This window comes from Triticum aestivum, chromosome 6D, assembly GCF_018294505.1.
Source record: "Triticum aestivum cultivar Chinese Spring chromosome 6D, IWGSC CS RefSeq v2.1, whole genome shotgun sequence".
Classification (NCBI taxonomy): domain Eukaryota; kingdom Viridiplantae; phylum Streptophyta; class Magnoliopsida; order Poales; family Poaceae; genus Triticum; species Triticum aestivum.
In genome coordinates this window covers 377,889,293-377,961,381 of record NC_057811.1, presented here as the reverse complement: position 1 = coordinate 377,961,381, position 72,089 = coordinate 377,889,293, and positions in this window count along the sequence as shown.

The window sequence follows — 72,089 nt, the reverse complement described above, 5'->3', positions numbered from 1 at the left end:
AATTTTGAAAGCAATAAGAGGCAATGGATATCGTTTCGTCCACAAAGGTGGGACGTTCCCTACCGAAAACCATCATGCTTGTTGTGAGAAGCTCCGGTTTGTGAGAAGCATATACCCAAACCTGCCCCAAATGGGACAAAATTTGTACCACGGCATGTTGATGCCGCTCCATGATAGCATGCCAAGTTTCATGAATTTCAGACGAGTTTTGGATTTACTAGAATTTAAAAACCAGGCATCTCAATGTTTTGCCGGCAATCAACGGTGCCCCGGTGTTTGAAATTCATTCCCATTTCTTGCATGGGACCTAAGCATGCACCCAAGGACACAATATTTGATTTTTCAACCAATTTATATGCACTGGAGCATGTGCATGTAGTTCAAATTTGAATTATGCACATAAAATGCATTGAAAACTCAGTTAATGCATAAAAATGTCCAAACGAACCCCGAAAAATCACAAAAATCACACAACACTCCTGTTGTTCTATGTTGACACGAGAAAAATTTTGAAAGCAATAAGAGGCAATGGATATCGTTTCGTCCACAAAGGTGGGACGTTCCCTACCGAAAACCATCATGCTTGTTGTGAGAAGCTCCGGTTTGTGAGAAGCATATACCCAAACCTGCCCCAAATGGGACAAAATTTGTACCACGGCATGTTGATGCCGCTGCATGATAGCATGCCAAGTTTCATGAATTTCAAACGAGTTTTGGATTTACTAGAATTTAAAAACCAGGCATCTCAATGTTTTGCCGGCAATCAACGGTGCCCCGGTGTTTGAAATTCATTCCCATTTCTTGCATGGGACCTAAGCATGCACCCAAGGACACATATTTGATTTTTCAACCAATTTATATGCACTGGAGCATGTGCATGTAGTTCAAATTTGAATTATGCACATAAAATGCATTGAAAACTCAGTTAATGCATAAAAATGTCCAAACGAACCCCGAAAAATCACAAAAAATCACACAACACTCCTGTTGTTCTATGTTGACACGAGAAAAAAATTGAAAGCAATAAGAGGCAATGTATATCGTTTCGTCCACAAAGGTGGGACATTCCCTACCGAAAACCATCATGCTTGTTGTGAGAAGCTCCGGTTTGTGAGAAGCATATACCCAAACCTGCCCCAAATGGGACAAAATTTGTACCACGGCATGTTGATGCCGCTCCATGATAGCATGCCAAGTTTCATGAATTTCAGACGAGTTTTGGATTTACTAGAATTTAAAAACCAGGCATCTCAATGTTTTGCCGGCAATCAACGGTGCCCCGGTGTTTGAAATTCATTCCCATTTCTTGCATGGGACCTAAGCATGCACCCAAGGACACATATTTGATTTTTCAACCAATTTATATGCACTGGAGCATGTGCATGTAGTTCAAATTTGAATTATGCACATAAAATGCATTGAAAACTCAGTTAATGCATAAAAATGTCCAAACGAACCCCGAAAAATCACAAAAAATCACACAACACTCCTGTTGTTCTATGTTGACACGAGAAAAAAATTTGAAAGCAATAAGAGGCAATGGAAATCGTTTCGTCCACAAAGGTTGGACGTTCCCTACCGAAAACCATCAGGCTTGTTGTGAGAAGCTCCAGTTTGTGAGAAGCATATACCCAAACCTGCCCCAAATGGGACAAAATTTGTACCACTGCATGTTGATGCCGCTCCATGATAGCATGCCAAGTTTCATGAATTTCAGACGAGTTTTGGATTTACTAGAATTTAAAAACCAGGCATCTCAATGTTTTGCCGGCAATCAACGCTGCCCCGGTGTTTGAAATTCATTCCCATTTCTTGAATGGGACCTAAGCATGCACCCAAGGACACATATTTGATTTTTCAACCAATTTATATGCACTGGAGCATGTGCATGTAGTTCAAATTTGAATTATGCACATAAAATGCATTGAAAACTCAGTGAATGCATAAAAATGTTCAAATGAACCCCGAAAAATCACACAACACTCCTTTTGTTCTATGTTGACGCGAGAAAACAAATTTGAAAGTAATAAAAGGCACTGGATATCGTTTCTTCCACAAAGGTGGGACGTTCCCTACCGAAATCCATCATGCTTGTTGTGAGAAGCTCCGGTTTGTGAGAAGCATATACCCAAACCTGCCCCAAATGGGACAAAATTTGTACCACGGCATGTTGATGCCGCTCCCTAATAGCATGCCAAGTTTCATGAATTTCAGGCGAGTTTTGGATTTACTAGATTTTAAAAACCAGGCATCTCAATGTTTTGCTTGGCAATCAACGGTGCCCGGTGTTTGAAATTCATTCCCATTTCTTGCATGGGACCTAAGCATGCACCCAAGGACACATATTTGATTTTTCAACCAATTTATATGCACTGGAGCATGTGCATGTAGTTCAAATTTGAATTATGCACATAAAATGCATTGAAAACTCAGTTAATGCATAAAAATGTCCAAACGAACCCCGAAAAATCACAAAAAATCACACAACACTCCTGTTGTTCTATGTTGACACGAGAAAAAAATTTGAAAGCAATAAGAGGCAATGGATATCGTTTCGTCCACAAAGGTGGGACGTTCCCTACCGAAAACCATCATGCTTGTTGTGAGAAGCTCCGGTTTGTGGGAAGCATATACCCAAACCTGCCCCAAATGGGACAAAATTTGTACCACGGCATGTTGATGCCGCTCCATGATAGCATGCCAAGTTTCATGAATTTCAGACGAGTTTTGGATTTACTAGAATTTAAAAACCAGGCATCTCAATGTTTTGCCGGCAATCAACGGTGCCCCGGTGTTTGAAATTCATTCCCATTTCTTGCATGGGACCTAAGCATGCACCCAAGGACACATATTTGATTTTTCAACCAATTTATATGCACTGGAGCATGTGCATGTAGTTCAAATTTGAATTATGCACATAAAATGCATTGAAAACTCAGTTAATGCATAAAAATGTCCAAACGAACCCCGAAAAATCACAAAAAATCACACAACACTCATGTTGTTCTATGTTGACACGAGAAAAAAATTTGAAAGCAATAAGAGGCAATGGATATCGTTTCGTCCCCAAAGGTGGGACGTTCCCTACCGAAAACCATCATGCTTGTTGTGAGAAGCTCCGGTTTGTGAGAAGCATATACCCAAACCTGCCCCAAATGGGACAAAATTTGTACCACGGCATGTTGATGCCGCTCCATGATAGCATGCCAAGTTTCATGAATTTCAGACGAGTTTTGGATTTACTAGAATTTAAAAACCAGGCATCTCAATGTTTTGCCGGCAATCAACGGTGCCCCGGTGTTTGAAATTCATTCCCATTTCTTGCATGGGACCTAAGCATGCACCCAAGGACAAATATTTGATTTTTCAACCAATTTATATGCACTGGAGCATGTGCATGTAGTTCAAATTTGAATTATGCACATAAAATGCATTGAAAACTCAGTTAATGCATAAAAATGTCCAAACGAACCCCGAAAAATCACAAAAAATCACACAACACTCCTGTTGTTCTATGTTGACACGAGAAAAATTTTTGAAAGCAATAAGAGGCAATGGATATCGTTTCGTCCACAAAGGTGGGACGTTCCCTACCGAAAACCATCATGCTTGTTGTGAGGAGCTTCCGTTTGTGGGAATCATATACCCAAACCTGCCCCAAATGGGACAAAATTGCTACCACGGCATGTTGATGTCGCTCCATGATAGCATGCCAAGTTTCATGAATTTCAGACGAGTTTTGGATTAACTAGAATTTAAAAACCAGGCATCTCAATGTTTTGCCGGCAATCAACGGTGCCCCGGTGTTTGAAATTCATTCCCATTTCTTGCATGGGACCTAAGCATGCACCCAAGGACACATATTTGATTTTTCAACCAATTTATATGCACTGGAGCATGTGCATGTGGTTCAAATTTGAATTATGCACATTAAATGCATTGAAAACTCAGTTAATGCATAAAAATTCATAACGAACCCCAAAAAATCACAAAAATCACACAACACTTCTGTTGTTCTATATTGACACGAGAAAAAAATTTGAAAGCAATAAGAGGTAATGGATATCGTTTCGTCCACCAAGGTGGGACGTTCCCTACCGAAAACCATCATGCTTATTGTGAGAAGCTTCGGTTTGTGAGAAGCATATACCCAAACCTGCCCCAAATGGGACAAAATTTGTACCACGGCATGCTGATGCCGCTCCATGATAGCATGCCAAGTTTCATGAATTTCAGACGAGTTTTGGATTAACTAGAATTTAAAAACCAGGCATCTCAATGTTTTGCTGGCAATCAAGGGTGCCCCGGTGTTTGAAATTCATTCCCATTTCTTGCATGGGACCTAAGCATGCACCCAAGGACACATATTTGATTTTTCAACCAATTTATATGCACTGGAGCATGTGCATGTAGTTCAAATTTGAATTGTGCACATAAAATGCATTGAAAACTCAGTTAATGCATAAAAATGTCCAAATGAACCCCAAAAAATCACACAACACTCCTCTTGTTCTATGTTGACATGAGAAAAAAATTGAAACTAATAAGAGGCAATTTATATCGTTTCGTCCACAAAGGTGGGACGTTCCCGACCGAAAACCATCATGCTTGTTGTGAGAAGCTCCGGTTTGTGAGAAGCATATACCTAAACCTGCCCCAAATGGGACAAAATTTGCACCACGGCATGTTGATGCCGCTCCATGATAGCATGCCAAGTTTCATGAATTTCAGACGAGTTTTGGATTTACTAGAATTTAAAAACTAGGCATCTCAATGTTTTGCCGGCAATCAACGGTGCCCCGGTGTTTGAAATTCATTCCCATTTCTTGCATGGGACCTAAGCATGCACCCAAGGATACATATTTGATTTTTCAACCAATTTATATGCACTGGAGCATGTGCATGTAGTTCAAATTTCAATTATGCACATAAAATGCATTGAAAACTCAGTTAAGGCATAAAAATGTTCAAACGAACCCCGAAAAATCACAAAAAATCACACAACACTCCTGTTGTTCTATGTTGACACGAGAAAAAAATTGAAAGTAATAAGAGGCACTGGATATTGTTTCGTCCACAAAGGTGGGACGTTCCCTACCGAAAACCATCATGCTTGTTGTGAGAAGCTCCGGTTTGTGAGAAGCATATACCAAAACCTGCCCCAAATGGGACAAAATTTATACCACGGCATGTTGATGCCGCTCCATTGTAGCATGCCAAGTTTCATGAATTGCACACGAGTTTTGGATTTACTAGAATTTAAAAACCAGGCATCTCAATGTTTTTCTGGCAATCAACGGTGTCCCGGTGTTTGAAATTCATTCCCATTTCTTGCATTGGACCTAAGCATGCACCCAAGGACACATATTAGATTTTTCAACCAATTTTTATGCACTGGAGCATGTGCATGTAGTTCAAATTTGAATTATGCACATAAAATGCATTCAAAAATCAGTTAATGCATAAAAATGTCCAAACGAACCCCGAAAAATCACAAAAAATCACAAAACACTCCTGTTGTTCTATGTTGACACAAGAAATTTTTTTGAAAGCAATAAGAGGCAATGGATATCATTTCGTCCACAAAGGTGGGACGTTCCCCACCAAAAACCATCATGCTTGTTGTGAGAAGCTTCCGTTTGTGGGAATCATATACCCAAACCTGCCCCAAATGGTACAAAATTTGTACCACGACATGTTGATGCCGCTCCATGATAGCATGCCAAGTTTCATGAATTTCAGACGAGTTTTGGATTAACTAGAATTTAAAAACAAGGCATCTCAATATTTTGCCGGCAATCAACGGTGCCCCGGTGTTTGAAATTCATTCCCATTTCTTGCATGGGACCTAAGCATGCACCCAAGGACACATATTTGATTTTTCAACCAATTTATATGCACTGGAGCATGTGCATGTAGTTCAAATTTGAATTATGCACAGAAAATGCATTGAAAACTAAGTTAATGCATAAAAATGTCCAAATGAACCCCAAAAAATCACAAAAAATCACACAACACTCCTGTTGTTTTATGTTGACACGATAAAAAATTTGAAAGAATAAGAGGTAATGGTTATCGTTTGTCCCAAAGGTCGGACGTTCCTACCAAAAACCATCATGCTTGACACGAGAAAAATTGTGAAAGCTAGAGCGGATATCGTCGTCAGAAGTGGATTCCATCGACCACATGCTTGTTGACACGAGAAAAAAATGAAGCAATAAGAGGCAATGGATAGTCGTAACAAAGTGGGAAACTCCTCAAAACATCCTGTTGACACGGAAAATTGGGCGAATAGAGGCAATGAAATGTCGTCCCAACGGGGACGTTCCCTACGAAAACCATCATGCTTGTGGACCCTTGTGAGCGCCGCCCAAATGCATTTGTACCACGGCATGTATGCCGATGATAGCATGCAGTTTCATGAATTTCCAGACGAGTTTTGGATTTACTAGAATTTAAAAACCAGGCATCTCAATGTTTTGCTAGCAATCAACAGTGCCCCGGTGTTTGAAATTCATGCCCATATCTTGCATGGGACCTAAGCATGCACCGAAGGACACATATTTTATTTTTCAACCAATTTATATGCACTCGAGCATGTGCATGTAGTTCAAATTTTAATTAGGCACATAAATTGCATTGAAAACTCAGTTAATGCATAAAAATGTCCAAACGAACCCCAAAAAATCACACAACACTCCTGTTGTTCTTTGTTGACACGAGAAAAAAAATTTGAAAGCAATAAGAGGCAGTGGATATCATTTCGTCCACAAAGGTGGGACGTTCCCTACCGAAAACCATCATGCTTGTTGTGAGAAGCTTCGTTTGTGAGAAGCATATACCCAAACCTGCCCCAAATGGGACAAAATTTGTACCATGGCATGTTGATGCCGCTCCATGATAGCATGCCAAGTTTCATGAATTTCAGACGAGTTTTGGATTTACTAGAATTTAAAAATCAGGCATCTCAATGTTTTGCCGGCAATCAACGGTGCCCCGGTGTTTGAAATTCATTCCCATTTCTTGCATGGGACCTAAGCATGCACCCAAGGACACATATTTGATTTTTCAACCAATTTATATGCACTGGAGCATGTGCATGTAGTTCAAATTTGAATTATGCACATAAAATGCATTGAAAATTCAGTTAATGCATAAAAATGTCCAAATGAACCCCGAAAAATCACAAAAAATCACACAACACTCCTGTTGTTCTATGTTGACATGAGAAAAAAATTGAAAGCAATAAGAGGGAATGGATATCATTTCGTCCACAGAGGTGGTACGTTCCCTACCGAAAACCATCATGCTTGTTGTGAGAAGCTTCCGTTTGTGGGAATCATATACCCAAACCTGCCCCAAATGGGAGAAAATTTATACCACGACATGTTGATGCCGCTCCATGATAGCATGCCAAGTTTCATCAATTTCAGACGACTTTTGGATTTACTAGAATTTTGAAACCAGGCATCTCAATGTTTTGCCGGCAATCAACGGTGCCCCGGTGTTTGAAATTCATTCCTATTTCTTGCATGGGACCTAAGCATGCACCCAAAGACACATATTTGATTTTTCAACCAATTTATATGCACTAGAGCATGTGCATGTAGTTCAAACTTGAATTATGCACATAAAATGTATTGAAAACTCAGTTAATGCATAAAATGTCCAAACGAATCCCGAAAAATCACACAACACTCCTGTTGTTCTATGTTGACACGAGAAAAAAAATTGAAAGCAATAAGAGGCAATGGATATCGTTTCGTCCACAAAGGTGGGACGTTCCCTATCGAAAACCATCTTGCTTGTTGACACGAGAAAAAAAATTGAAAGCAATAAGAGGCAATGGATATCATTTCGTCCACAAAGGTGGGACGTTCCCTATCGAAAACCATCATGCTTGTTGACACAAGATTTTTTTTGAAAGCAATAAAGGCAATGGATATACCGAAAACATCATGCTTGTTGTGAGAAGCTCCGGTTGTGAGAAGCATATACCCCAAACCTGCCCAAATGGGACAAAATTTGTACCACGGCATGTTGATGCCACTCCATGATAGCATGCCAAGTTTCCATGAATTTCAGACGAGTTTGGATTTACTAGAATTTAAAACAGCATCTCAATGTTTTGCCGGCAATCAACGGTGCCCCCGGTGTTTGAAATTCATTCCATTTCTTGGCATGGGACCTAAGCATGCACCCAAGGACACAAATTGATTTTCAACAATTATATGCACTGGAGCATGTGCATGTAGTTCAAATTTGAATTATGCACATAAAATGCATTGAAAACTCAGTAATGCATAAAAAATGTCCAAACGAACCCGCGAAAATCACAAAAAATCACACAACCTCCTGTTGTTCTATGTTGACCACGAGAAAAAAATTTGAAAGCAAAAGAGGCAATGGATAATGTTTCGTCACAAAGGTGGGACGTTCCCTACCGAAAACCATCATGCTTGTTGTGAGAAGCTCCGGTTTGTGAGAAGCATATACCCAAACCTGCCCCAAATGGGACAAGATTTGTACCACGACATGTTGATGCCGCTCCATGATAGCATGCCAAGTTTCATGAATTTTAGACTAGTTTTGGAATTACTAGAATTGAAAAACCAAGCATCTCAATGTTTTGCTAGCAATCAACGGTGCCCCGCTGTTTGAAATTCATTCCCATTTCTTGCATGGGACCTAAGCATGCACCCAAGGACACATATTTTATTAACCAATTTATATGCACTCGAGCATGTGCATGTAGTTCAAATTTGAATTATGCACATAAAATGCATTGAAAACTCAGATAATGCATAAAAATGTCCAAAGGAACCCCGAAAAAACACAAAAAATCACACAACACTCCTGTTGTTCTTTGTTGACACGAGAAAAAAATTTGAAAGCAATAAGAGCCAATGGATATCGTTTCGTCCACAAAGGTGGGATGTTCCCTACCGAAAACCATCATGCTTGTTGTGAGAAGCATATACCCAAACCTGCCCCAAATGGGACAAAATTTGTACCACGGCATGTTGATGCCGCTCCATGATAGCATGCCAAGTTTCATGAATTTCAGACGAGTTTTGGATTTACTAGAATTTAAAAACCAGGCATCTCAATGTTTTGCTGGCAATCAACGGTGTCCCCGTGTTTGAAATGCATTCCCATTTTTTGCATGGGACCTAAGCATGCACCCAAGGACACATATTTGATTTTTCAACCAATTTATATGCACTGGAGCATGTGCATGTAGTTCAAATTTGAATTATGCAAATAAAATGCATTGAAAACTCAGTTAATGCATTAAAATGTCCAAATTAACCCCGAAAAATCACAAAAAATCACACAACACTCCTGTTGTTCTATGTTGACACGAGAAAAAAATTGAAAGCAATAAGAGGCAATGGATATAGTTTCGTCCGCAAAGGTGGGACGTTCCCTACCGAAAACAATCATGCTTGTTGTGAGAAGCTCCGGTTTGTGAGAAGCATATACCCAAACCTGTCCGAAATGGGACAAAATTTGTACCACGGCATGTTGATGCCGCTCCATGATAGCATGCCAAGTTTCATGAATTTCAGACGAGTTTTGGATTTACTAGAATTTGAAAACCAGGCATCTCAATGTTTTGCCGGCAATCAACGGTGCCCCGGTGTTTGAAATTCATTCCCATTTCTTGCATGGGACCTAAGCATGCACCCAAGGACACATATTTAATTTTTCAACCAATTTATATGCACTGGAGCATGTGCATGTAGTTCAATTTGAATTATGCACATAAAATGCATTGAAAACTCAGTTAATGCATAAAAATGTCCAAACGAACCCCGAAAAATCACAAAAATCACACAACACTCCTGTTGTTCTATGTTGACACGAGAAAAAAATTTGAAAGCAATAAGAGGCAATGGATATCGTTTCGTCCCCAAAGGTGGGACGTTCCCTACCGAAAACCATCATGCTTGTTGTGAGAAGCTCCGGTTTGTGAGAAGCATATACCCAAACCTGCCCCAAATGGGACAAAATTTGTACCACGGCATGTTGATGCCGCTCCATGATAGCATGCCAAGTTTCATGAATTTCAGACGAGTTTTGGATTTACTAGAATTTAAAACCAGGCATCTCAATGTTTTGGCCGGCAATCAACGGTGCCCCGGTGTTTGAAATTCATTCCCATTTCTTGCATGGGACCTAAGCATGCACCCAAGGACACAGATTTGATTTTTCAACCAATTTATATGCACTGGAGCATGTGCATGTAGTTCAAATTTGAATTATGCACATAAAATGCATTGAAAACTCAGTTAATGCATAAAAATGTCCAAACGAACCCCGAAAAATCACAAAAATCACACAACACTCCTGTTGTTCTATGTTGCCCAAAAATGAAAGCAATAAGAGGCAATGGATATCGTTTCGTCCCCAAAGGTGGACGTTCCCTACCGAAAACCATCATGCTTGTTGTGAGAAGCTCCGGTTTGTGAGAAGCATATACCCAAACCTGCCCCAAATGGACAAAATTTGTACCATGGCATGTGATGCCGCTCCATGATAGCATGCCAAGTTTTCATGAATTTCAGACGAGTTTTGGATTTACTAGAATTTAAAAACCAGGCATCTCAATGTTTTGCCGGCAATCAACGTGCCCCGGTGTTTGAAATTCATTCCCATTTCTTGCATGGGACCTAAGCATGCACCCAAGGACACAGATTTGATTTTTCAACCAATTTATATGCACTTGGAGCATGTGCATGTAGTTCAAATTTGAATTATGCACATAAAATGCATTGAAAACTCAGTTAATGCATAAAAATGTCCAAACGAACCCCGAAAAATCACAAAAAATCACACAACACTCCTGTTGTTCTATGTTGACACGAGAAAAAAATTGAAAGCAATAAGAGGCAATGGATATCGTTTCGTCCACAAAGGTGGGACGTTCCCTACCGAAAACCATCATGCTTGTTGTGAGAAGCCGTTGTGAGAAGCATATACCCAAACCTGCCCCAAATGGGACAAAATTTGTACCACGACATGTTGATGCCGCTCCATGATAGCATGCCAAGTTTCATGAATTTCAGACAAGTTTTGGATTTACTAGAATTTAAAAACCAGGCATCTCAATGTTTTGCCGGCAATCAACGGCGCCCCGGTGTTTGAAATTCATTCCCATTTCTTGCATGGGACCTAAGCATGCACCCAAGGACACATATTTGATTTTTCAACCAATTTATATGCACTGGAGCATGTGCATGTAGTTCAAATTTGAATTATGCACATAAAATGCATTGAAAACTCAGTTAATGCATAAAAATGTCCAAACGAACCCCGAAAAATCACAAAAAATCACACAACACTCCTGTTGTTCTATGTTGACACGAGAAAATTTTTGAAAGCAATAAGAGGCAATGGATATCGTTTCGTCCGCAAAGGTGGGACGTTCCCTACCGAAAACCATCATGCTTGTTGTGAGAAGCTCCGGTTTGTGAGAAGCATATACCCAAACCTGCCCCAAATGGGACAAAATTTGTACCACGGCATGTTGATGCCGCTCCATGATAGCATGCCAAGTTTCATGAATTTCAGACGAGTTTTGGATTTACTAGAATTTAAAAACCAGGCATCTCAATGTTTTGCCGGCAATCAACGGTGCCCCGGTGTTTGAAATTCATTCCCATTTCTTGCATGGGACCTAAGCATGCACCCAAGGACACAAATTTGATTTTTCAACCAATTTATATGCACTGGAGCATGTGCATGTAGTTCAAATTTGAATTATGCAAATAAAATGCATTGAAAACTCAGTTAATGAATAAAAATGTCCAAACGAACCCTGAAAATCACAACAAATCACACGACACTACTGTTGTTCTATGTTGACACGAGAAAAAAAATTGAAAGCAATAAGAGGAAATGGATATCGTTTCGTCCACAAAGGTGGGACGTTCCTACATAAAACCATCATGCTTGTTGTGAGTGGCTCCGGTTTGTGGGAAGCATATACCCAAACCTGCCCCAAATGGGACAAAATTTGTACCACGGCATGTTGATGCCGCTCCATGATAGCATGCCAAGTTTCATGAATTTCAGACGAGTTTTGGATTTACTAGAATTTAAAAACCACGCATCTCAATGTTTTGCCGGCAATCAACGGTGCCCCGGTGTTTGAAATTCATTCCCGTTTCTTGCATGGGACCTAAGCATGCACCCAAGGACACATATTTGATTTTTCAACCAATTTATATGCACTGGAGCATGTGCATGTAGTTCAAATTTGAATTATGCACATAAAATGCATTGAAAACTTAGTTAATGCATAAAAATGTCCAAACGAACCCCGAAATATCACAAAAAATCACACAACACTCATGTTGTTCTATGTTGAGACGAGAAAAAAGTATTGAAAGCAATAAGAGGCAATGGATATCGTTTCGTCCACAAAGGTGGGACGTTCCCTACCGAAAACCATCATGCTTGTTGTGAGAAGCTCCGGTTTGTGAGAAGCATATACCCAAACCTGCCCCAAATGGGACAAAATTTGTACCACGGCATGTTGATGCCGCTCCATGATAGCATGCCAAGTTTCATGAATTTCAGACGAGTTTTGGATTTACTAGAATTTAAAAACCAGGCATCTCAATGTTTTGCTGGCAATCAACGGTGCCCCGGTGTTTGAAATTCATTCCCATTTCTTGCATGGGACCTAAGCATGCACCCAAGGACACATATTTGATTTTTCAACCAATTTATATGCACTGGAGCATGTGCATGTAGTTCAAATTTGAATTATGCACATAAAATGCATTGAAAACTCAGTTAATGCATAAAATGTCCAAACGAACCCCGAAAAATCACAAAAAATCACACAACACTCCTGTTGTTCTATGTTGACATGAGAGAAAAAATTGAAAGCAATAAGAGGCAATGGATATCGATTCGTCCACAAAGGTGGGACGTTCCCTACCGAACACCATCATGCTTGTTGTGAGAAGCTCCTGTTTGTGAGAAGCATATACCCAAACCTGCACCAAATGGGACAAAATTTGTACCACGGCATGTTGATGCCGCTCCATGATAGCATGCCAAGTTTCATGAATTCCAGACGAGTTTTGGATTTACTAGAATTTAAAACCAGGCATCTCAATGTTTTGCCGGCAATCAACGGTGCCCCGGTGTTTGAAATTCATTCCCATTTCTTGCATGGGATCTAAGCATGCACCCAAGGACACATGTTTGATGTTTCAACCAATTTATATGCACTAGAGCATGTGCATGTAGTTCAAATTTGAATTATGCACATAAAATGCATTGAAAACTCAGTTAATGCATAAAAATGTCCAAACGAACCCCAAAAATCACAAAAAATCACACAACACTCCTGTTGTTCTATGTTGACACGAGAAAAAATTTGAAAGCAATAAGAGGCAATGGATATTGTTTCGTCCACAAAGGTGGGACGTTCCCTACCGAAAACCATCATGCTTGTTGTGAGAAGCTCTGGTTTGTGAGAAGCATATACCCAACCTGCCCCAAATGGGACAAAATTTGTACCACGGCATGTTGATGCCGCTCCATGATAGCATGCCAAGTTTCATGAATTTCAGACGAGTTTTGGATTTACTAGAATTTAAAAACCAGGCATCTCAATGTTTTGCCGGCAATCAACGGTGCCCCGGTGTTTGAAATTCATTCCCATTTCTTGCATGGGACCTAAGCATGCACCCAAGGACACAGATTTGATTTTTCAACCAATTTATATGCACTGGAGCATGTGCATGTAGTTCAAATTTGAATTATGCACATAAAATGCATTGAAAACTCAGTTAATGCATAAAAATGTCCAAACGAACCCCGAAAAATCACAAAAAATCACACAACACTCCTGTTGTTCTATGTTGACACGAGAAAAAAATTGAAAGCAATAAGAGGCAATGGATATCATTTCGTCCACAAAGGTGGGACGTTCCCTACCGAAAACCATCATGCTTGTTGTGAGAAGCTCCGGTTTGTGAGAAGCATATACCCAAACCTGCCCCAAATGGGACAAAATTTGTACCACGGCATGTTGATGCCGCTCCATGATAGCATGCCAAGTTTCATGAATTTCAGACGAGTTTTGGATTTACTAGAATTTTAAAACCAGGCATCTCAATGTTTTGCCGGCAATCAACGGTGCCCCGGTGTTTGAAATTCATTCCCATTTCTTGCATGGGACCTAAGCATGCACCCAAGGACACATATTTGATTTTTCAACCAATTTATATGCACTGGAGCATGTGCATGTAGTTCAAATTTGAATTATGCACATAAAATGCATTGAAAACTCAGTTAATGCATAAAAATGTCCAAATGAACCCTGAAAAATCACAAAAACTCACACAACACTCCTGTTGTTCTTTGTTGACATGAGAAAAAAATTGAAAGCAATAAGAGGCAATGGATATCATTTTGTTCAGAAAGGTGGGACGTTCCATACCGAAAACCATCATGCTTGTTGTGAGAAGCTTCGGTTTGTGGGAATCATATACCCAAACCTGCCCCAAACGGGACAAAATTTGTACCACGGCATGTTTATGCCGCTCCATGATAGCATGCCAAGTTTCATGAATCTCAGACGAGTTTTGGATTTACTAGAATTTTAAAACCAGGCAACTCAATGTTTTGCCGGCAATCAACGGTGCCCCGGTGTTTGAAATTCATTCCCATTTCTTGCATGGGACCTAAGCATGCACCCAAGGACACATATTTAATTTTTCAACCAATTAATATGCACTAGAGCATGTGCATATAGTTCAAATTTGAATTATGCACATAAAATGCATTGAAAACTCAATTAATGCATAAAAATGTCCAAACGAACCCCGAAAATCACAAAAAATTCACACAACACTCCTGTTGTTCTATGTTGACACGAGAAAAAATTTGAAAGCAATAAGAGGCAATGGATATCGTTTCGTCCCCAAAGGTGGGACGTTCCCTACCGAAAACCATCATGCTTGTTGTGAGAAGCTCCGGTTTGTGAGAAGCATATACCCAAACCTGCCCCAAATGGGACAAAATTTGTACCACGGCATGTTGATGCCGCTCCATGATAGCATGCCAAGTTTCATGAATTTCAGACGAGTTTTGGATTTACTAGAATTTAAAAACCAGGCATCTCAATGTTTTGCCGGCAATCAACGGTGCCCCGGTGTTTGAAATTCATTCCCATTTCTTGCATGGGACCTAAGCATGCACCCAAGGACACAGATTTGATTTTTCAACCAATTTATATGCACTGGAGCATGTGCATGTAGTTCAAATTTGAATTATGCACATAAATGCATTGAAAACTCAGTTAATGCATAAAACTGTCCAAACGAACCCCGAAAAATCACAAAAAATCACACAACACTCCTGTTGTTCTATGTTGACACGAGAAAAAAAATTAAAAGCAATAAGAGGCAATGGATATCGTTTCGTCCACAAAGGTGGGACGTTCCCTACCGAAAACCATCATGCTTGTTGTGAGAAGCTCCGGTTTGTGAGAAGCATATACCCAAACCTGCCCCAAATGGGACTAAATTTGTACCACGGCATGTTGATGCCGCTCCATGATAGCATGCCAAGTTTCGGATTTAGTAGAATTTAAAAACCAAGCATCTCAATGTTTTTCTGATAATCAATGGTGCCCCGGTGTTTGGAAATTATTCCCATTTCTTGCATGAGACCTAAGCATGCACCCAAGGACACATATTTGATTTTTCAACAAATTTATATGCACTCTTGCATGTGCATGTAGTTCATATTTGAATTATGCACATAAAATGCATTGAAAACTCAGTTAATGCATAAAAATATCCAAACGAACCCCGGAAAATCACAAAAAATCACACAACAATCCTGTTGTTCTATGTTGACATGAGAAAGAAATTTGTAAGCAATAAGAGCAATGGATATCGTTTTGTCCACAAAGGTGGGACGTTCCCTACCGAAAACCATCATGCTTGTTGTGAGAAGCTCCGGTTTGTGAGAAGCATATACCCAAAAGTGCCCCAAATGGGACAAAATTTGTACCACGGCATGTTGATGCCGCTCCATGATAACATGCCATGTTTCATGAATTCCAGACGAGTTTTGGATTTACTAGAATTTAAAAACCAGGCATCTCAATGTTTTGGTGGCAATCAACGGTGTCCCGGTGTTTGAAATTCATTCCCATTTCTTGCATGGGACCTAAGCATGCACCCAAGGACACATATTTGTTTTTTCAACCAATTTATATGCACTAGAGCATGTGCATGTAGTTCAAATTTGAATTATGCAAATAAAATGCATTGAAAACTCAGTTAATGCATAAAAATGTCGAAACGAACCCTGAAAAATCACACGACACTCCTGTTGTTCTATGTTGACACGAGAAAAAAATTTGAAAGCAATAAGAGGCAATGGATATCGTTTCGTCCAGAAAGGTGGGACGTTCCTACCTAAAACCATCATGCTTGTTGTGAGAAGCTCCGGTTTGTGGGAAGCATATACCCAAACCTGCCCCAAATGGGACAAAATTTGTACCACGGCATGTTGATGCCGCTCCATGATAGCATGCCAAGTTTCATGAATTTCAGACGAGTTTTGGATTTACTAGAATTTAAAAACCAGGCATCTCAATGTTTTGCCGGCAATCAACGGTGCCCCGGTGTCTGAAATTCATTCTCATTTCTTGCATGGGACCTAAGCATGCACCCAAGGACACATATTTGATTTTTCAACCAATTTATATGCACTGGACCATGTGCATGTAGTTCAAATTTGAATTATGCACATAAAATGCATTGAAAACTCAGTTAATGCTTAAAAATGTCCAAACGAACCCCGAAAAATCACAAAAAATCACACAACACATATGTTGTTCTATGTTGACACGAGAAAAAATATTGAAAGCAATAAGAGGCAATGGATATCGTTTCGTCCCCAAAGGTGGGACGTTCCCTACCGAAAACCATCATGCTTGTTGTGAGAAGCTCCGGTTTGTGAGAAGCATATACCCAAACCTGCCCCAAATGGGACAAAATTTGTACCACGGCATGTTGATGCCGCTCCATGATAGCATGCCAAGTTTCATGAATTTCAGACGAGTTTTGGATTTACTAGAATTTAAAAACCAGGCATCTCAATGTTTTGCCGGCAATCAACGGTGCCCCGGTGTTTGAAATTCATTCCCATTTCTTGCATGGGACCTAAGCATGCACCCAAGGACACATATTTGATTTTTCAACCAATTTATATGCACTGGAGCATGTGCATGTAGTTCAAATTTGAATTATGCACATAAAATGCATTGAAAACTCAGTTAATGCATAAAAATGTCCAAACGAACCCCGAAAAATCACAAAAAATCACACAACACTCCTGTTGTTCTATGTTGACATGAGAAAAAAATTTGAAAGCAATAAGAGGCAATGGATATCGTTTCTTCCACAAAGGTGGGACGTTCCCTACCTAAAACCATCATGCTTGCTGTGAGAAGCTCCAGTTTGTGGAAGCATATACCCAAACCTGCCCCAAATGGGACAAAATTTGTACCACGGCATGTTGATGCCGCTCCATGATAGCATGCCAAGTTTCATGAATTTCAGACGAGTTTTGGATTTACTAGAATTTAAAAACCAGGCATCTCAATGTTTTGCCGGCAATCAACGGTGCCCCGCTGTTTGAAATTCATTCCCATTTCTTGCATGGGACCTAAGCATGCACCCAAGGACACATGTTTGATTTTTCAACCAATTTATATGCACTAGAGCATGTGCATGTAGTTCAAATTTGAATTATGCACATAAAATGCATTGAAAACTCAGTTAATGCATAAAAATGTCCAAACGAATCCCGAAAAATCACAAAAAATCACACAACACTCATGTTGTTCTATGTTGACACAAGAAAAAAGTTTGAAAGCTATAAGAGGAAATGGATATTGTTTCATCCACAAAGGTGGGACGTTCCCTACCGCAAACCATAATGCTTGTTGTGAGAAGCTCTGGTTTGTGAGAAGCATATACCCATACCTGCCCCAAGTGGGACAAAATTTGTACCACGGCATGTTGATGCCGCTCCATTATAGCATGCCAAGTTTCATGAATTTCAAACGAGTTTTGGATTCACTAGAATTTAAAAACCAAGCATCTCAATGTTTTGCCGGCAATCAACGGTGCCCTGGTGTTTGAAATTCATTCCCATTTCTTGCATGGGAGCTAAGCATGCAACCAAGGACACATATTTGATTTTTCAACCAATTTATATGCACTGGAGCATGTGCATGTAGTTCAAATTTGAATTGTGCACATAAAATGCATTGAAAACTCAGTTAATGCATAAAAATGTCCAAACGAACCCTGAAAAATCACAAAAAATCACACAACACTCCTGTTGTTCTATGTTGACACGAGAAAAAAATTGAAAGCAATAAGAGGCAATGGATATCGTTTCGTCCACAAAGGTGGGACGTTCCCTACCGAAAACCATCATGCTTGTTGTGAGAAGCTCCGGTTTGTGAGAAGCATATACCCAAACCTACCCCAAATGGGACAAAATTTGTACCACGGCATGTTGATGCCGCTCCATGATAGCATGCCAAGTTTCATGAATTTCAGACGAGTTTTGGATTTACTAGAATTTAAAAACCAGGCATCTCAATGTTTTGCCGGCAATCAACGGTGCCCCGGTGTTTGAAATTCATTCCCATTTCTTGCATGGGACCTAAGCATGCACCCAAGGACACATATTTGATTTTTCAACCAATTTATATGCACTGGAGCATGTGCATGTAGTTCAAATTTGAATTATGCACATAAAATGAATTGAAAACTCAGTTAATGCATAAAAATGTCCAAATGAACCCCGAAAAATCACAAAAAATCACACAACACTCCTTTTGTTCTATGTTGACATGAAAAAAATTGAAAGCAATAAGAGGCAATGGATATCGTTTCGTCCGCAAACGTGGGACGTTCCCTACCAAAAACCATCATGCTTGTTGTGAGAAGCTTCGGTTTGTGGGAATCATATACCCAAACCTGCCCCAAACGGGACAAAATTTGTACCACGGCATGTTTATGCCGCTCCATGATAGCATGCCAAGTTTCATGAATTTCAGACGAGTTTTGGATTTACTAGAATTTTAAAACCAGGCAACTCAATGTTTTGCCGGCAATCAACGGTGCCCCGGTGTTTGAAATTCATTCCCATTTCTTGCATGGGACCTAAGCATGCACCCAAGGACACATATTTAATTTTTCAACCAATTTATATGCACTAGAGCATGTGCATGTAGTTCAAATTTGAATTATGCACATAAAATGCATTGAAAACTCAGTTAATGCATAAAAATGTCCAAACGAACCCCGAAAAATCACAAAAAATCACACAACACTCCTGTTGTTCTATGTTGACACGAGAAAAAAAATTTGAAAGCAATAAGAGGCAATGGATATCGTTTCGTCCACAAAGGTGGGACGTTCCCTACCGAAAACCATCATGCTTGTTGTGAGAAGCTCCGGTTTGTGAGAAGCATATACCCAAACCTGCCCCAAATGGGACAAAATTTGTACCACGGCATGTTGATGCCGCTCCATGATAGCATGCCAAGTTTCATGAATTTCAGACGAGTTTTAGATTTACTAGAATTTAAAAACCAGGCATCTCAATGTTTTGCCGGCAATCAACGATGGCCCGGTGTTTGAAATTCATTCCTATTTCTTGTATGGGACCTAAGCATGCACCCAAGGACACATATTTGATTTTTCAACCAATTTATATGCACTGGAGCATGTGCATGTAGTTCAAATTTGAATTATGCACATAAAATGCATTGAAAACTCAGTTAATGCATAAAAATGTCCAAACGAACCCCGAAAAATCACAAAAATCACACAACACTCATGTTGTTCTATGTTGACACGAGAAAAAAGTATTGAAAGCAATAAGAGGCAATGGATATCGTTTCGTCCACAAAGGTGGGACGTTCCCTACCGAAAACCATCATGCTTGTTGTGAGAAGCTCTGGTTTGTGAGAAGCATATACCCAAACCTGCCCCAAACGGGACAAAATTTGTACCTCAGCATGTTGATGCTGCTCCACGATAGCATGCTAAGTTTCATGAATTTCAGACGAGTTTTGGATTTACTAGAATTTAAAAACCAGGCATCTCAATGTTTTGGTGGCAATCAACGGTGCCCGGTGTTTGAAATTCATTCCCATTTCTTGCATGGGACCTAAGCATGCACCCAAGGACACATATTTGTTTTTCAACCAATTTATATGCACTAGAGCATGTGCATGTAGTTCAAATTTGAATTATGCAAATAAAATGCATTGAAAACTCAGTTAATGCATAAAAATGTCGAAACGAACCCTGAAAAATCACAAATCACAACACTCCTGTTGTTCTATGTTGACACGAGAAAAAATTTGAAAGCAATAAGAGGCAATGGATATCGTTTCGTCCAGAAAGGTGGGACGTTCCCTACCTAAAACCATCATGCTTGTTGTGAGAAGCTCCGGTTTGTGGGAAGCATATACCCAAACCTGCCCCAAATGGGACAAAATTTGTACCACGGCATGTTGATGCCGCTCCATGATAGCATGCCAAGTTTCATGAATTTCAGACGAGTTTTGGATTTACTAGAATTTAAAAACCAGGCATCTCAATGTTTTGCCGGCAATCAACGGTGCCCCGGTGTCTGAAATTCATTCTCATTTCTTGCATGGGACCTAAGCATGCACCCAAGGACACATATTTGATTTTTCAACCAATTTATATGCACTGGACCATGTGCATGTAGTTCAAATTTGAATTATGCACATAAAATGCATTGAAAACTCAGTTAATGCTTAAAAATGTCCAAACGAACCCCGAAAAATCACAAAAATCACACAACACTCCTGTTGTTCTATGTTGACACGAGAAAAAATATTGAAAGCAATAAGAGGCAATGGATATCGTTTCGTCCACAAAGGTGGGACGTTCCCTACCGAAAACCATCATGCTTGTTGTGAGAAGCTCAGGTTTGTGAGAAGCATCGGTTTGTGGGAATCATATACCCAAACCTGCCCCAAATGGGACCAAATTTGTACCACGGCATGTTGATGCCGCTCCATGATAGCATGCCAAGTTTCATGAATTTCAGATGAGGTTTGGATTTACTAGAATTTAAAAACTAGGTATCTCAATGTTTTGCTGGCAATCAACGGTGTCCCGGTATTTGAAATTCATTACCATTTCTTGCATGGGATCTAAGCATGCACCCAAGGACACATATTTTGATTTTTCAACCAATTTATATGCACTGGAGCATGTGCATGTGGTTCAAATTTGAATTATGCAAATAAAAAGCATTGAAAACTCAGTTAATGCATAAAATTGTCCAAACAAACCCCGAAAAATCACAAAAAATCACACAACACTCCTATTGTTCTATGTTGACATGAGAAAAAAATTTGAAAGCAATAAGAGGCAATGGATATCGTTTCTTCCACAAAGGTGGGACGTTCCCTACCTAAAACCATCATGCTTGTTGTGAGAAGCTCCAGTTTGTGGGAAGCATATACCCAAACCTGCCCCAAATGGGACAAAATTTGTACCACGGCATGTTGATGCCGCTCCATGATAGCATGCCAAGTTTCATGAATTTCAGACGAGTTTTGGATTTACTAGAATTTAAAAACCAGGCATCTCAATGTTTTGCCGGCAATCAACGGTGCCCCGCTGTTTGAAATTCATTCCCATTTCTTGCATGGGACCTAAGCATGCACCCAAGGACACATGTTTGATTTTTCAACCAATTTATATGCACTAGAGCATGTGCATGTAGTTCAAATTTGAATTATGCACATAAAATGCATTGAAAACTCAGTTAATGCATAAAAATGTCCAAACGAACCCCGAAAAATCACAAAAAATCACACAACACTCATGTTGTTCTATGTTGACACGAGAAAAAATTTGAAAGCAATAAGAGGCAATGGATATTGTTTCATCCACAAAGGTGGGACGTTCCCTACCGCAAACCATAATGCTTGTTGTGAGAAGCTCTGGTTTGTGAGAAGCATATACCCATACCTGCCCCAAGTGGGACAAAATTTGTACCACGGCATGTTGATGCCGCTCCATGATAGCATGCCAAGTTTCATGAATTTCAGACGAGTTTTGGATTTACTAGAATTTAAAAACCAGGCATCTCAATGTTTTGCCGGCAATCAACGGTGCCCTGGTGTTTGAAATTCATTCCCATTTCTTGCATGGGACCTAAGCATGCACCCAAGGACACATATTTGATTTTTCAACCAATTTATATGCACTGGAGCATGTGCATGTAGTTCAAATTTGAATTATGCACATAAATGCATTGAAAACTCAGTTAATGCATAAAAATGTCCAAACGAACCCCGAAAAATCACAAAAAATCACACAACACTCCTGTTGTTCTATGTTGACACGAGAAAAAAAATTGAAAGCAATAAGAGGCAATGGATATCGTTTCGTCCACAAAGGTGGGACGTTCCCTACCGAAAACCATCATGCTTGTTGTGAGAAGCTCCGGTTTGTGAGAAGCATATACCCAAACCTGCCCCAAATGGGGCAAAATTTGTACCACGGCATGTTGATGCCGCTCCATGATAGCATGCCAAGTTTCATGAATTTCAGACGAGTTCTGGATTTACTAGAATTTAAAAACCAGGCATCTCAATGTTTTGCCGGCAATCAACGGTGCCCCGGTGTTTGAAATTCATTCCCATTTCTTGCATGGGACCTAAGCATGCACCCAAGGACACATATTTGATTTTTCAACCAATTTATATGCACTGGAGCATGTGCATGTAGTTCAAATTAGAATTATGCACATAAAATGCATTGAAAATTCAGTTAATGCATAAAAATGTCCAAATGAACCCCGAAAAATCAAAAAAAATCACACAACACTCCTGTTGTTCTATGTTGACACGAGAAAAAAATTGAAAGCTATAAGAGGCAATGGATATCGTTTCGTCCACAAAGGTGGGACGTTCCCTACCGAAAACCATCATGCTTGTTGTGAGAAGCTCCGGTTTGTGAGAAGCATATACCCAAACCTGCCCCAAACGGGACAAAATTTGTACCACGGCATGTTGATGCCGCTCCGTGATAGCATGCCAAGTTTCATGAATTTCAGACGAGTTTTGGATTTACTAGAATTTAAAACCAGGCATCTCAATGTTTTGCCGGCAATCAACGGTGCCCCGGTGTTTGAAATTCATTCCCATTTCTTGCATGGGACCTAAGCATGCACCCAAGGACACATATTTGATTTTTCAACCAATTTATATGCACTGGAGCATGTGCATGTAGTTCAAATTTGAATTATGCATATAAAATGCATTGAAAACTCAGTTAATGCATAAAAATGTCCAAACGAACCCCGAAAAATCACAAAAATCACACAACACTCCTGTTGTTCTATGTTGACACGAGAAAAAAATTGAAAGCAATAAGAGGCAATGGATATCGTTTCGTCCACAAAGGTGGGACGTTCCCTACCGAAAACCATCATGCTTGTTGTGAGAAGCTCCGGTTTGTGAGAAGCATATACCCAAACCTGCCCCAAATGGGACAAAATTTGTACCACGGCATGTTGATGCCGCTCCATGATAGCATGCCAAGTTTCATGAATTTCAGACGAGTTTTGGATTTACTAGAATTTAAAAACCAGGCATCTCAATGTTTTGCCGGCAATCAACGGTGCCCGGTGTTTGAAATTCATTCCCATTTCTTGCATGGGACCTAAGCATGCACCCAAGGACACATATTTGATTTTTCAACCAATTTATATGCACTGGAGCATGTGCATGTAGTTCAAATTTGAATTATGCACATAAAATGCATTGAAAACTCAGTTAATGCATAAAAATGTCCAAACGAACCCCGAAAAATCACAAAAATCACACAACACTCCTGTTGTTCTATGTTGACACGAGAAAAAAATTTGAAAGCAATAAGAGGCAATGGATATCGTTTCGTCCACAAAGGTGGGACGTTCCCTACCGAAAACCATCATGCTTGTTGTGAGAAGCTCCGGTTTGTGAGAAGCATATACCCAAACCTGCCCCAAATGGGACAAAATTTGTACCACGGCATGTTGATGCCGCTCCATGATAGCATGCCAAGTTTCATGAATTTCAGACGAGTTTTGGATTTACTAGAATTTAAAAACCAGGCATCTCAATGTTTTGCCGGCAATCAACGGTGCCCCGGTGTTTGAAATTCATTCCCATTTCTTGCATGGGACCTAAGCATGCACCCAAGGACACATATTTGATTTTTCAACCAATTTATATGCACTGGAGCATGTGCATGTAGTTCAAATTTGAATTATGCACATAAAATGCATTGAAAACTCAGTTAATGCATAAAAATGTCCAAACGAACCCCGAAAAATCACAAAAATCACACAACACTCGTGTTGTTCTTTGTTGACACGAGAAAAAAATTTGAAAGCAATAAGAGGCAATGGATATCGTTTCGTGCACAAAGGTGGGACGTTCCCTACCGAAAACCATCATGCTTGTTGTGAGAAGCTCCGGTTTGTGAGAAGCATATACCCAAACCTGCCCCAAATGGGACAAAATTTGTACCACGGCATGTTGATGCCGCTCCATGATAGCATGCCAAGTTTCCAAAATTTCAGACGAGTTCTGGATTTACTAGAATTTAAAAACCACGCATCTCAATGTTTCGCCGGCAATCAACTGTGCCCCGGTGTTTGAAATCCATTCCCCTTTCTTGCATGGGACCTAAGCATGCACCCAAGGACACATATTTGATTTTTCAACCAATTTATATGCACTGGAGCATGTGCATGTAGTTCAAATTTGAATTATGCACATAAATTCATTGAAAACTCAGTTAATGCATAAAAATGTCCAAACGAACCCTGAAAAATCACAAAAAATCACAAAACACTCCTGTTGTTCTATGTTGACACGAGAAAAAAACTTGAAAGTAATAGGAAGCAATGGATATTGTTTCGTCCACAAAGGTGGGACGTTCCCTACCGAAAACCATCATGTTTGTTGTGAGAAGCTCCGGTTTGTGAGAAGCATATACCCAAACCTGCCCCAAATGGGACAAAATTTGTACCACGGCATGTTGATGCCGCTCCATGATAGCATGCCAAGTTTCATGAATTTCAGACGAGTTTTGGATTTACTAGAATTTAAAAACCAGGCATCTCAATGTTTTTGCCGGTAATTAACGGTGCCCCGGTGTTTGAAATTCATTCCCATTTCTTGCTTGGGACCTAAGCATGCACCCAAGGACACATATTTGATTTTTCAACCAATTTATATGCACTGAGCATGCGCATTTAGTTCATATTTGAATTATGCACATAAATGCATTGAAAACTCAGTTAATGCATAAAAATGTCCAAACGAACCCTGAAAACTCAGAAAAAATCACACAACACTCCTGTTGTTCTATGTTGACATGAGAAAAAAAATGAAAGCAATAAGAGGCAATGGATATCGTTTGTCCACAAAGGTGGGACGTTCCCTACCGAAAACCATCATGCTTGTTGTGAGAAGCTCCGGTTTGTGAGAAGCATATACCCAAACCTGCCCCAAATGGACAAAATTTGTACCACAGTATGTTGATGCCGCTCCATGATAGCATGCCAAGTTTCATGAATTTCAGACGAGTTTAGGATTTACTAGAATTAAAAAACCAGGCATCTCAATGTTTTGCCGGCAATCAACGGTGCCCCGGTGTTTGAAATTCATTCCCATTTCTTGCATGGGACCTAAGCATGCACCCAAGGACACATATTTGATTTTTCAACCAATTTATATGCACTGGAGCATGTGCATGTAGTTCAAATTTGAATTATGCACATAAAATGCATTGAAAACTCAGTTAATGCATAAAAATGTCCAAACGAACCCCGAAAAATCACAAAAAATCACACAACACTCCTGTTGTTCTATGTTGACACGAGAAAAAAATTGAAAGCAATAAGAGGCAATGGATATCGTTTCGTCCACAAAGGTGGGACGTTCCCTACCGAAAACCATCATGCTTGTTGTGAGAAGCTCCGGTTTGTGAGAAGCATATACCCAAACCTGCCCCAAATGGGACAAAATTTGTACCACGGCATGTTGATGCCGCTCCATGATAGCATGCCAAGTTTCATGAATTTCAGACGAGTTTTGGATTTACTAGAATTTAAAAACCAGGCATCTCAATGTTTTGCCGGCAATCAACGGTGCCCCGGTGTTTGAAATTCATTCCCATTTCTTGCATGGGACCTAAGCATGCACCCAAGGACACATATTTGATTTTTCAACCAATTTATATGCACTGGAGCATGTGCATGTAGTTCAAATTTGAATTATGCACATAAAATGCATTGAAAACTCAGTTAATGCATAAAAATGTCCAAACGAACCCCGAAAAATCACAAAAATCACACAACACTCCTGTTGTTCTATGTTGACACGAGAAAAAAATTTGAAAGCAATAAGAGGCAATGGATATCGTTTCGTCCACAAAGGTGGGACGTTCCCTACCGAAAACCATCATGCTTGTTGTGAGAAGCTCCGGTTTGTGAGAAGCATATACCCAAACCTGCCCCAAATGGGACAAAATTTGTACCACGGCATGTTGATGCCGCTCCATGATAGCATGCCAAGTTTCATGAATTTCAGACGAGTTTTGGATTTACTAGAATTTAAAAACCAGGCATCTCAATGTTTTGCCAGCAATCAACGGTGCCCCGGTGTTTGAAATTCATTCCCATTTCTTGCATGGGACCTAAGCATGCACCCAAGGACACATATTTGATTTTTCAACCAATTTATATGCACTGGAGCATGTGCATGTAGTTCAAATTTGAATTATGCACATAAATGCATTGAAAACTCAGTTAATGCATAAAAATGTCCAAACGAACCCCGAAAAATCACAAAAAATCACACAACACTCCTGTTGTTCTATGTTGACACGAGAAAAAAATTTGAAAGCAATAAGAGGCAATGGATATCGTTTCGTCCACAAAGGTGGGACGTTCCCTACCGAAAACCATCATGCTTGTTGTGAGAAGCTCCGGTTTGTGAGAAGCATATACCCAAACCTGCCCCAAATGGGACAAAATTTGTACCACGGCATGTTGATGCCGCTCCATGATAGCATGCCAAGTTTCATGAATTTCAGACGAGTTTTGGATTTACTAGAATTTAAAAACCAGGCATCTCAATGTTTTGCCGGCAATCAACGGTGCCCCGGTGTTTGAAATTCATTCCCATTTCTTGCATGGGACCTAAGCATGCACCCAAGGACACATATTTGATTTTTCAACCAATTTATATGCACTGAGCATGTGCATGTAGTTCAAATTTGAATTATGCACATAAATGCATTGAAAACTCAGTTAATGCATAAAAATGTCCAAACGAACCCCGAAAAATCACAAAAAATCACACAACACTCCTGTTGTTCTATGTTGACACGAGAAAAAAATTTGAAAGCAATAAGAGGCAATGGATATCGTTTCGTCCCAAAGGTGGGACGTTCCCTACCGAAAACCATCATGCTTGTTGTGAGAAGCTCCGGTTTGTGAGAAGCATATACCCAAACCTGCCCCAAATGGGACAAAATTTGTACCACGGCATGTTGATGCCGCTCCATGATAGCATGCCAAGTTTCATGAATTTCAGACGAGTTTTGGATTTACTAGAATTTAAAAACCAGGCATCTCAATGTTTTGCCGGCAATCAACGGTGCCCCGGTGTTTGAAATTCATTCCCATTTCTTGCATGGGACCTAAGCATGCACCCAAGGACACATATTTGATTTTTCAACCAATTTATATGCACTGGAGCATGTGCATGTAGTTCAAATTTGAATTATGCACATAAAATGCATTGAAAACTCAGTTAATGCATAAAAATGTCCAAACGAACCCCGAAAAATCACAAAAAATCACACAACACTCCTGTTGTTCTATGTTGACACGAGAAAAAAATTGAAAGCAATAAGAGGCAATGGATATCGTTTCGTCCCAAAGGTGGGACGTTCCCTACCGAAAACCATCATGCTTGTTGTGAGAAGCTCCGGTTTGTGAGAAGCATATACCCAAACCTGCCCCAAATGGGACAAAATTTGTACCACGGCATGTTGATGCCGCTCCATGATAGCATGCCAAGTTTCATGAATTTCAGACGAGTTTTGGATTTACTAGAATTTAAAAACCAGGCATCTCAATGTTTTGCCGGCAATCAACGGTGCCCCGGTGTTTGAAATTCATTCCCATTTCTTGCATGGGACCTAAGCATGCACCCAAGGACACATATTTGATTTTTCAACCAATTTATATGCACTGGAGCATGTGCATGTAGTTCAAATTTGAATTATGCACATAAATGCATTGAAAACTCAGTTAATGCATAAAAATGTCCAAACGAACCCCGAAAAATCACAAAAAATCACACAACACTCCTGTTGTTCTATGTTGACACGAGAAAAAAATTGAAAGCAATAAGAGGCAATGGATATCGTTTCGTCCACAAAGGTGGGACGTTCCCTACCGAAAACCATCATGCTTGTTGTGAGAAGCTCCGGTTTGTGAGAAGCATATACCCAAACCTGCCCCAAATGGGACAAAATTTGTACCACGGCATGTTGATGCCGCTCCATGATAGCATGCCAAGTTTCATGAATTTCAGACGAGTTTTGGATTTACTAGAATTTAAAAACCAGGCATCTCAATGTTTTGCCGGCAATCAACGGTGCCCCGGTGTTTGAAATTCATTCCCATTTCTTGCATGGGACCTAAGCATGCACCCAAGGACACATATTTGATTTTTCAACCAATTTATATGCACTGGAGCATGTGCATGTAGTTCAAATTTGAATTATGCACATAAAATGCATTGAAAACTCAGTTAATGCATAAAAATGTCCAAACGAACCCCGAAAAATCACAAAAAATCACACAACACTCCTGTTGTTCTATGTTGACACGAGAAAAAAATTGAAAGCAATAAGAGGCAATGGATATCGTTTCGTCCACAAAGGTGGGACGTTCCCTACCGAAAACCATCATGCTTGTTGTGAGAAGCTCCGGTTTGTGAGAAGCATATACCCAAACCTGCCCCAAATGGGACAAAATTTGTACCACGGCATGTTGATGCCGCTCCATGATAGCATGCCAAGTTTCATGAATTTCAGACGAGTTTTGGATTTACTAGAATTTAAAAACCAGGCATCTCAATGTTTTGCCGGCAATCAACGGTGCCCCGGTGTTTGAAATTCATTCCCATTTCTTGCATGGGACCTAAGCATGCACCCAAGGACACATATTTGATTTTTCAACCAATTTATATGCACTGGAGCATGTGCATGTAGTTCAAATTTGAATTATGCACATAAAATGCATTGAAAACTCAGTTAATGCATAAAAATGTCCAAACGAACCCCGAAAAATCACAAAAAATCACACAACACTCCTGTTGTTCTATGTTGACACGAGAAAAAATTTGAAAGCAATAAGAGGCAATGGATATCGTTTCGTCCACAAAGGTGGGACGTTCCCTACCGAAAACCATCATGCTTGTTGTGAGAAGCTCCGGTTTGTGAGAAGCATATACCCAAACCTGCCCCAAATGGGACAAAATTTGTACCACGGCATGTTGATGCCGCTCCATGATAGCATGCCAAGTTTAATGAATTTCAGACGAGTTTTGCATTTACTAGAATTTAAAAACCAGGCATCTCAATGTTTTTCTGGCAATCAACGGTGCCCCGGTGTTTGAAATTCATTCCCATTTCTTGCATGGGACCTAAGCATGCACCCAAGGACACATATTTGATTTTTCAACCAATTTATATGCACTGGAGCATGTGCATGTAGTTCAAATTTGAATTATGCACATAAATGCATTGAAAACTCAGTTAATGCATAAAAATGTCCAAACAAACCCCGAAAAATCACAAAAAAATCACACAACACTCCTGTTGTTCTATGTTGACATGAGAAAAAAATTGAAAGCAATAAGAGGCAATGGATATCGTTTCGTCCACAAAGGTGGGACGTTCCCTACCGAAAACCATCATGCTTGTTGTGAGAAGCTCCGGTTTGTGAGAAGCATATACCCAAACCTGCCCCAAATGGACAAAATTTGTACCACAGTATGTTGATGCCGCTCCATGATAGCATGCCAAGTTTCATGAATTTCAGACGAGTTTTGGATTTACTAGAATTTAAAAACCAGGCATCTCAATGTTTTGCCGGCAATCAACGGTGCCCCGGTGTTTGAAATTCATTCCCATTTCTTGCATGGGACCTAAGCATGCACCCAAGGACATATATTTGATTTTTCAACCAATTTATATACACTGGAGCATGTGCATGTAGTTCTAATTTGAATTATGCACATAAAATGCATTGAAAACTCAGTTAACGCATAAAAATGTCCAAACGAACCCCGTAAAATCACACAAAATCACACAACACTCCTGTTGTTCTATGTTGACACGGGAAAAAAATTTGAAAGCAATAAGAGGCAATGGATATCGTTTCATTCACAAAGGTGGGACGTTCCCTACCGAAAACCATCATGCTTGTTGTGACAAGCTCCGGTTTGTGAGAAGCATATACCCAAACCTGCCCCAAATGGGACAAAATTTGTACCACGGCATGTTGATGCCGCTCCATGATAGCATGCCAAGTTTCATGAATTTCAGACGAGTTTTGGATTTACTAGAATTTAAAAATAAGGCATCTCAATGTTTTGCCGGCAATCAACGGTGCCCCGGTGTTTGAAATTCATTCCCATTTCTTCCATGGGACGTAAGCATGCACCAAAGGACACATATTCGATTTTTTAACCAATTTATATGCACTGGAGCATGTGCATGCAGCTCAAATTTGAATTATGCACATAAAATGCATTGAAAACTCAGTTAATGCATAAAAATGTCCAAACGAACCCCGAAAAATCACAAAAAATCACACAACACTCCTGTTGTTCTATGTTGACACGAGAAAAAAATTGAAAGCAATAAGAGGCAATGGATATCGTTTCGTCCACAAAGGTGGGACGTTCCCTACCGAAAACCATCATGCTTGTTGTGAGAAGCTCCGGTTTGTGAGAAGCATATACCCAAACCTGCCCCAAATGGGACAAAATTTGTACCACGGCATGTTGATGCCGCTCCATGATAGCATGCCAAGTTTCATGAATTTCAGACGAGTTTTGGATTTACTAGAATTTAAAAACCAGGCATCTCAATGTTTTGCCGGCAATCAACGGTGCCCCGGTGTTTGAAATTCATTCCCATTTCTTGCATGGGACCTAAGCATGCACCCAAGGACACATATTTGATTTTTCAACCAATTTATATGCACTGGAGCATGTGCATGTAGTTCAAATTTGAATTATGCACATAAAATGCATTGAAAACTCAGTTAATGCATAAAAATGTCCAAACGAACCCCGAAAAATCACAAAAATTCACACAACACTCCTGTTGTTCTATGTTGACACGAGAAAAAATTTGAAAGCAATAAGAGGCAATGGATATCGTTTCGTCCACAAAGGTGGGACGTTCCCTACCGAAAACCATCATGCTTGTTGTGAGAAGCTCCGGTTTGTGAGAAGCATATACCCAAACCTGCCCCAAATGGGACAAAATTTGTACCACGACATGTTGATGCCGCTCCATGATAGCATGCCAAGTTTCATGAATTTCAGACGAGTTTTGGATTTACTAGAATCTAAAAACCGGGCAACTCAATGCTTTGCCGGCAATCAACGGTGCCCCGGTGTTTGAAATTCATTCCCATTTCTTGCATGGGACCTAAGCATGCACCCAAGGACACATATTTGATTTTTCAACCAATTTATATGCACTGGAGCATGTGCATGTAGTTCAAATTTGAATTATGCACATAAAATGCATTGAAAACTCAGTTAATGCATAAAAATGTCCAAACAAACCCCGAAAAATCACAAAAATTCACACAACACTCCTGTTGTTCTATGTTGACACGAGAAAAAAATTGAAAGCAATAAGAGGCAATGGATATCGTTTCGTCCACAAAGGTGGGACGTTCCCTACCGAAAACCATCATGCTTGTTGTGAGAAGCTCCGGTTTGTGAGAAGCATATACCCAAACCTGCCCCAAATGGGACAAAATTTGTACCACGGCATGTTGATGCCGCTCCATGATAGCATGCCAAGTTTCATGAATTTCAGACGAGTTTTGGATTTACTAGAATTTAAAAACCAGGCATCTCAATGTTTTGCCGGCAATCAACGGTGCCCCGGTGTTTGAAATTCATTCCCATTTCTTGCATGGGACCTAAGCATGCACCCAAGGACACATATTTGATTTTTCAACCAATTTATATGCACTGGAGCATGTGCATGTAGTTCAAATTTGAATTATGCACATAAAATGCATTGAAAACTCAGTTAATGCATAAAAATGTCCAAACGAACCCCGAAAAATCACAAAAAATCACACAACACTCCTGTTGTTCTATGTTGACACGAGAAAAAAATTGAAAGCAATAAGAGGCAATGGATATCGTTTCGTCCCCAAAGGTGGGACGTTCCCTACCGAAAACCATCATGCTTGTTGTGAGAAGCTCCGGTTTGTGAGAAGCATATACCCAAACCTGCCCCAAATGGGACAAAATTTGTACCACGGCATGTTGATGCCGCTCCATGATAGCATGCCAAGTTTCATGAATTTCAGGCGAGTTTTGGATTTACTAGAATTTAAAACCAGGCATCTCAATGTTTTGCCGGCAATCAACGGTGCCCCGGTGTTTGAAATTCATTCCCATTTCTTGCATGGGACCTAAGCATGCACCCAAGGACACATATTTGATTTTCAACCAATTTATATGCACTGGAGCATGTGCATGTAGTTCAAATTTGAATTATGCACATAAAATGCATTGAAAACTCAGGTAATGCATAAAAATGCCAAACGAACCCCGAAAAATCACAAAAATCACACAACACTCCTGTTGTTCTATGTTGACACGAGAAAAATTTTGAAAGCAATAAGAGGCAATGGATATCGTTTCGTCCACAAAGGTGGGACGTTCCCTACCGAAAACCATCATGCTTGTTGTGAGAAGCTCTGGTTTGTGAGAAGCATATACCCAAACCTGCCCCAAATGGGACAAAATTTGTACCACGGCATGTTGATGCCGCTCCATGATAGCATGCCAAGTTTCATGAATTTCAGACGAGTTTTGGATTTACTAGAATTTAAAAACCAGGCATCTCAATGTTTTGCCGGCAATCAACGGTGCCCCGGTGTTTGAAATTCATTCCCATTTCTTGCATGGGACCTAAGCATGCACCCAAGGACACATATTTGATTTTTCAACCAATTTATATGCACTGGAGCATGTGCATGTAGTTCAAATTTGAATTATGCACATAAATGCATTGAAAACTCAGTTAATGCATAAAAATGTCCAAACGAACCCCGAAAAATCACAAAAATCACACAACACTCCTGTTGTTCTATGTTGACACGAGAAAAAAATTGAAAGCAATAAGAGGCAATGGATATCGTTTCGTCCACAAAGGTGGGACGTTCCCTACCGAAAACCATCATGCTTGTTGTGAGAAGCTCCGGTTTGTGAGAAGCATATACCCAAACCTGCCCCAAATGGGACAAAATTTGTACCACGACATGTTGATGCCGCTCCATGATAGCATGCCAAGTTTCATGAATTTCAGACGAGTTTTGGATTTACTAGAATTTAAAAACCAGGCATCTCAATGTTTTGCCGGCAATCAACGGTGCCCCGGTGTTTGAAATTCATTCCCATTTCTTGCATGGGACCTAAGCATGCACCCAAGGACACATATTTGATTTTTCAACCAATTTATATGCACTGGAGCATGTGCATGTAGTTCAAATTTGAATTATGCACATAAAATGCATTGAAAACTCAGTTAATGCATAAAAATGTCCAAACGAACCCCGAAAAATCACAAAAATCACACAACACTCCTGTTGTTCTATGTTGACACGAGAAAAAAATTGAAAGCAATAAGAGGCAATGGATATCGTTTCGTCCACAAAGGTGGGACGTTCCCTACCGAAAACCATCATGCTTGTTGTGAGAAGCTCCGGTTTGTGAGAAGCATATACCCAAACCTGCCCCAAATGGGACAAAATTTGTACCACGGCATGTTGATGCCGCTCCATGATAGCATGCCAAGTTTCATGAATTTCAGACGAGTTTTGGATTTACTAGAATTTAAAAACCAGGCATCTCAATGTTTTGCCGGCAATCAACGGTGCCCCGGTGTTTGAAATTCATTCCCATTTCTTGCATGGGACCTAAGCATGCACCCAAGGACACAGATTTGATTTTTCAACCAATTTATATGCACTGGAGCATGTGCATGTAGTTCAAATTTGAATTATGCACATAAAATGCATTGAAAACTCAGTTAATGCATAAAAATGTCCAAACGAACCCCGAAAAATCACAAAAATCACACAACACTCCTGTTGTTCTATGTTGACACGAGAAAAAAATTGAAAGCAATAAGAGGCAATGGATATCGTTTCGTCCACAAAGGTGGGACGTTCCCTACCGAAAACCATCATGCTTGTTGTGAGAAGCTCCGGTTTGTGAGAAGCATATACCCAAACCTGCCCCAAATGGGAAAAAAATTGTACCACGGCATGTTGATGCCGCTCCATGATAGCATGCCAAGTTTCATGAATTTCAGACGAGTTTTGGATTTACTAGAATTTAAAAACCAGGCATCTCAATGTTTTGCCGGCAATCAACGGTGCCCCGGTGTTGAAATTCATTCCCATTTCTTGCATGGGACCTAAGCATGCACCCAAGGACACATATTTGATTTTTCAACCAATTTATATGCACTGGAGCATGTGCATGTAGTTCAAATTTGAATTATGCACATAAAATGCATTGAAAACTCAGTTAATGCATAAAAATGTCCAAACGAACCCCGAAAAATCACAAAAAATCACACAACACTCCTGTTGTTCTATGTTGACACGAGAAAAAAAATTGAAAGCAATAAGAGGCAATGGATATCGTTTCGTCCACAAAGGTGGGACGTTCCCTACCGAAAACCATCATGCTTGTTGTGAGAAGCTCCGGTTTGAGAAGCATATACCCAAACCTGCCCCAAATGGGACAAAATTTGTACCACGTCATGTTGATGCCGCTCCATGATAGCATGCCAAGTTTCATGAATTTCAGACGAGTTTTGGATTTACTAGAATTTAAAAACCAGGCATCTCAATGTTTTGCCGGCAATCAACGGTGCCCCGGTGTTGAAATTCATTCCCATTTCTTGCATGGGACCTAAGCATGCACCCAAGGACACATATTTGATTTTTCAACCAATTTATATGCACTGGAGCATGTGCATGTAGTTCAAATTTGAATTATGCACATAAAATGCATTGAAAACTCAGTTAATGCATAAAAATGTCCAAACGAACCCCGAAAAATCACAAAAATCACACAACACTCCTGTTGTTCTATGTTGACACGAGAAAAATTTTGAAAGCAATAAGAGGCAATGGATATCGTTTCGTCCACAAAGGTGGGACGTTCCCTACCGAAAACCATCATGCTTGTTGTGAGAAGCTCTGGTTTGTGAGAAGCATATACCCAAACCTGCCCCAAATGGGACAAAATTTGTACCACGGCATGTTGATGCCGCTCCATGATAGCATGCCAAGTTTCATGAATTTCAGACGAGTTTTGGATTTACTAGAATTTAAAACCAGGCATCTCAATGTTTTGCCGGCAATCAACGGTGCCCCGGTGTTTGAAATTCATTCCCATTTCTTGCATGGGACCTAAGCATGCACCCAAGGACACATATTTGATTTTTCAACCAATTTATATGCACTGGAGCATGTGCATGTAGTTCAAATTTGAATTATGCACATAAAATGCATTGAAAACTCAGTTAATGCATAAAATGTCCAAACGAACCCTGAAAAATCACAAAAAATCACACAACACTCCTGTTGTTCTATGTTGACACGAGAAAAAAATTGAAAGTAATAAGAGGCAATGGATATCGTTTCGTCCACAAAGGTGGGACGTTCCCTACCGAAAACCATCATGTTTGTTGTGAGAAGCTACGGTTTGTGAGAAGCATATACCCAAACCTACCCCAAATGGGACAAAATTTGTACCACGGCATGTTGATGCCGCTCCATGATAGCATGCCAAGTTTAATGAATTTCAGACGAGTTTTGCATTTACTAGAATTTAAAAACAAGGCATTTCAATGGTTTGCCGGCAATCAACAGTACCCCGGCGTTCGAAATTCATTCCCATTTCTTGCATGGGACCTAAGCATGCACCCAAGGACACATATTTGATTTTTCAACCAATTTATATGCACCGTTGCATGTGCTTATAGTTCAAATTTGAATTATGCACATAAAATGCATTGAAAACTCAGTTAATGCATAAAAATGTCCAAACGAACCCTGAAAACTCACAAAAAATCACACAACACTCCTGTTGTTCTATGTTGACACGAGAAAAAAAATTGAAAGCTATAAGAGGCAATGGATATCGTTTCGTCCACAAAGGTGGATGTTCCCTACCGAAAACCATCATGCTTGTTGTGAGAAGCTCCGGTTTGTGAGAAGCATATACCCAAACCTGCCCCAAATGGGACAAAATTTGTACCACGGCATGTTCATGCCGCTCCATGATAGCATGCCAAGTTTAATGAATTTCAGACGAGTTTTGCATTTACTAGAATTTTAAAACCAGGCATCTCAATGTTTTGCTGGCAATCAACGGTGCCCCAGTGTTTGAAATTCATTCCCATTTCTTGCTTGGTACCTAAGCATGCACCCAATGACACATATTTGATTTTTCAACCAATTTATATGCACTGTTGCATGTGCATATAGTTCAAATTTGAATTATGCACAGAAAACGCATTGAAAACTCAGTTAATGCATATAAATGTCCAAACGAACCCCGAAAAATCACAAAAAATCACACAACACTCCTGTTGTTCTATGTTGACACGAGAGAAAAAATTGAAAGCAATAAGAGGCAATGGATATCGTTTCATCCACAAAGGTGGGACGTTCCCTACCGAACACCATCATGCTTGTTGTGAGAATCTCCGGTTTCTGAGAAGCATATACCCAAACCTGCCCCAAATGGGACAAAATTTGTACCACGGCATGTTGATGCCGCTCCATGATAGCATGCCAAGTTTCATGAATTTCAGACGAGGTTTGGATTTACTAGAATTTAAAAACCAGGTATCTCAATGTTTTGCTGGCAATCAACGGTGTCCCGGTATTTGAAAATCATTACCATTTCTTGCATGGGACCTAAGCATGCACCCAAGGACACATATCTGATTTTTTTAATCAATTTATATGCACTGGAGCATGTGCATGTAGTTCAAATTTGAATTATGCATATAAATTTCATTGAAAACTCAGTTAATGCATAAAAATGTCCAAACGAACCCCGAAAAATCACAAAAAATCACACAACACTCCTGTTGTTCTATGTTGACACGAGAAAAAAATTTGAAAGCAATAAGAGGCAATGGATATCGTTTCGTCCACAAAGGTGGGACATTCCCTATTGAAAACCATCATGCATGTTGTGAGAAGCTCCGGTTTGTGGGAAGCATATACCCAAACTTACCCCAAATGGGACAAAATTTGCACCACGGCATGTTGATGCCGCTCCATGATAGCATGCCAAGTTTCATGAATTTCAGACGAGTTTTGTATTTACTAGAATTTAAAAACCAGGCATCTCAATGTTTTGCCAGCAATCAACGATGCCCCGGTGTTTGAAATTCATTCCCATTTCTTGCATGGGACCTAATCATGCACCGAAGGACACATATTTGATTTTTTAAATCAATTTATATGCACTGTTGCATGTGCATGTAGTTCAAATTTGAATTATGCACATAAATTTCATTGAAAACTCAGTTAATGCATAAAAATGTCCAAACGAACCCCGAAAAATCACACAACACTCCTGTTGTTCTCTGTTGACATGATAGAAAAAATTGAAAGCAATAAGAGGCAATGGATATCGTTTCGTCCACAAAGGTGGGACGTTCCCTACCGAAATCCATCATGTTTGTTGTGAGAAGCTCCGGTTTGTGAGAAGCATATACCAAAACCTGCCTCAAATGAGACAAAATTTGTACCACGGCATGTTGATGCCGCTCCATGATAGCATGCCAAGTTTCATGAATTTCAGATGAGTTTTGGATTCACTAGAATCTAAAAACCATGCATCTCAATGTTTTGCCGCAATCAACGGTGCCCCGGTGTTTGAAATTTATTCCCATTTCTTGCCTGGGACCTAAGAATGCACCCAAGGACACATATTTGATTTTTCAACCAATTTATATGCACTGGATCATGTGCATGTAGTTCAGATTTGAATTATGCACATAAAATGCATTGAAAACTCAGTTAATGCATAAAAACGTCCAAACGAACCCCGAAAAATCACAAAAAATCACACAACACTCCTGTTGTTGTATGTTGACACGACAAAAAAATTTGAAAGCAATAAGAGGCAATGGATATCGTTTCGTCCAGAAAGGTGGGACGTTCCCTACCAATAACCATCATGCTTGTTGTGAGAAGCTCCGGTTTGTGAGAATCATATACCCAAACCTGCCTCAAATGGGACAAAATTTGTACCACGGCATATTGATGCCGCTCCATGATAGCATGCCAAGTTTCATGAATTTCAGACGAGTTTTAGATTTACTAGAATTTAAAACCAGGCATCTCAATGTTTTGCCGGTAATCAACGGTGCCCCGGTGTTTGAAATTCATTCCCATTTCTTGCATGGGACCTAAGCATGCACCCAAGGACACATATTAGATTTTTCAACCAATTTATATGCACTGGAGCATGTGCATGTAGTTCAAATTTGAATTATGCACATAAATTTCCTTGAAAACTCAGTTAATGCATAAAAATGTCCAAAAGAACCCTGAAAAATCACAAAAAATCACAAAACACTCATGTTGTTCTATGTTGACACGAGAAAAAAAATTGAAAGTAATTAGAGGCAATGGATATCGTTTACTCCACAAAGGTGGGACGTTCCCTACCGAAAATCATATTGTTTGTTGTGAGAAGCTCCGGTTTGTGAGAAGGATATACCCAAACCTGCCCCAAATGGGACAAAATTTGTACCAAGGCATCTTGATGCCGCTCCATGATAGCATGCCAAGTTTCATGAATTTCAGACGAGTTTTGCATTTACTAGAATTTAGAACCCAGGCATCTCAATGTTTTGCTGGCAATCAACGGTGCCCCGGTGTTTGAAATTCATTCCCATTTCTTGCATGGGACCTAAGCATGCACCCAATGACACATATTTGATTTTTCAACCAATTTATATTAGCATGTGCATATAGTTCAGATTTGAATTATGCACATAAAATGCATTGAAAGCTCAGTTAATGCATAAAAATGTCCAAACAAACCTCGAAAAATCAAAAAAAAATCACACAACACTCTTGTTGTTCTATGTTGACACGAGAAAAAAATTTGAAAGCAATAAGAGGCAATGGATATCGTTTCGTCCACAAAGGTGGGACGTTCCCTACCGAAAACCATCATGCTTGTTGTGAGAAGCTCCGGTTTGTGGGAAGCATATACCCAACACTGCCCCAAATAGGACAAAATTTGTACCACGGCATGTTCATGCCGCTCCATGATAGCATGCCAAGTTTCATGAATTTCAGACGAGTTTTGGATTTACAAGAATTTAAAAACCAGGCATCTCAATGTTTTGCCGGCAATCAACGGTGCCTCGGTGTTTGAAATTCATTCCCATTTCTTGCATGGGACATAAGCATGCACCCAAGGACACATATTTGATTTTTCAACCAATTTATATGCACTAGAGCATGCGCATGTAGTTCAAATTTGAATTATGCACATAAATTTCATTGAAAACTCAATTAATGCATATAAATGTCCAAACGAATCCTGAAAAATCACAAAAAATCACAAAACACTCCTGTTGTTCTATGTTGACACGAGAAAAAAATTGAAAGTAATAAGAGGCAATGGATATCGTTTCGTTCACAAAGGTGGGACGTTCCCTACCGAAAACCATCATGTTTGTTGTGAGAAGCTCCGGTTTGTGAGAAGCATATACCCAAACCTGCCCCAAATGGGACAAAATTTGTACCACGGCATGTTGATGCCGCTCCATGATAGCATGCCAAGTTTAATGAATTTCAGACGAGTTTTGCATTTACTAGAATTTAAAAACCCGGCATCTGAATGTTTTGCTGGCAATCAACGGTGCCCTGGTGTTTGAAATTCATTCCCATTTCTTGCATGGGACCTAAGGATGCACCCAATGACACATATTTGATTTTTCAACCAATTTATATGCACTATTGCATGTGCATATAGTTCAAATCTGAATTATGCACATAAAATGCATTGGAAACTCAGTTAATGCATAAAAATGTCCAAACGAACCCCAAAAAATCACAAAAAATCACACAACACTCCTGTTGTTCTATGTTGACACGAGAAAAAAAATTGAAAGCAATAAGAGGCAATGGATATCGTTTCGTCCACAAAGGTGGGACGTTCCCTACCGAAAACCATCATGCTTCTTTTGAGAAGCATATACCCAAACCTGCCTCAAACGGGACAAAATTTGTACCACAACATGTTGATGCCGCTCCATGATAGCATGCCAAGTTTCATGAATTTCAGACGAGTTTTAGATTTACTAGAATTTAAAAACAAGGCATCTCAATGTTTTGCGGGCAATCAAGGTGCCTCGGTGTTTGAAATTCGTTCCCATTTCTTGCATGGGACCTAAGCATGCACCCAAGGACACATATTTGATTTTTCAACCAATTTATATGCACTGGAGCATGCGCATGTAGTTCAAATTTGAATTATGCACATAAAATGCATTGAAAACTCAGTTAATGCATAAAAACATCCAAACGAACCCCGAAAAATCACAAAAAATCACACAACACTCCTGTTGTTCTATGTTGACACGAGAAAAAAAATTGAAAGCAATAAGAGGCAATGGATATCGTCTCGTCCACAAAGGTGGGACGTTCCCTACCGACAACCATCATGCTTATTGTGAGAAGCTCCGATTTTTGAGAAGCATATACCCAAACCTGCCCAAAATGGGACAAAATTTACCACGGCATGTTGATGCCGCTCCATGATAGCATGCCAAGTTTCATGAATTTCAAACGAGTTTTGCACTTACTAGAATTTAAAAACCAAGCATCTCAATGTTCTGCTGCCAATCAACGGAGCCCCGGTGTTTCAAATTCATTCCCATTTCTTGCAATGGACCTAAGCATGCACCCAAGGACACATATTTGATTTTTCAACCAATTTATATGCACTGTAGCATGTGCATATAGTTCAGATTTGAATTATGCACATAAAATGCATTGAAAACTCTGTTAATGCATAAAAATGTCCAAACGAACACCGAAAAATCACAAAAAAATCACACAACACTCCTGTTGTCCTATGTTGACACGAGAAAAAAAATTAGAAAGCAATAAGAGGCAATGGATATCGTTTCGTCCATAAAGGTGGGACGTTCCCTACCGAAAACAATCATGCTTGTTGTGAGAAGCTCCGGTTTGTGGGAAGCATATACCCAACCCTGCCCCAAATGGGATAAACTTTGTACCACATCATGTTGATGCCGCTCCATGATAGCATGTCAAGTTTCATGAATTTCAGACGAGTTTTGGATTTACTAGAATTTAAAAACCAGGCATCTCAATGTTTTGCCGGCAATCAACGGTGCCCTGGTATTTGAAATTCATTCCCATTTCTTGCATGGGACCTAAGCATGCACCCAATGACACATATTTGATTTTTCAACCAATTTATATGCACTATTGCATGTGCATATAGTTCAAATCTGAATTATGCACATAAAATGCATTGGAAACTCAGTTAATGCATAAAAAATGTCCAAACGAACCCCAAAAAATCACACAGCACTCCTGTTGTTCTATGTTGACACGAGAAAAAAGGTGGGACGTTCATTTCGTCCACAAAGGTGGGACGTTCCCTACCGAAAACCATCATGTTTGTTGTGAGAAGCTCCGGTTTGTGAGAAGCATATACCCAAACCTGCCTCAAATGGGACAAAGTTTGTACCACGGCATGTTGATGCCGCTCCATGATAGCATGCCAAGTTTAATGAATTTTAGATGAGTTTTGCATTTACTACAATTTAAAAACCAGGCATCTCAATGTTTTGCCGGTAATCAACGTTGCCCCGGTGTTTGAAATTCATTCCCATTTCTTGCATGGGACCTAAGCATGCACCCAAGGACACACATTTAATTTTTCAACCAATTTATATGCACTGTAGCATGTGCATGTAGTTCAAATTTGAATTATGCACATAAAATGCATTGAAAACTCAGTTAATGCATAAAAATGTCCAAACGAACCCCGAAAAATCACACAACATTCCTGTTGTTCCATGTTGACACGAGAAAAAAAATTTGAAAGCAATAAGAGGCAATGGATATCGTTTCGTCCACAAAGGTGGGATGTTCCCTACCAAAAACCATCATGCTTGTTGTGAGAAGCTCCGGTTTGTGAGAAGCATATACCCAAACCTGCCCAAATGGACAAAATTTGTACCACGGCATGTTGATGCCGCTCCATGATAGCATTCCAAGTTTCATGAATTTCAGACGAGTTTTGGATTTACTAGAATTTAAAAACCAGGCATCTCAATGTTTTGCTGGCAATCAACGGTGCCCCGGTGTTTGAAATTCATTCCCATTTCTTGCATGGGACCAAAGCATGCACCGAATGACACATATTTGATTTTTCAACCAATTTATATGCACTGTTGCATGTGCATATAGTTCAAATTTTAATTATGCACATAAAATGCATTAAAAACTCAGTTAATGCATAAAATGTCCAAACAGACCCCGAAAAATCACAAAAAATCACGCAACACTCTGTTTGTTCTATGTTGACACGAGAAAAAAAAATTAAAGCAATAAGAGGCAATGGATATCGTTTCGTCCACAAAGGTGGGACGTTCCCTACCGAAAACCATCATGCTTGTTGTGAGAAGCTCCGGTTTGTGAGAAGCATATACCCAAACCTGCCTCAAATAGGACAAAATTTGTACCACGTCATGTTGATGCCACTAATGATAGCTTGCCAAGTTTCATGAATTCCAGACGAGTTTTGGATTTACTAGAATTTAAAAACCAGGCATCTCAATGTTTTGCTGGCAATCAACGGTGCCTTGGTGTTTGAAATTCATTCCCATTTCTTGCATGGGGCCTAAGCATGCACCCAAGGACACATATTTGATTTTTTAACCAATTTATATGCACTGTAGCATGTGCATGTAGTTCAAATTTGAATGATGCACATAAAATGCATTGAAAACTAAGTTAATGCATAAAAATGTCCAAATGAACCCCGAAAAATCACAAAAAATCACACAACACTCCTGTCGTTCTATGTTGACACGAGAAAAAAATTGAAAGCAATAAGAGGCAATGGGTATCGTTTCGTCCCCAAAGGTGGGACGTTCCCTACCGAAAACCATCATGCTTGTTGTGAGAAGCTCCGGTTTGTGAGAAGCATATACCCAAACCTGCCCCAAATGGGACAAAATTTGTACCACGGCATGTTGATGCCGCTCCATGATAGCATGCCAAGTTTCACGAATTCCAGACGAGTTTTGGATTCACTAGAATTTAAAAACCAGGCATCTCAATGTTTTGCTGGAAATCAACGCTGCCTTGGTGTTTCAAATTCATTCCCATTTCTTTCATGGGACCTAAGCATGCACCCAAGGACACATATTTCATTTTTCAACCAATTTATATGCACTCCAGCATGTGCATGTCGTTCAAATTTGAATTATGCACATAAAATGCATTGAAAACTCAGTTAATGCATATCCAAACGAACCCCGAAAAATCACAAAAAATCACACAACACTCCTGTTGTTCTATGTTGACACGAGAAAAAAATTTGAAAGCAATAAGAGGCAATGGATATCGTTTCGTCCACAAAGGTGGGACGTTCCCTACCGAAAACATCATGCTTGTTGTGAGAAGCTCCGGTTTGTGAGAAGCACATACCCAAACCTGCCTCAAATGGGACAAAATTTGTACCATGGCATGTTGATGCCGCTCCATGATAGCATGCCATGTTTTATGAATTCCAGACGAGTTTTGGATTTACTAGAATTTAAAAACCAGGCATCTCAATGTTTTGCTGGCAATCAACGGTGCCTTGGTGTTTGAAATTCATTCCCATTTCTTGCATGGGACCTAAGCATGTACCCAAGGACACATATTTGATTTTTCAACCAATTTATATGCACTGTAGCATGTGCATGTAATTCAAATTTGAATTATGCACAGAAAATGCATTGAAAACTTAGTTAATGCATAAAAATGTCCAAACGAACACTGAAAAATCACAAAAAATCACACAACACTCTTGTTGTTCTATGTTGACACGAGAAAAAAATTGAAAGTAATAAGAGGCAATGGATATCGTTTCGTCCACAAAGGTGGGACGTTCCCTACCAAAAACCATCATGTTTGTTGTGAGAAGCTCCGGTTTGTGGGAAGCATATACCCAAACCTGCCCCAAATGGGACAAAATTTGTACCACGGCATGTTGATACCGCTCCATGATAGCATGCCAAGTTTAATTAATTTCAGATGAGTTTTGCATTTACTAGAATTTAAAAACCAGGCATCTCAATATTTTGCCGGTAATCAACGGTGCCCCAGTGTTTGAAATTCATTCCCATTTCTTGCATGGGACCTAAGCATGCACCCAAGGACACACATTTGATTTTTCAACCAATTTATATGCACTGTAGCATGTGCATGTAGTTCAAATTTGAATTATGCACATAAAATGCATTGAAAACTCAGTTAATGCATAAAATGTCCAAACGAACCCCGAAATCACAAAAAATCACACAACACTCCTGTTGTTCCGTGTTGACACGACAAAAAAAATTGAAAGCAATAAGAGGCAATGGATATCGTTTGGTCCACAAAGGTGGGATGTTCTCTACGGAAAACCATCATGCTTGTTGTGAGAAGCTCCGGTTTGTGAGAAGCATATACCCAAACCTGCGCCAAATTGGACAAAGTTTGTACCACGGCATGTTGATGCCGCTCCATGATAGCATTCCAAGTTTCATGAATTTCAGACGAGTTTTGGATTTACTAGAATTTAAAAATCAGGCATCTCAATGTTTTACTGGAAATCAACGGTGCCCCGGTGATTGAAATTCATTCCCATTTCTTGCATGGGACCTAAGCATGCGCCAAATGACACATATTTGATTTTTCGACCAATTTATATGCACTATTGCATGTGCATATAGTTCAAATTTGAATTATGCACAAAAATGCATTGAAAACTCAGTTAATGCATAAAATGTCCAAACAAAGCCCGAAAAATCACAAAAAATCACACAACACTCCTGTTGTTCTATGTTGACACGAGAAAAAAAATTGAAAGCAATAAGAGGCAATGGATATCGTTTCGTCCACAAAGGTGGGACGTTCCCTACCGAAAACCATCATGCTTGTTGTGAGAAGCTCCGGTTTGTGAGAAGCATATACCCAAACCTGCCTCAAATAGGACAAAATTTGTACCACGTCATGTTGATGCCGCTCAATGATAGCATGGCAAGTTTCATGAATTCCAGACGAGTTTTGGATTTACTAGAATTTAAAAACCAGGCATCTCAATGTTTTGCTAGCAATCAACGGTGCCTTGGTGTTTGAAATTCATTCTCATTTCTTGCATGGGGCCTAAGCATGCACCCAAGGACACATATTTCATTTTTCAACCAATTTATATGCACTGTAGCATGTGCATGTAGTTCAAATTTGAATTATGCACATAAAATGCATTGAAAACTCAGTTAATGCATAAAAATGTCCAAACGAACCCCGAAAAATCACAAAAAATCACACAACACTCCTGTTGTTCTATGTTGACACTAGAAAAAATTTTGAAAGCAATAAGAGGCAATGGATATCGTTTCGTCCACAAAGGTGGGACGTTCCCTACCGAAAACCATCATGCTTGTTGTGAGAAGCTCCGGCTTGTGGGAAGCATATACCCAAACCTGCCCCAAATGGGACAAAATTTGTACCACGGCATGTTGATGCTGTTCCATGATAGCATGCCAAGTTTCACGAATTTCAGACGAGTTTTGGATTTACTAGAATATGAAAACCAGGCATCTCAATGTTTTGCCGGCAATCAACGGTGCCCCGGTGTTTGAAATTTATTCCCATTTCTTGCATGGGACAAAAGAATGCACCCAAGGACACATATTTGATTTTTCAACCAATTTATATGCACTTTGCATGTGTATGTAGTTCAAATTCGAATTATGCACATAAAATGCATTGAAAACTCAGTTAATGCATAAAAACGTCCAAACGAACCCCGAAAAATCACAAAAAATCACACAACAATCTTGTTGTTTTATGTTGACACGAGAAAAAAATTTGAAAGCAATAAGAGGCAATGGATATCGTTTCATCCACAAAGGTGGGACGTTCCCTACCGAAAACCATCATCCTTGTTGTGAGAAGCTCCGGTTTGTGAGAAGCATATACCCAAACCTGCCTCAGATGGGACAAAATTTGTACCATGGCATGTTGATGCCGCTCCATGATAGCAAGCCAAGTTTCATGAATTCCAGACGAGTTTTGGATTTACTAGAATTTAAAAACCAGGCATCTCAATGTTTTGCTGGCAATCAACGGTGCCTTGGTGTTTGAAATTCATTCCCATTTCTTGCATGGGACCTAAGCATGCACCCAAGGACACATATTTGATTTTTCATCCAATTTATATGCACTGTAGCATTTGCATGTAGTTCAAATTTGAATTATGCACATAAAATGCATTGAAAATTCAGTTAATGCATAAAAATGTCCAAAGGAACCCCAAAAAATCACAAAAAATCACACAACACTCCTGTTGTTCTATGTTGACACGAGAAAAGAATTGAAAGTAATAAGAGGCAATGGATATCATTTCGTCCACAAAGGTGGGACGTTCCCTATCGAGAACCATCATGTTTGTTGTGAGAAGCTCCGGTTTGTGAGAAGCATATACCCAAACCTTCCCCAAATGGGACAAAATTCGTACCACGGCATGTTGATGCCGCTCCATGATAGCATGCCAAGTTTAGTGAATTTCAGACGAGGTTTGCATTTACTAGAATTTAAAAACCAGGCATCTCAATGTTTTGCCGGTATTCAACGGTGCCCCATTGTTTGAAATTCATTCCCATTTCGTGCATGGGACCTAAGCATGCACCCAAGGACACATATTTGATTTTTGAACCAATTTATATGCACTGTAGCATGTGCATGTAGTTCAAATTTCAATTATGCACATAAAATGCATTGAAAACTCAGTTAATGCATAAAAATGTCCAAACGAACCCCGAAAAATCACAAAAAATAACACAACACTCCTGTTATTCTATGTTGACACGAGAAAAAAATTTGAAAGCAATAAGAAGCAATGGATATCGTTTCCTCCACAAAGGTGGGACGTTCCCCACCGAAAACCATCATGCTTGTTGTGAGAAGCTCCGGTTTGTGAGAAGCATATACCCAGACCTGCCCAAATGGGACAAAATTTGTTACACGGCATGTTGATGCCGCTCCATGATAGCATGCCAAGTTTCATGAATTTCAGACGAGTTTTGGATTTACTAGAATTTAAAAACCAGGCATCTCAATGTTTTGCTGGCAATCAACGGTGCCCCGATGTTTGAAATTCATTCCCATTTCTTGCATGGGACCTAAGCATGCACCCAAGGACACATATTTGATTTTTCAACCAATTTATATGCACTGGAGCATGTGCATGTAGTTCAAATTTGAATTATGCACATAAAATGCATTGAAAACTCAGTTAATGAATAAAAATGTCCAAACGAACCCCGAAAGATCACACAACACTCCTGTTGTTCCATGTTGACACGAGAAAAAAATTGAAAGCAATGAGAGGCAATGGATATCGTTTCGTCCACAAAGGTGGGACGTTCCCTACCGAAAACCATCATGCTTGTTGTGAGAAGCTCCGGTTTGTGAGAAGCATATACCCAAACCTGCCCCAAATGGGACAAAATTTGTACCACGACATGTTGATGCCGCTCCATGATAGCATGCGAAGTTTCATGAATTTCAGACGAGTTTTGGATTTACTAGAATTTAAAAACTAGGCATCTCAATGTTTTTCGGCAATCAACGGTGCCCCCGTGTTTCAAATTCATTCTCATTTCTTGCATGGGACCTAAGCATGCACCCAAGGACACATATTTGATTTTTCAACCAATTTATATGCACTGGAGCGTGTGCAGCTAGTTCAAATTTGAATTATGCACATAAAATGCATTGAAAACTCAGTTAATGCATCAAAATGTCCAAACGAACCCTGAAAAATCGCAAAAATTCACACAACACTCCTGTTGTTCTATGTTGACACGAGAAAAAAAATTGAAAGCAATAAGAGGCAATGGATATCGTTTCGTCGACAAAGGTGGGACGTTCCCTACCGAAAACCATCATGCTTGTTGTGAGAAGCTCTGGTTTGTGAGAAGCAAATACCCAAACCTGCCCCAAATGGGACAAAATTTGTACCACGACATGTTGATGCCGCTCCATGATAGCATGCCAAGTTTCATGAATTTCAGACGAGTTTTGGATTTACTAGAATTTAAAAACCAGACATCTCAATGTTTTACCGGCAATCAATGGTGCCCCAGTGTTTGAAATTCATTCCCATTTCTTGCATGGGACCTAAGCATGCACCCAAGGATACATATTTGATTTTCCAACCAATTTATATGCACTAGAGCATGTGCATGTAGTTCAAATTTCAATTATGCACATAAAATGCATTGAAAACTCGGTTAATGCATTAAAGTGTCCAAACGTACCCCGAAAAATCACTAAAAATCACACAACACTCCTGTTGTTCTACGTTGACACGAGAAAAGAATTGAAAGCAATAAGAGGCAATTGATATCGTTTCATCCACAAAGGTGGGGCGTTCCCTACCGAAAACCATCATGCTTGTTGTGAGAAGCTCCGGTTTGTGAGAAGCATTTACCCAAACCTGCCCAAATGGGACAAAATTTGTTACACGGCATGTTGATGCTGCTCCATGATAGCATGCCAAGTTTCATGAATTTCAGACGAGTTTTGGATTTACTAGAATTTAAAAACCAGGCATCTCAATGTTTTGCTGGCAATCAACGGTGCCCCAGTGTTTGAAATTCATTCCCATTTCTTGCATGGGACTTAAGCATGCACCCAAGGACACATATTTGATTTTTGAACCAATTTATATGCATTGTAGCATGTGCATGTAGTTCAAATTTGAATTATGCACATAAAATGCATTGGAAACTCAGTTAATGCATAAAAATGTCCAAACGAACCCCGAAAAATCACATAACACTCCTGTTGTTCTATGTGGACACGAGAAAAAAATTCGAAAGCAATAAGAGGCAATGGATATCGTTTCGTCACAAAGGTGGGACGTTCCCTACCGAAAACCATCATTCTTGTTGTGAGAAGCTCCGGTTTGTGAGAAGCATATACCCAAACCTGCCCCAAATGGGACAAAATTTGTACCACGGCATGTTGATGCCGCTCCATGATAGCATGCCAAGTTTCATGAATTTCAGACGAGTTTTGGATTTACTAGAATTTAAAAACCAGGCATCTCAATGTTTGGCCGGCAATAAATGGTGCCCCGGTGTTTGAAATTCATTCCCATTTCTTGCATGGGACCTAAGCATGCACCCAAGGACACATATATGATTTTTCAACCAATTTATGTGCACTAGAGCATGTGCATGTAGTTCAAATTTGAATTATGTACATAAAATGCATTGAAAACTCAGTTAATGCATAAAAATGTTCAAACGAACCCCAAAAAATCACACAACACTCCTGTTGTTCTATGTTGACACGAGAAAAAAAAATGAAAGCAATAAGAGGCAATGGATATCGTTTCGTCCACAAAGGTGGGACGTTCCCTACCGAAAACCATCATGCTTGTTGTGAGAAGCTCCGGTTTGTTGGAAGCATATACCCAAACCTGCTCAAATGGGACAAAATTTGTACCACAGCATGTTGATGCCACTCCATGATAGCATGCCAAGTTTCATGAATTTCAGACGAGTTTTGGATTTACTAGAATTTAAAAACCATGCATCTCAATGTTTTTCCGGCAATCAACGGTGCCCCGGTGTTTGAAATTTATTCCCATTTCTTGCATGGGACCTAAGCATGCACCCAAGTACACATATTTGATTTTTCAACCAATTTATATGCACTGTAGCATGTGCATGTAGTTCAAATTTGAATGAAGGGCGGGCTTGGAATTCTGAATTTGGGACTACAAAATGATGCACTGCTCCTTAAGTACCTAAATAAATTGTATAATAAAGCAGATGTGCCATGGGTTCGTTTGGTGTGGGACTCATATTACTTTTAGAGAATTCCTCATGACACTATTCTTTGTGGCTCATTCTGGTGGAGGGACATTTGTAAATTAATGAACAAGTATCGCGCTGTTACCTCTATCACTGTTGGCAAAGGAGATTATGTGCTATTTTGGTCTGATCATTGGGAGATTGGCTAGTCTTGCATTCCTCTGCAAGAAATGTTTCCAAGGCTTTTCTCTTTTTACCTGGAGAAGAACCTTTCTGTCATGGAAGTGGTACAGGCAGGAAATTTGCAGCAAATGTTTTCGTTACCATTGTCTGAACTGGCTTTTAGGGAGTTCAATCAGCTTTCAAGCTTGTTATCTGTGACTTCCTTGGACAATGGTTGTAATGATATCTGGGCTTGGTGGCATGGGCAAAAGGCAGAGTACTCGGCAAAGAAGTACTATGATTTTGTCCATCAGCCTGTTATTGCCAATCCTATTCTCAGTTGGGTTGGGAAAAGCTGCTGTACCATGACAATTAAAATGTTTGCATGGCTGGTAATTATGGACAGAGTTAACACCCAGGATATGATCCAACGACGCCATTGGAGAATTGATGATGGACCTAGTTGTGTCCTATGCCCGACTGGATTAATTGAGGATAGAGACCATCTGTTCTTCCAATGTAACTTCAGTATGAGAATCTGGAACTACCTGCAAGTCTCCTGGTTGGATAGCAATGATATGGTGCAAATTGCCTTACATGCCAGGAAGGAGTTTAATAAGCCTTTTTTCTCAGAGGTGGTATTTCTTGCATGGTGGAATATTTGGAAAGTTAGGAATGACAGGGCTTTTAGGCATGTTAACCCAACTTTTAGGCAGTGGAGAAATGGGTTTATTCATGATATTACTCTTCTTTCACACCGGATCAAGACCAGATACAAGGAGGCTCTACTCAAATGGATTGATTTCCTGCCTCCTTGAGGGCCATCTCTTTTGTACATTCTTTCTTTCCTAGTTGTAGATCTTAGTGCCTTTTCCTTTATTATCTTACATTTCTTTAGCCTCTCTTGTATAGCTTTTTCTTTCTCTTTGTTCCTCCTCTTGAGCAACTATGTACTTATTCTTTATCCTTTTATAATAAAATGATGTGGGGTGTAAGCCCTGCAGTCTTCCAGGTCAAAAAGAAATTGAATTATGCACATAAAATGCATTGAAAACTCAGTTAATGCATAAAAATGTCCAAACAAATCCAGAAAAATCACAAAAAAATCACACAACACTCCTCCTGTTGTTCTATGTTGACATGAGAAAAAATTTGAAAGCAATAAGAGGCAATGGATATCGTTTTGTCCACAAAGGTGGGACATTCCCTACCGAAAACCATCATGCTTGTTGTGAGAAGCTCCGGTTTGTGAGAAGCATATACCCAAACCTGCCCCAAATGGGACAAAATTTGTACCACGGCATGTTGATGCCGCTCCATGATAGCATGCCAAGTTTCATGAATTTCAGACGAGTTTTGGATTTACTAGAATTTAAAAACCGGGCATCTCAATGTTTTGCCGGCAATCAACGGTGCCCCGGTGTTTGAAATTCATTCCCATTTCTCGCATGGAACCTAAGCATGCACCCAGCACACATATTTGATTTTTCAACCAATTTATATGCACTGTAGCATGTGCATGTAGTTCAAATTTGAATTATGCACATAAAATGCATTGAAAACTCAGTTAATGCACAAAAATGTCCAAACGAACCCCGAAAAATTACAAAAAATCAAACAACACTCCTGCTGTTCTATGTTGACACAAGAATTTTATGAAAGCTATAAGAGGCAATGGATATCGTTTCGTCCACAAAGGTGGGATGTCCCCTACCGAAAACCATCATGCTTGTTTTGAGAAGCTCCGGTTTGTGAGAAGCATATACCCAAACCTTCCCCAAATGGAACAAAATTTGTACCACGGCATGTTGATGCCGCTCCATGATAGCAGGCCAAGTTTCATGAATTTCAGATGAGTTTTGGATTTACTAGAATTTAAAAACTAGGCATCTCAATGTTTTGCCGGCAATCAACGGTGCCCCGGTGTCTGAAATTCATTCCCATTTCTTGCATGGGACCTAAGCATGCACCCAAGGACACATATTTGATTTTTCAACCAATTAATATGCACTGGAGCATGTGCATGTAGTTCAAATTTGAATTATGCCCATAAAATGCATTGAAAACTCAGTTAATGCATAAAATGTCCAAACGAACCCCCGAAAAGTCACAAAAAATCACACAACACTCCTGTTGTTCTATGTTGACACGAGAAAAAAAATTGAAAGCAATAAGAGGCAATGGATATTGTTTCGTCCACAAAGGTGGGACGTTCCCTACCGAAAACGATCATGCTTGTTGTGAGAAGCATAAACCCAAACCAGCCCCAAATGGGACAAAATTTGTACCACGGCATGTTGATGCCGCTCCATGATAGGATGCCAAGTTTCATGACTTTCAGACGAGTTTTGGATTTACTAGAATTTAAAAACCAGGCATCTCAATGTTTTCCCGGCAATCAACGGTGCCCCGATGTTTGAAATTCATTCTCATTTCTTGCATGGGACCTAAGCATGCACCCAAGGACACATATTTGATTTTTCAACCAATTTATATGCACTGGAGCATGTGCATGTAGTTCAAATTTGAATTATGCACATAAAATGCATTGAAAACTCAGTTAATGCATAAAAATGTCCAAACGAACCCCCGAAAAATAAAATAAAACACAACACTCCTGTTGATCTATGTTGTCACGAGAAAAAAATTGAAAGCAATAAGAGGCAATGGATATTGTTTCGTCCAAAAGGTGGGACGTTCCCTACCGAAAAGCATGATGCTTGTTGTGAGAAGCTCCGGTTTGTGAGAAGCATATACCAAAACCTGCCCCAAATGGGACAAAATTTGTAACACGGCATGTTGATGCCGCTCCATGATAGCATGCCAATTTTCATGAATATCAGACGAGTTTTGGATTTACTATAATTTAAAAACCAGGCATCTCAATATTTTGCCGGCAATCAACGGTGCCCCGGTGTTTGAATTTCATTCCCATTTCTTGCATGGGACCTAAGCATGCACCCAAGGACACATATTTGATTTTTCAACCAATTTATATGCACTGTAGCATGTGCATGCAGTTCAAATTTGAATTATGCACATAAAATGCATTGAAAACTCAGTTACTGCATAAAAATGTCCAAAGAACCCCGAAAAATCACAAAAAATCACACAACACTCCTGTTGTTCTATGTTTGACACGAGAAAAATTTTGAAAGGAATAAGAGGTAATGGATATCGTTTCCTCCCCAAAGGTGGGATGTTCCCTACCGAAAACCATCATGCTTGTTGTGAGAAGCTCCGGTTTGTGAGAAGCATATACCCAAACCTGCCCCAAATGGGACAAAATTTGTACCATAGCATGTTGATGCCGCTCCATGTTAGCATGCCAAGTTTCATGAATTTCATACGAGTTTTGGATTTACTAGAATTTAAAAACCAGGCATCTCAATGTTTTGCCGGCAATCAACTGCGCCCCGGTGTTTGAAATTCATTCCCATTTCTTGCATGGGACCTAAGCATGCACCCAAGGAAACATATTTGATTTATCGACCAATTTATATGCACTTTGCATGTGCATGTAGTTCAAATTTGAATTATGCACATAAAATGCATTGAAAACTCAGTTAATGTATAAAAATGTCCAAACAAACCCCGAAAAATCACAAAAAATCACACAACACTCCTGTTGTTCTATGTTTGACACGAGAAAAAAATTGAAAGCAATAAGAGGCAATGGATATCGTTTCGTCCCCAAAGGTGGGACGTTCCCTTCCGAAAACCATCATGCTTGTTGTGAGAAGCTCCGGTTGGTGATGAGCATATACCCAAACCTGCCCCAAATGGAACAAAATTCGTACCACGACATGTTGATGCCGCTCCATGATAGCATGCCAAGTTTCATGAATTTCAGACAAGTTTTGGATTTACTAGAATTTAAAAACCAGACATCTCAATGTTTTGCCGGCAATCAATGGTGACCCGGTGTTTAAAATTCATTCCCATTTCTTGCATGGGACCTAAGCATGTACCCAAGGACAGAGATTTGATTTTCAACCATTTTATATGCACTGTAGCATGTGCATGTAGTTCAAATTTGAATTATGCACATAAAATGCATTGAAAACTCAGTTAATGCATAAAAATGTGCAAATGAACCCCGAAAAATCACAAAAAATCACACAACACTCCTGTCGTTCTATGTTGACACGAGAAAAAAATTGAAAGCAATAAGAGGCAATGGGTATCGTTTCGTCCCCAAAGGTGGGACGTTCCCTACCGAAAACCATCATGCTTGTTGTGAGAAGCTCCGGTTTGTGAGAAGCATATACCCAAACCTGCCCCAAATGGGACAAAATTTGTACCACGGCATGTTGATGCCGCTCCATGATAGCATGCCAAGTTTCATGAATTTCAGACGAGTTTTGGATTTACTAGAATTTAAAAACCAGGCATCTCAGTGTTTTGTCGGCAATCTACGGTTCCCCGGTGTTTGAAATTCATTCCTATTTCTTGCATGTGACCTAAGCATGCACCCAAGGACACAAATTTGATTTTTTTCAACCAATTTATATGCACTGGAGCATGTGCATGTAGTTCAAATTTGAATTGTTGACCTGAAATGGCTAGAAAACCAATTCAATGTATAAAATGTTCAAACGAACCCTGAATAAATCCAATTCTTTTACGACACACATATAGCTGCATGTTCACTCCAGATAAAAGGTCTAGCAATTCAAACACCGTCCATTGCCGCTGTGACCCCATTATGTAATCCAAATCAAGATGAAAAATCAAGTAGATCGCAAACAGTTTATTATCAGCAACTGTGTGAGATGTAGTACAAAATATCTTGGAGCACCGTCGGTGTATAGTACGCCTATGGCGTACGCGAGAAGGTGCATCGGCTACAGTCCACAGCCGGCGTCTCAAACACACTACCTCGCTCCCCAAATATCATTTCACTGTTCAATCGTCACCGGTGAAAGATGGGCACGTGGACCCGCGTCGTGAGGGCAACTTCGGTGGCCCACTCCGGCGAGAGCGCGGCTGCAACCGCCATGCGTGTGCTAACAAGGTGCATGAGCGTGGCTGCAATTTGCGACCGAGCGGCAAAGGCAGCCCAAACGGCCGCTGTTGCTTCTCAGGTGGCGGCAGCAACATCTGCCTCGGGGATAGCAACTGGCGAGAGCGGCACAGCAACTGTCCATTCTGCAGCGGCGGCCTTAGCTCTGATGGAGGCCGCCCACGACCATGTCGATGCCGCCCACGCCCAGCTCCCGGCGGTCATCGCTCAAATCAAACGAAGCTTCTCCGACAACGGTCGGCAACCCACGGCCGAAGAGCTGGCAATCGCCGAGAGCGTTCGAGCAGCCGTTCGTTCCTCCGCCGCATACCTTGCGACGACGGAGCCCGTCCAAGCCCAGATCACGTCCGCCCATGCCCAGCTCGTGGCGGCCTTTTCCAAAGAGATGGCGGACGCGGATGGCGAGATGCTTGCCCTGTATGGTGCGACGGATGCCATGGAGCCCCTTCCCCAGGAGACCGTCGAGCGCGAGCTGGACATGGAGGCGGCGGCGGAGATCGACGAGCACCAGCCGTAGTAGTACTCTATGTTTTTTTAATTAAGAGCGCCGGTCTTTAATTTGTTAGAGTAATGTTTAGGTCAGCTAGCTCTATTTAATTGCTGAACTTGCTCGATTAAGAAGTGTGGGTGTGTTGTAGTCTCCTTTGTGTACCCAAATTATGCAATGTTGTGGATGACCATTGTAACCATGGAAATCCGAACCAAAACTTTTGACGTTCAAACTCATCACACACGGGTTAAGCTATCTGAATCGTTTGTGATGTCCACATATCGTTCACAGTTCTGAATAAGGGACCGTGTCTGATGACACTTTGTGTGCCATTTTTTTTGCTGAAGCGATTCCAAATTTTTGGCTTCCGCAGAAATATCTACCTCCCCGCCCCTCCCCCTTACCAAAAGCCACATTTCCGCTCTTTCCGCCTTCCTTTCCAAGTTGAAACCTTCACTCCTTGCTTGCAGCGCTGCTGCCTCCTCGCCGACGACCCTCCTTCACACTGCTCGGCCTCCTCTATCCAGGCAGGTAATCCACACCCGACCCCCATCCTCCTCCTCCTTCCACATCCCACATGCCCCGACCACCGGCGCGAGCGCGACACCTTCCACCCAAATCACCGATCCCTCCACCAAATAAGCGCCGGCCTAAGCCATGGTGCACGCAGTATAGCCAGGACCTCAAGGAGCATTTGGCATCGGAGAAGCAAATCGCGACCGCACGCGTGGATGAGGTCGCGATGGCTACCATTCGTGCCGACCCCCAGATCTTGGAGGACCACCTTGCCAATTGCTAGCTACGCCGGTTAAGCATGCTCGGTTTACCCGTTGCGTGTGCTGCTCCTGCCTTTCCCTCACAAAATCTAGTGAATTGGGCTATCTAATTCCACCATGCAATCTGTTTCTCTAGTGTATATGTTCTATATGTCGTGCAATGTGGTGCTAACTTATTAACTGTTTTGTTAATTAGTTGTCGTCTTCAGTTAACTGTTTGGTTCAGTTCTGCAAATGTGATGTTCAATTCTTCAGGCTGCAATTTTGTATTGTCTTCCATGTGAGAAATAAATCGAATTTATCTTTACAAAATTGTGGGTGCATTCTTTTATTGTATACCATGTGAGGAATAAATTGAATTTGGCTGTAGTAAATACATGAGAAACTATGCTCAATTCTATCAATTGCTCGACAGTAATTCATTTACCCACCGTAATACTTATGCTCTTGAGAGAAGCCACTAGTGAAACCTATGGCCCCCGAGTCTATTTTCCATCATATTAATCTCCCGTCAACTAGCTATTTCTATCTTTGTTTATTTTGCAATCTTTACTTTCACTCTTTATCATAAAAATACCCAAAATATTATCTTATCATCTCTATCAGATCTCACTTTTGCAAGTGGCCGTAAAGGGATTGACAACCCCTTTATCGCGTTGGTTGCAAGGTTCTTATTTGTTTGTGTAGGTGCGTGGGACTTGAGCATGGTCTCCTACTGGATTGATACCTTGGTTCTCAAAAACTAAGGGAAATACTTACGCTACTTTACTGCATCACCCTTTCCTCTTCAAGGGAAAACCAACGCAGTGCTCAAGAGGCAGCAAGAAGGATTTCTGGCGCCGTTGCCGGGGAGTCTACGCACAAGTCAAGACATACCAAGTACCCATCACAAACACTTATCCCTCGCATTACATTATTTGCCATTTGCCTCTCGTTTTCCTCTCCCCCACTTCACCCTTGCCGTTTTATTCACCCTCTCTTTTCCGTTCGCTTCTTCTTTTTGCTTGCCTCTTGTCGCTTGTTGCCCTCATGGCTCTACCTAGATTTGGTGATCTTCACCTTAAAAGGTTAGAAGAGACTGAAAGCAACGTCAGAAGTTTTATGACTTTACAATTTGAGCATAATAATTTCTTTAGAAACGAGCTTAAGGAAGGAAAAAGCTTTATGGGTACATGAATAAAGAGCTCGATGATATGTCTAAGGAATTTTATGGTTTGAAATCTCACATTGCTCATCTTGAAAAATTAATAGCTGAAATTTCGGATAAGCAGGCCACCTTAGTTAATAAGATGGCCGCTAAACCGGAAATTTTTTATGAGAATAAAGATGAAGATCTAAAAGTTATCGATGTGTCTCCTATTAAATCTTTGCTTTGCAATATGAATCTTGATAATGGTGGGACTTGAGATGAGTCAACTTTAGTTAGAAGGTGTCCCAAAAATTCGGAGTTTTTAGATCTTGATGCAAAAATTGGTAAAAGTGGGATTGAAGAGGTCAAAACTTTAGATATCAATGAACCCACTATCTTGGATTTTAAGGAATTTAATTGTGATAATTGCTCTTTAATAGATTGTATTTCCTTGTTGCAATCCGTGCTAAATTCTTCTCATGCTTATAGTCAAAATAAAGCTTTTACCAAACATATCGTTGATGCTTTAATGCAATCTTATGAAGAAAAACTTGAGTTGGAAGTTTCTATCCCTAGAAAACTTTATGATGAGTGGGAGCCTACTATTAAAATTAAAATTAAAGATCATGAATGCTATGCTTTGTGTGATTTGGGTGCTAGTGTTTCCACGATTCCAAAAACTTTGTGTGATTTGCTAGGTTTCCGTGAATTTGATGATTGTTCTCTAAACTAGCATCTTGCGGATTCCACTATTAAGAAACCTATGGGAAGAATTAATGATGTTCTTATTGCTGCAAATAGGAATTATGTGCCCGTAGATTTCATTGTTCTTGATATAGATTGCAATCCTTCATGTCCTAATTCTTGGTAGACCTTTCCTTAGAACGATTGGTGCTATTATTGATAGGAAGGAAGGAAATATTAGATTCCAATTTCCGTTAAGGAAAGACATGGAACACTTTCCTAGAAAGAAAATAAAATTACCTTATGAATCTATTATGAGAGCTACTTATGGATTGACTACCAAAGATGGCAATACCTAGATCTATCCTTGTTTTTATGCCTAGCTAGGGGCGTTAAACGATAACGCTTGTTGGGAGGCAACCCAATTTTGTTTTAGTTTTTCGCTTTTTGCTCCTGTTTAGGAATAAATATTTGATCTAGCCTCTAGTTAGATTTGTTTTTATGTTTTAATTAGTGTTTGTGCCAAGTAAAACCTATAGGATCTTCTTGGATGATAGTTATTTGATCTTGCTGAAAAAGTTAGAAATTTTCTGCTCACGAAAACAATTGTTAAAAATCACCAGAACGTGATAAAATACTGATTCCAATTGAAGTAGATCAATAAACAAATTATCTCGGTCTTCCTATTTTGGTAGATTTTTCTAAGTTACAGAAGTTTGCGTTAGTTACAGATTACTACAGACTGTTCTGTTTTTGACAGATTCTGTTTTTCGTGTGTTGTTTGCTTATTTTGATGAATCTATGGCTAGTAAAAGAGTTTGTAAACCATAGATAAGTTGGAATACAGTGGGTTTAACACCAATATAAATAAAGAATGAGTTCAATACAGTAACTTGAAGTGGTGTTTTGTTTTCTTTCGCTAACGGAGCTCATGATATTTTCTGTTGAGTTTTGTGTTGTGAAGTTTTTTCAAGTTTTGGGCAAAGATTTGATGGATTATGGAACAAGGATTGGCAAAATCCTAAGCTTGGGGATTCCCAAGGCACCCCAAGGTAAAATTCAAGGACGACCAAAATCTTAAGCTTGTGGATGCCCCGGAAGGCATCCCCTCTTTCGTCTTCGTCCATCGGTAACTTTACTTGATGCTATATTTTTATTCACCACATGATATGTGTTTTGCTTGGAGCATCTTGTATGATCTGAGTCTTTGATTTTTAGTTTACCACAATCATCCTCGCTGAATACACTTTTGAGAGAGACACACATGATTCGGAATTTATTAGAATACTCTATGTGCTTCACTTATATCTTTTGAGCTATATAGTTTTTGCTCTAGTGCTTCACTTATATCTTTTAGAGCACGGTGGTGGTTTTGTTTTATAGAAATTATTGTTCTCTCATGCTTCACTTGTATTATTTTGGGAGTCCTACAAAACAGCATGGTAATTTGCTTAAATTATGAAATTAGTCCTAATATGATAGGCATCCAAGATTAGTAAAAACTTTCTTATAAGTGCGTTGAATACTAAGAGAAGTTTGATGCTTGATGACTGTTTTGAGATATGGAGGTAGTGATATTAAAGTTGTGCTAGTTGAGTAATTGTGAATTTGAGAAATACTTGTGTTGAAGTTTGCAAGTCCCGTAGCATGCACGTATGGTAAACGTTGTGTAACAAATTTGAAACATGAGGTGTTCTTTGATTGTCCTCCTTATGAGTGGCGGTCGGGGACGAGCGATGGTCTTTTCCTACCAATCTATCCCCCTAGGAGCATGCACGCAATAAGTATGTGAGTTCTTTATGACTAATGTTGAGTCCATGGATTATACGCACTCTCACCCTTCCATCATTGCTAGCCTCTTCGGTACCGTGCATTGCCCTTTCTCACCTTGAGAGTTGGTGCAAACTTCGTCGGTGCATCCAAACCCCGTGATACGATACGCTCTATCACACATAAACCTCCTTCTATCTTCCTCAAAACAGCCACCATACCTACCTATTATGGCATATCCATAGCCATTCCGAGATATATTGCCATGCAACTTTCCACCGTTCCGTTTATCATGACACGCTTCATCATTGTCGTATTGCGTCGCATGATCATGTAGTTGACATCGTATTTGTGGCAAAGCCACCATGCATATTATTTCATACATGTCACTCTTGATTCATTGCCCATCCCGGTACACCGCCGGAGGCATTCATATAGAGTCATACTTTGTTCTAGTATCGAGTTGTAATCATTGAGATGTAAATAAATAAAAGTGTGATGATCATCATTCATAGAGCATTGTCCCAAAAAAAAGAGAAAGGCCAAATAAAAAAAGGCCCAAAAAAGAAAAAAAGAGAGGCAATGCTACTATCCTTTTTTCCACACTTGTGCTTCAAAGTAGCACCATGATCTTTATGATAGAGAGTCTCTTGTTTTGTCACTTTCATATACTAGTGGGAATTTTTCATTATAGAACTTGGCTTGTATATTCCAACAATGGGCTTCCTCAAATGCCCTAGGTCTTCGTGAGCAAGCAAGTTGGATGCACACCCACTTGGTTTCTTTTGTTGAGCTTTCATACATTTATAGCTCTAGTGCATTCGTTGCATGGCAATCCCTACTCCTTGCATTGACATCAATTGATGGGCATCTCCCTAGCCCATTGATTATCCGCGTCAATGTGAGACTTTCTCTTTTTTTGTCTCATCATATTCTATTCCACCCATAGTGTTATATCCATGGCTCACGCTCATATATTGCGTGAAAGTTGAAAAAAGTTTGAGATTACTAAATTATGAAACAATTGCTTGGCTTGTCATCAGGGTTGTGCATGATGAGAGCATTCTTGTGTGACAAAATGGAGCATGACCAAACTATATGATTTTGTAGGGATGAACTTTCTTTGGCCATGTTATTTTGAGAAGACATGATTGCTTAGTTAGTATGCTTGAAGTATTATTACGTTTATGTCAATATTAAACTTTTATCTTGAATCTTTCGGATCTGAATATTCATGCCACAAATAAGAGAATTACATTGAAAATTATGCTAAGTAGCATTCCACATCAAAAATTCTGTTTTTATCATTTACCTACTCGAGGACGAGCAGGAATTAAGCTTGGGGATGCTTGATACATCTCCAATGTATCTATAATTTTTTATTGTTCCATGCTATTATATATTATGTTTTGGATGTTTAATGGGCTTTATTATACACTTTTATATTATTTTTGGGACTAACCTATTGACCGGAGGCCCGGCCCAAATTGCTGTTTTTTTGCCTATTTCAGTGTTTCGAAGGAAAATGATATCAAATGGAGTCCAAACGGAATGAAACCTTCGGGAACGTGATTTTCGGAACAAACGTGATCCAGAGGACTTGGAGTGGACGTCAAGCAATCAACGAGGAGGCCACGAGGCAGGGAGGCACGCCTGCACCCCCTGGGCGCCCCCCACCCTCGTGGGCCCCTCGTAGCTCTCCTGACCGACCTCTTTCGCCTATATATACTCATATACCCTGGAAACATCATATACGGAGCCAAAACCCTATTTCCACCGCCGCAACTCTCTGTACCCGTGAGATCCCATCTTGGGGCCTTTTCCGGCGCTCCGCCGGAGGGGGCATTGATCACGGAGGGCTTCTACATCAACACCATAGCCTCTCCGATGATGTGTGAGTAGTTTACCTCAGACCTTCGGGTCCATAGTTATTAGCTAGATGGCTTCTTCTCTCTCTTTGGATCTCAATACAAAGTTCTCCTCATTTCTCTTGGAGATCTATTTGATGTAACTCTTCTTTTGCGGTGTGTTTGTCGAGATCCGATGAATTGTGGGTTTATGATCAAGATTATCTATGAACAATATTTGAATCTCCTCTGAATTCTTTTATGTATGATTGGTTATCTTTGCAAGTCTCTTTGAATTATCAGCTTGGTTTGGCCTACTAGATTGATCTTTCTTACAATGGGAGAAGTGCTTAGCTTTGGGTTCAATCTTGCGGTGCTCGATCCCAGTGACAGTAGGGGAAACGACACGTATTGTATTGTTGCCATCGAGGATAAAAAGATGGGGTTTATATCATATTGCATGAGTTTATCCCTCTACATCATGTCATCTTGCTTAAAGCGTTACTCCGTTCTTATGAACTTAATACTCTAGATGTATGCTGGATAGCGGTCGATGTGTGGAGTAATAGTAGTAGATGCAGGCAGGAGTCGGTCTACTTGTCACAGACGTGATGCCTATATACATGATCATACCTAGATATTCTCATAACTATGCTCAATTCTATCAATTGCTCGACAGTAATTCATTTACCCACCGTAATACTTATGCTCTTGAGAGAAGCCACTAGTGAAACCTATGGCCCCCGAGTCTATTTTCCATCATATTAATCTCCCGTCAACTAGCTATTTCTATCTTTGTTTATTTTGCAATCTTTACTTTCACTCTTTATCATAAAAATACCCAAAATATTATCTTGTCATCTCTATCAGATCTCACTTTTGCAAGTGGCCGGGAAGGGATTGACAACCCCTTTATCGCGTTGGTTGCAAGGTTCTTATTTGTTTGTGTAGGTGCGTGGGACTTGAGCGTGGTCTCCTACTGGATTGATACCTTGGTTCTCAAAAACTGAGGGAAATACTTACGCTACTTTACTGCATCACCCTTTCCTCTTCAAGGGAAAACCAACGCAGTGCTCAAGAGGTAGCAGTGTTGTAGGGAAACAATGGGAAGCACTGAGGTTTACAATCAATGTTAGCACGTGCATGGTCCGTTGTCTAATAGCACATTATTGTGCAATTGCTGGAACCATTCTAATATTTTGGTTTTTAACAATTTGGTCTTGCACATGTAGGTCCTGTTGTCAGAGGTTTTGACCCACTGTTCGACCCTTTTTGCATATGGGGAAACGAGTTGTCCATGAATATCAATCAAATCAAGAAACTCAGAAATATTGTTAGGATAAAGAAATTAGCGACAAAAAACAACAAGATCTTTGTCTGCACAATGAAGAAGACATCAGTTCACTACAAGATGGTACTAACTATTATACCTTGCCTTTTGTATTCCTTTGCTCCATTTCCAATATAGAGAAGATATTTATGCACATCCTTGTTTTCAGGCCTTTCCAAAGCAGTTCACTGATGATTACCTCTCAAACCACCTCTGTGGTCAGGAGGCAAGGAAGGTTTTCATACAACACCCACGGTTCAATATTGAAGTGTTCCTGAAGAGGTCGAAGGACGGATGGTCAATCATCCACAGGCACTGGCCTAAAGTTGCAAAGACCTTCAACATGAATGAAGGCTCAATATTCGCCATCCGCTTCAGCAGTTTTCCAGATGAGATGCATCTGTCTATATACCGTCTATGATGCTAATTTCGAAAGGTTCTACATGTTGCATGTGGAACTTGCTGCTGGTGCAGTTGTGTAATGGGGTAGCTGAGTGCTGAAGCTATATCATGTTGTACTCTGATGTATTTCAATTATGAAATTATGCTTCCTTAATATGGAAATGAAATATATTGTGTGCTTAATATGAATGTCAATTAGATTAATAAATGGATTATTAATAATAGGGTAATTAGCCTGCTAATGGCGAATTAGCCTGCTAATTGGGTTTCGATATTGCAAACGGTTGTTGAAAAAAATACCGTGGGCGATGACCTCAGGCAACGCACACAATTTCTAGGAATAAACCGTGTTGGATCAATGAACAATCACACACGACTTTCTCTTGAAAACTGTTTGCGTTAGGCCACCTTGCGCAAATGTTTACCACATAAAAACTGTGTGTCATGGACACCCTTTGCCACACAGTTTCTTCTACGGACCGTGTGTGCTACATTCGATAACACAAACGATTTAACGGGAAAAATTGTGAGTGATGTACCTGTGAACGGAAACGTTTTCCTTGGAGCGACTATGTGGGATGTGCATACAAACGGAAACGTTTAGCGGGGACTGACTGTGTGGGATGTACTTGCGACCGAAAACAATTTTGTCGTATAATTGTATTTTTTTTATCTGTACTGTACGTATTTCCGTATTTGAGCGCTCGCCGGTCGCACATGACCTCATTTTGCCGAACGTGTGTGCCAGGAGGGCATATCCCGATGGTTTCTGGGTCGTGTGGTAAGGACCCCCCTATCGCCCACACTCACTTGGAGACGGTTCCAGATGCTGTCGCGGAAAGGGGTTTTAAACCGTTTGTTTAGGACCGACGAGCACCCGTGTAAATTCATCTTTATCATTAGGAACAATAGTAATATCTCCCTTCTTAGGGACACAATGGAGAGACTTACCCACTGACTATCAGCGACGGGATAAATTATACCTGCCTCCAGAAGCTTTAGTATTTCATTTCTTACCACTTCTTTCATCTTAGGATTTAACCATCGTTGGTGATCAACAACCGGTTTAGCGTCTTTCTCCAATTTTATTTTGTGTTGTGCTACCTCTTGAGCATGCGTTGGTTTTCCCTTGAAGAGGAAATGGTGATGCAGCAAAGTAGCGTAAGTATTTCCTTCAGTTTTGAGAACCAAGGTATCAATCCAGTAGGAGACTACATGCAAATCGCCTAGTACCTCACAAACAATCAAGAACCTTGCAACCAACGCGATAAAGGGGTTGTCAATCCCATCACGGCCACTTGCAAAACTGAGATCTGATAAAGATAATAAGATAAATATTTTTGGTATTCTTGTTGTATAGATTGAAAAGTAAAGATTGCAAAATAAATGGCGACAGAAATAGCTAGTTGACGGGAAACTAATATGATGTAAAATAGACCCGGGGGCCATAGGTTTCACTACTGGCTTCTCTCAAGATAGCATATATTATGGTGGGTGAACAAATTACTGCCGAGAAATTGATAGAAAAGTGCATAGTTATGAGAATATCTAGGCGTGATCATAAACATAGGCATCACGTCTGTGTCAAGTAGACCGAAATGATTCTGCATCTACTACTATTACTCCACACATCGACCGCTATCCATCATGCATCTAGAGTATTAAGTTCATAAGAACAGAGTAACGCATTAGGCATGATGACATGATGTAAAGGCATAAACTCAAGCAATATGATACAAACCCCATCTTTTTATCCTCGATGGCAACAATACAATACGTGTCGTTTCCCTTTCTGTCACTGGGATCGAGCACCACAAGATTGAACCCAAAGCTAAGCACTTCTCCCATTGCAAGAAAGATCAATCTAGTAGGCCAAACTAAACCAATAATTTGAAGAGACTTGCAAAGATATTAAAACATGCATATAAGAATTCAGAGAAGAATCAAATATTGTTCATAGATAGTCTTGATCATAAACCCACAATTCATCGGATCTCGACAAACACACCGCAAAAAGTATTACATCGAATAGATCTCCAAGAAGATCAAGAGAGAAGAAGCCATCTAGCTAATAACTATGGACCCGAAGGTCTGTGGTAAACTACTCACACATCATTGGAGAGGCTATGGTGTTGATGTAGAAGCCCTCCGTGATCGAATCCCCCTCCGGCAGATGATACGTCTCCAACGTATCTATAATTTATGTAGTATTCATGCTATTAGATCATCCATCTTAGATGTTTCATATGCATTTATATGCTATTTTATATGATTTTTGGGACTAACCTATTAACCTAGAGCCCAGTGCCAGTTTCTGTTTTTTCCTTGTTTTTGAGTTTTACAGAAAAGGAATACCGAACGGAGTCCAATTGACGTGCCAATTTTTGACGATTTTTTATGGACCAAAAGAAGCCCACGGAGCATCGGAGATGGACCAGAAGAGTCCCGAGCCGCCCACGAGGGTGGAGGGCGCGCTCTCCCCCCTGGGCACGCCCCCCTATCTCATGGACGACTCGGAGACCCCCCTGACGTGAAACCAACGCCAAAAATTCCTATAAATACAGAAACCTCCAGAGAATAACCTAGACCGGAAGTTCCGCCGCCACAAGCCTCTGTAGCCATGAGAAATCAATCTAGGCCCTCTCTGGCACCCTACCGGAGGGGGCCATCATCACCGGAGGCCATGGAGGAAGATCCCGGAGGGGCCATCATCGCCATGAAGGCCAAGGACCAGAGGGAGAACCTCTCCCCATCTAGGGGGGAGGCCATGGAGGAGGAAGCACAATGGGGAGAACCTCTCCTCCTCTCTCTCGGTGGCGCCGAAGTGCCATCGGGAGGGGATTCATCTCCGCGGTGATCGTCTTCATCAACATCACCATCATCATCACCATCCTCATCTATTTTACGCGGTCCACTCTCCCGCACCCCGATGTAATCCCTACTTGAACATGGTGCTTTATGCCACATATTATGATCCAATTATGTGTTGCCATCCTATGATGTTTTGAGTTAATATCCTTTGTCTTTGGGTTGATTGATGATCTAGATTGGTATGAGTTGTATGTTTTATTTTGGTGTTGTCCTATTGTGCCCTCCGTGTCGCGCAAGCGTGAAGGATTCCCGCTGTAGGGTGTTGCAATACGTTCATGATTCGCTTATAGTGGTTTGCTTGAATTACTGAAGCATAAACCCGAGTAAGGGGGTTGTTGCGTATGGGATAAAGGGGACTTGATATGTTAATGCTATGGTTGGGTTTTACCTTAACGATCTTTAGTAGTTGCGGATGCTTGCTAGAGTTCCAATCATAAGTGCATATGATCCAAGAAGAAAAAGTATGTTAGCTTACGCCTCTCCCTCATATGAAATTGCAATAGTGATTACCGGTCTTGTTAACAATTGCCTAGGATAATTCCGCACACCGACCCATCATTATTCCACACTCGCTATTTATAATATTTAGTAATATATTCTTACTTTATGATAACAACACCTACTTTTATGTTTTAGCTCTCCGATATTATGCAAAGTTATCCCTTCATACCCACAACATAGTTTTATTTCTCGTTTCTAGTTCGAAGCAAACGCTCGGTATACGTAGAGTCGTATCAGTGGCAGATAGGACTTGAGAGAATATTGATCTTACCTTTAGCTCCTTGTGGGTTCGACACTCCATACTTATCACTTCCACCTTTGGGAATTGCTACGATGATTCCCTGCACTTGGGGATTATCAGCAGATCGCCGAAAAAGGCCCCAAGATGGGATCTCACGGGTACAGAAGGTTGCGGCAATGGAAAAGTGGTTTCGTGGCTCCCTTGGATGTTTTCATGGTATAAGAGTATATATAGGTGAAAGAAGTAGGTCGGTGGAGCTACGAGGGGCCCACGAGGTTGGGGGACGCGCCTACCCCCTCGGGCGCACCCTCCTACCTCGTGGCTGCCTTGTTGCTTCCTTGACGTCCACTCCAAGTCTCCTGGATTGCGTTTGTTCCAAAAAAGATCCTCGTGAAGATTTCGTTCCATTTGGATTCCGTTTGATATTCCTTTTCTGCGAAACACTGAAATAGGCAAAAAAACAACTGGCACTGGGCCTCCGGTTAATAGGTTAGTCCCAAAAAAATATAAAATAGCATATTAAAGCCCATTAAACATCCAAAACAGATAATATAATAGCATGGAACAATCAAAAATTATAGATACGTTGGAGACGTATCATGCTGGCATAGAGTGGGACTAATGCCGTTAAGATCATCAAGAGTATATCCAATAGCATCACGGTGCTTCTTCGGAGTTTTCAATAATTTGTCTTCTTCCTTCTCTGAAAGGTTAGCACTAATATTAACAGGATATATCTTCTTCTCATCAAGATAAGCATATTTAAGAGTATCAGGTAATGGTTTAAGTTCAAACACGGGATCACCCTTGGGTGGAGGAGGATCCCCTAGAATTTCAACAGGCAAGTTGTGTTTCAAAATAGGTCCCTGTTTAAAGAATACTTCATCTATTTCCCTTCTTTCATTCATAAACATATCATTTTCATGGTCTAGCAAATATTGTTCTAAAGGATCATTAGGAGGCACGACAATAGAAGCAAGACCAATAATTTCATCTTTACTAGGCAATTCTTTATCATGGGGTTGTCTACGAAATTTAGCAAAATTAAAATCATGAGACATATCCCCTAAACCAACAGTAACAATATCTTTTTCGCAATCTATCCTAGCATTAACAATATTCAAGAAGGGTCTACCAAATATAATGGGGCAAAAGTCATCTTGTGGGGAACCAAGAACAAGAAAATCAGTTGGATATTTAACTTTCCCACACAAGGCTTCAACATCTCTAACAATCCCAATTGGTGAAATAGTATCTCTATTGGCAAGCTTAATTGTAACATCAATATCTTCTATCTCAGCAGGTGCAATATCATGCATAATTTCTTTGTATAAGGAATGAGGTATTGCACTCACACTAGCACCCATATCACATAAGCCATGATAGCAATGATCTCCTATTTTAATAGAAACAACAGACATGCCTACAACAGGTCTATGTTTATTTTTAGTATCGGGTCTAGCAATTCTAGCAGCTTCATTACAGAAGTAAATAACATGCCCATCAATATTATCGACCAAGAGATCTTTAACCATAGCAATACTAGGTTCAACTTTAATTTTCTTAGAGGGTGTAGGTGTTCTAGCATTACTCTTACGAACCACAGTTGAAGCTTTAGCATGATCCTTTATTCTAACAGGGAAAGGTGGTTTCTCAATATAAACGGTAGGAACAATAGGATCAACATTATAAGTGATAGTCTTTTCTTCAACTTCAATAGGTTCAACTACTTTTACTTCAATGGGAGGATGATATTTAAACCACTTCTCCTTGGGGAGATCAACATGAGTAGCAAATGATTCAAAGAAAGAAGCTACTATCTCAGAGTCAAGTCCATATTTAGTGCTAAATTCACGAAAAGCATCGATATCCATAAAAGATTTAACACAATCAAACTTAGGTGTTATACCTGACTCCTTACCTTCGTCGAGTTCCCAATCCTCAGAGTTGCTTTTAATTCTTTCCAATAAATCCCATTTGAATTCAATAGTCTTCATCATAAAAGAACCAGTACAAGAAGTATCGAGCATGGAGCGATTATTGAGAGAAAGCCGAGCATAAAATTTTTGAATAATAATTTCTCTTGAGAGCTCATGAGTGGGGCATGAATATAACATTGACTTAAGCCTCCCCCAAGCTTGAGCGATACTTTCTCCTTCGTGAGGCCAAAAATTATATATATAATTACGATCATGATGAACCAGATGCATAGGATAAAACTTCTGATGAAATTCCAATTTCAATCGGTTGTAGTTCGATGATCCAATATCATCACATAGCCTAAACCATGTCAATGCCTTTCCCTTCAAAGATAAAGGGAAGACCTTCTTCTTGATAACATCCTTGGGCATACCTGCAAGCTTAAATAATCCACAAACTTTATCCACATAGATTAGGTGCATATCGGGATGTAACGTTCCATCTCCTGTAAAAGGATTAGCTAGCAGTTTCTCTATCATACCCGAAGGAATTTCAAAGTAAACATTTTCAGTAGGTTTAGTAGGTTGAGGAGCAACTCTTTCCTCTACTGGTCGGGGTGAAGATACCCTGAACAAGCCTTTCAAAGGATTATTTTCCATAGTAACAAGTGACAGTAAATTTCAGCACACTGTATAAATTTTTCCTTACCAAATTCCACCTACCAAAGGCGCTTCACTCCCCGGCAACCGCGCCAAGAGTCTTGATGACCCACAAGTATAGGGGATCTATCGTAGTCCTTTCGATAAGTAAGAGTGTCAAACCCAACGAGGAGCAGAAGGAAATGACAAGCAGTTTTCAGTAAGGTATTCTCTGCAAGCACTGAAATTATCGGTAACAGATAGTTCTATGACAAGGTAATCCGTAACGGGTAACAAGTAACAAAAGTAAACAAGGTGCAGCAAGGTTGCCCAATCCTTTTTGTAGCAAAGGACAAGCCTGGACAAACTCTTATATAAAGGAAAACGCTCCCGAGGACACATGGGAATTATCGTCAAGCTAGTTTTCATCATGCTCATATGATTCACGTTCGTTACTTTGATAATTTGATATGTGGGTGGACCGGTGCTTGGGTACTGCCCTTCCTTGGACAAGCATCCCACTTATGATTAACCCCCTTCGCAAGCATCTGCAACTACGAAAGAAGAATTAAGGTAAACCTAAACATAGCATGAAACATATGGATCCAAATCAGCCCCTCACGAAGCAACACATACACTAGGGTTTAAGCTTCTGTCATTCTAGCGACCCATCATCTACTTATTACTTCCCAATGACTTCCCCTAGGCCCAAACAATGGTGAAGTGTCATGTAGTCGACGTTCACATAACACCACTAGAAGAAAGACAACATACATCTCATCAAAATATCGAACGGATACCAAATTCACATGACTACTTATAACAAGACTTCTCCCATGTCCTCGGGAACAAACGTAACTACTCACAAATCATATTCATGTTCATAATCAAAGGGGTATTAATATGCATAAAGGATCTGAACATATGATCTTCCACCAAATAAACCAACTAGCATCAACTACAAGGAGTTATCAACACTACTAGCAACCCACAGGTTCCAATCTGAGGTTTTGAGACAAAGATCAGATACAAGAGATGAACTAGGGTTTGAGAGGAGATGGTGTTGGTGAAGATGTTGATGAACACCCCCTCCCGATGAGAGGATCGATGGTGATGACAATGGTGACGATTTCCCCCTCCCGGAGGGATGTTTCCCCGGCAGAACAGCTCCGCCGGAGCCCTAGATTGGTTTCGCCAGGTTCTTCCTCGAGACGGCAGCGCTTCATCCCGAAAGCTTCCTTCTTATTTTTTTCAGGGGAAAAGACACCTTATACCAGAAGATGGGCATCGGGGGGCTGCCAGGTGGCCCACGAGGCAGGGGGCGCGCCCAGGGGGGCAGGGCGCGCCCACCACCCTTGTGGATGGTGGGTGGCCCCCCTCTGGTGCTTTCTTCGCCCAATATTTTTAATATATTCCAAAACTGACTTTCGTGGAGTTTCAGGACATTTGGAGTTGTGCAGAATAGGTCTCTAATATTTGCTCCTTTTCCAGCCCAGAATTCCAGCTGCCGGCATTCTCCCTCTTCATGTAAACCTTGTAAAATAAGATAGAAAAAGGCATAAGTATTGTGACATAATGTGTAGTAACAGCCCATAATGCAATAAATATCAATATAAAAGCATGATGCAAAATGGACGTATCAATGGTCTCTTGGAGATCCATATGATGTAACTCTTTTTGCAGTGTGTTTGTTGGGATCTGATGAACTTTGAGTTTATGATCA